The following is a 72,089-nucleotide window of genomic DNA, read 5'->3' as shown; positions in this document are numbered from 1 at the left end:
GGTCGTGAAACATTGTGATGAACAGCACATAGAAGTTCCTATGACAGGGGTCATGGAGCATTGCGATGACAAGTGCATGGAGTATTGTGATGACAAGAGCATATAACATTTTGATGTGAAGTGCCATGGAGCATTGTAATGACAAGGACGTGGAGAATTGTGAGGACAAGGGACATTGAGCTTTGAGATGACAAGGCATGGAGCATGGTGATGGCAAAACCGTGGAGCATTGTGATGAGAAGACCTTGGGTAATTGTGGTGTTGAGCATCATGGAGCACTGTAATGACAAGGGGCATGAAGCTTTGTGATGACAGGTGTCAGGGAGCATTGTGATGACAGGTGTCATGGAGCAATGTGATGACAAGGGCATGGATCATTGTGATGACAAGTGCATGGAGCATTGTGATGACAAGTGCATGGAGCATTGCAATTTCAAGTGCATGGAGAATTGTGATGACAAGAGCATGTAATATTATGATGAGAAGTGTCATGTAGCTTTGTGATGACAAGGACGTGGAGAATTGTGATGACAAGGGAAATGGAGCATTGTGATAACCAGGGCATGGAGCATTGTGATGACAGGGGTCATGGAGCATTATTATGACAAGGCCATGGTGCATTCTGACATAAGATATCACTTATGAAGGGAATGTAAACATGGCTACATATGAACTGAATTAGGGAAGAGAACAGAGTCTCAGATTTAGAAAACATTCTAACGCTTGCTTAAGGGGAAAGACAGGTGGGGAGATGCACAAAACAAAAGTTTGATATTAGCACAGGTACCGTTCCTTAATCCAAAAACATAAGAGACAAGCCCTACTCCTTCCTCAGTGAATGGGACTCAACATCCTTATTCCGCGCAGAGAAATATATCTGACTAGTAAGAATTTTAAAACCTATGTATTGATACGTCTCTGTAACGGAACTAAGTGTGTCTAGAACGACATAAACATGGTGGTGAGAATCAGCTCAAACCCAATATAAAAATGAATTTCAAAACAAAACATAAAAACAGTAAAATTCTTACACAATACCTTCAGGGGTTCTGATGAAACCTGGAATGACCCTATCTACAATGACAGCTGGATGTGGCATAACGCTGGTCACTTGGGACTGAGAGGATTGGTGAGATTGGGTGAAAAAATGCAGACCCTTTAAAGCAATTATGCCTGCCACGCATTCCATGGTTCACAACTCTCCAAGTAGAAGGGAATATCTCTACAGATTAACATGTATGGGAACCTAGAGAATGGAAACCATCTGATGGTGAAAGGTTTCTAAAACTCTACTACTTTTTTTCTCTCCTTGTGCTCCAGTTTGACATTCCAACTGCTTTACTATCAATCTCCCAACTTGGAGAGTCAGCCCCTATAACCTCCTCGTTCGCACAGTTGGCAAATTGTGCAGAGGATATAAGGGAAGAGAGAGAACCAATGAGAGACTAGCTGTAGGCATTTGGACGGCCATATTTCACTCTAATTTCCCGTCACGAAGAGGAATTAACCAAAGACTCAGCCTGCCCTCCCCCCCCGGAACCAGTATAGGTCCAGAAGCAAAACTGTGGAATTGCGGTCAGCTCACAGAAACGTGAGTTGAAAAATGGAGCTCAGGGCCACAGCAATACACTAACCTGCAGAGTTATAAAGGACTACTGTCTTCCAAAAATCTGTTGAGGGAAAGCCACGAGGAGGAAGTGAAAATGAGGCAGAATGGCATGAAACAGATTTCAAGAGGTACATTGGAATCACCTTGAAACACAGGAAAAGCATCACAACTTCGAAAATAATGGAAATGGCCATAAAGGGCATATGGGTTTTCACGTGAATATATTTAGGAGAAAACGCATATGCCCTTTTCAGCCAAGCAAGCAAGCGAGAAATGCAAATGTGCACTACAAAGAAGTATCACTTCCCACCAGCCAAAAGGGACATCTGCAAAATGTGTAAAAACCAGACAGGCAAGACAGGCCCTGGGGAACAGGGAACCTTGTTATGCTGATGGGTGGGATGTAAATTGCCAACTGCCTCTCTGGAGGAGTGCATTGTGTTCCCTAAAACAAGTAAACAACAGAGCTACAGAGCCAAGGGCACTTCCAGTCTAGGGAATATAGCTTGGGAAAACTGAAAGTCAATAAGACAGAGCCACCCCAAAATTTAGGGCTGCACTGCTTACAAAAACCTCAACTTGGGTACACCTTAAATATCCCAGGAAAGACAAAAATGGTTCAAGAAATTGTGGTAATTACGTATGATGGAATATCCCTCAGCCATGAAATCAATGTCATAAGGCCAGTAGCAGCAAAATGAGTGGATTATGGTACGATAATTCTAAGTGAAATAAGACACACAGAAAAAGAAAATTATCATAAGATATCAATTATGAAGATCCTGTAAACATGGCTACACATGAACTGAGATAGGAAAGAGAAGGGAGTCTAACATTTAAAAAACACCCTTATGCCTTCTTAAGGGGGAAGGAGAGGTGGGATGATACATAAAACCAGAGTTTGATATTAGTACATGTACAGTTCCTAAAACCAAATACGGAATAGACAAGACCTACACCTTCCTCAGTGAAAGGGACTCAACACCCCATATTCACCGCAGAGTAATATATCTTACTAGTAAGAATCTTAAAACCTATGTATTGATATGTCTCCGTAAGAGAATGAAGAGTGTCTAGATTGGCATAAACATGGCAGTGAGAATCAGCTCAACCCACTATAAAAAGGAATTTCAAAACAAAACAAAAAAACATGGAAATTCCGTACAATTCCTTCAGGGTCTCTGATGAAACCTGGAATGACCCTATCTACAATGACAGCTGTATGTGGCATAAGGCTGGACACTTTGGACTGAAAAGATTGTTGAGATTGGGTGAGCAAATGCAGACCCTTTAAACAATAATGAGTGGCACCCATTCCACAGGTCCCAACTCTCCAGGTTGAAGGGAATATTACAACAGCTATAACATGTACGGGAAACCTAGAGAATGGACACACTGTGAATACGAAAGGTTTCTAAATCTCAACTAATAGTCCCTCTCCTGGTGCTCCAGTTTGACTTTCCAACTGTTTTATTATCAATCTCCCAACTTAGAGAAACAGCCTCTTTAAACTCCTGGTTGTCACAGGTTGCCAATTTGGCAGAGGATGAAAGGGAAGAGGGAGAACCAATGAGAGTAGCTGTTAAGCATTTCGACTGGCAAATGTCACTCTAATTTTCCGGCCGGAAGAAGAATTAAACAAAGTCTCAGCCAACCACTGGACAGCAGTATAAGTCCTGAACCAAAAATTGGACTTGCATTCAGCTCACAAAAAATGAGTTAAAAATGGAGCTCAGTGGCACAGCAATTCACCAAATGGAAGAGTAATAAAGGACAACTCTTCTCCAAAATTCTGTTGAGGGAAGGTTAAGAGGCAGATGTGAAAGCGAGGCAGAATATTAGGAAACAGATTTCAAGAGGTATGCTGGAATCTCCTTGAAAGCACAGGAAGAGGGGCTCAACTTCGACAATGATGCACTTGGCCGAAAAGTGTGTATGAGTTTTATCCTGAATATATTCAGGAGAAAACGGATACTCCCTTTTTGGCCAAGCAAGCAAGCGGGCAATGCAAATCTGCACTACAAAGCAGTATAACTTCCCACAAGTCAAAACGAATATCCACAAAATATGTAAAAACCAGAAAGGCAAGACAGGCCCTGGAGAACAGGGAGCCTTGTTATGCTGATGAGTGGGATGTAAATTGCCAACTGCCTCTCTGGAGCAGTGCATTGTGTTCCCTAAAACAAGTAAACAACAGAGCTACAGAGCCCAGGGCACTTCCAGTCTACGGAATATACCTTGGGAAAACTGAAAATCAATAAGACACAGCCACGCCAATATTTAGGAGTGCACTGCTTACAAGAACCTCATCTTGGATTCACCTTATATATCCCAGGAAAGATAAAAATGGTACAAAAATTTGTGGTACTTACGTCCGATGAAATATCCCTCAGCCATGAAATCAATCTCATAAGACAAGTAGCAGCAAAATGAGTGGATTCAGGTACGATGATTCTAAGTGAAAGAAGTCACACAGAAAAAGAAACATATCATAAGATATCACTTATAGAGATCCTGTAAACATGGCTACACATGAACTGAGTTAGGAAAGAGAACAGAGTCTCACATTTAGAAAACACTCTTATGCCTGCTTAAGGGGGAAGGAGAGGTGGAGTGATGCATCATACCCAGAGTTTTATATAAGCACAGGTACCGTTCAAAAAATCAAATACGGAATAGACAAGACCTACACCTTCCTCAGTGAAAGGGACTGAAAACACCATATTTCCCTCAGAGGAATATATCTGACTAGTAAGAATCTTATAACCTATTTATTGATATGTCTCCATGAGGGAATCAACTGTGTCTAGACTGGCCTAAACATGGCAGTGAGAATCAGCTCAAAACCACTATAAATAGGAATTTCAGACACACAAAAAAACAGGAAATTCTTTAAAATATCTTCACGTTCTCTGACGAAACCTGGAATGACCCTATCTTCAATGACAGCTGGATTTTGTATTAGGCTGGGAACTTGGGACTGAGAGCATTGTTGAGATTGTGTGAGCAAATGCAGACCCTTTAAAGCAATAATGCATGGCCCCCCTTCCATGGGTCCCAACTCTCCATGGTGAAGGGAATATTACTACAGCTATTACATATATGGGAAACCTAGAGAATGGACACACTGTGAACATGAAAGGTCTCTAAAACTCAACAAATAGTCCCTCTGCTGGTGCTCTTGTTTGAAATTCCAACTGCTTTACTATCAATCTCCCAACTTGGAGAGACAGCACCTTTAACCTCCTGGTTCGCACAGGTTGCCAATTTGGCAGAGGATGAAACGGAAGAGGGAGAACCAATGAGAGATTAGCTGTTAGGCATTTGGACGGGCACATGTCACTCTTATATCCCGGGAGGAAGAAGAATTAACCAAAGTCTCAGCCACCCACCGGGAACCAGTAGAGGTCCTGAACCAAAATATTGGCCATGCGTTCAGCTCACAAAAAACGAGTTAAAAAATGGAGCTCACGGTCACAACACTTCACAAACTGGCAGAGTAATAAAGGAAAACTATCGTCCAAAAATCTGTTGTGGGAAGGCAACGAGGCGGACTTGAAAGCGAGGCAGAATATCAGGAAACAGATTTCAATAGGTACGTGGGAATCGCCTTTAAAGCACAGGAAGAGGGGCACAACTTCGACAATGATGCACTTGGCCTAAAAGTGTGTATGCGTTTTCTCATGAATATATTCAGGAGAAAACGCATACGCAATCTTTGACCAAGCAAGCAAGTGGGCAATGCATATCTGGACTCCAAAGAAGTATCACTTCTCACCAGTCAAAAGGCACATCCACAAAATGGATAAACACCAGAAATGCAAGACAGGCCCTGGAGAACAGGGAGCCTTGTTATGCTGATGGGCGGGATGTAAATTGCCAACGTCCTCTCTGGAGGAGTGAATTGTGTTCCCTAAAACAAGTAAACAACAGAGCAACAGAGCCAAGAGCACTTCCAGTCTAGGGAATATACCTTGGGAAAACTGAAAATCAATAAGACAGAGCCACACCAAAATTTAGGGCTGCACTGCTTACAAGAACCTCAACTTGGGTACACCATAAATATCCGAGGAAAGATAAAAATGGTTCAAAAAATTGTGTTACTTAGGTACGATGGAATATCCCTCAGCCATGAAATCAATGACATAAGACCAGTAGCAGCAAAATGAGTGGATTCAGGTACGATGATTCTAAGTGAAATAAGTCACACAGAAAAAGAAACTTATCATAAGATATCACTTATGAAGGTCCTGTAAACATGGCTACACATGAACTGAGTTAGGAAAGAGAAGACAGTTTGACATTTAGAAAACATTCTTATGCCTGCTTAAGTGGGAAGGAGAGGTGGGGTGATGCATTAAACCAGATTTTGATATTAGTTCAGGTACCGTTCCAAAAACCAAATACGGAATAGACAAGAACTACAACTTCCTCAGTGAAAGGCACTCAACTCCCCATATTCCATGCAGAGGGATATATCTGACTACTAAGAATTTTAAAACCTATGTATTGATATGTCTCCATAAGGGAATCAAGTGTGTCTAGACTGGCATAAACATGGCAGCGAGAATCAGCTCAAACCCACTATAAAAAGGAATTTCAAAAACAAAACAAAAAAACAAGGAAATTATTTACAATTCCTTCAGGGTCTCTGATGAAACATGGAATGACACTGTCTACAATGACAGCTGGATGTGGCATATGCTGGACACTTGGGACTGAGAGGATTGGTGAGATTGGGTGAGCAAATGCAGACCCTTTAAAGCAATAATGCATGGCACCCATTCCATGGGTCCCAACTCTCCAGGTTGAAGGGAATATTACTACAGCTATAACATGTATGGGAAACCTAGATAATGGACACACTGTGAATACGAAAGGTCTCTAAAACTCAACAAATAGTCCCTCTCCTGGTGCTCCGTTTTGACTTTCCAACTGGTTTACTATCAATCTCCCAACTTGGAGAGACAGCGCCTTTAACATCCTGTTTCACACAGGTTGCCAATTTGGCAGAGGATGAAACGGAAGAGGGAGAACCAATGAGAGAGTAGCTGTTAGGCATTTGGACGGGCATATGTCATTCTTGTTTCCTGGGAGGAAGAAGAATTAACCAAAGTCTCAACCACCCACCGGGTACCAGTATAGGTCCTGAACCAAAATATTGGACTTGCGTTCAGCTCACAAAAAACGAGTTAAATAATGGAGCTCTGGGGCACAGCAATTCACAAACAGGCAGAGTAAAAAAGGACAACTATCGTCCAAAAATGTGTTGAGGGAAGGCAACGAGGCGGACTTGAAAGCGAGGCAGAAGATCAGGAAACAGATTTGAAGAGGTAATTTGGAATCGCCTTTAAAGCACAGAAAGAGGGGCACAACTTCGACAATGATGCACTTGGCCAAAAAGGGCGTATGCATTTTCTCCTGAATATATTCAGCAGAAAACGCATACGCCCTTTTTGGCCAAACAAGCAAGCAGGCAATGCAAATCTGCACTACAAAGAAGTATCACTTCCCACCGGTCAAAAGGGACATCCACAAAATGGGTAAAAACCAGAAATGCAAGACAGTCCCTGGAGAACCGGGAGCCTTGTTATGCTGATGGGCGGGATGTAAACTGCCAACTGCCTCACTGGAGGAGTGCATTGTGTTCCCTAAAACAAGTAAACAACAAAGCTATAGAGCCAAGGGCACTTCCAGTCTAGGGAATATACCTTGGGAAAACTGAAAATCAATAAGACACAGCCACACCAAAATTTAGGGCGACACTGCTTACAAGAACCTCAACTTGGGTACACCTTAAATATCCCAGCAAATATAAAAATTGTTCAAAAAATTGTGGTAGTTACGTACAATGGAATATCCCTCAGCCATGAAATCAATGTCATATGACCAGTAGCCGCAAAATGAGTGGATTCAGGTACGATGATTCTAAGGGAAATAAGTCACACAGAAAAAGAAGCTTATCATAAGATATCACTTATGAAGATCCTGTAAACATGGCTACACATGAACTGAGTTAGGAAAGAGAACAGAGTCTCACATTTAGAAAACACTCTTATGCCTGCTTAAGGGGGAAGGAGAGGTGGGGTGATGCATAAAACCAGAGTTTGATATAAGCACAGGTACCGTTCCAAAAACCAACTATGGAATAGAGAAGACCAACCTATACCTTCCTCAGTGAAAGGGACTCAAAACCCCATATTTCCCGCAGAAGAATATATCTGACTACTAAAAATCTTAAAACCTAAGTATTGATATGTCTCCGTAAGGGAATCAAGTGTGTCTAGACTGGCATACACATGGCAGCGAGAACCAGACCAAACCCACTATAAAAATGAATATCAAAAACAAAACACAAAAACAGGGAAATTCTTTACAATTCCTTCAGGGTCTCTGATGAAACCTGAAATGACCCTGTCTAAAATGACAGCTGGATGTGGCATAAGGCTGGACACTTGGGACTGAGAGGATTGTTGAGATTGTGTGAGCAAATGCAGACCCTTTAAAGCAATAATGCATGGCACCCATTCCATGGGTCCCAACTCTCCAGGTTGAAGGGAATATTACTACAGCTATAACATGTACGGGAATCCTAGAGAATGGACACACTGTGAATACGAAAGGTTTCTAAAACTCAACGAATATTCCCTCTCCTGGTGCTCCGGTTTGAATTTCTAACTGCTTTACTATCAATCTCCCAACTTGTAGAGACAGCCCCTATAACCTCCTGGTTCTCACATGTTGCCAATTTGGCAGAGGATGAAAGGGAAGAAGGAGAACCAATGAGAGAGTAGCTGTTAGGCATTTGGACGGCCACATGTCACTCTTATTTCCCGGCAGGAAGAAGAATTAACCAATGTCTCAGCCACCCTCCGGGAACCAGTATAGGTCCTGAACAAAATTTTGGACATGCGTTCAGCTCAAAAAAAACGAGTTGAAAAATGTAGCTCAAGGGCACAGCAACTCACAAACTGTAAGAGTAATAAAGGACAACTATCATCCAAAAATCTGTTGAGGGAAGGCAACGAGGCAGACTTGAATGTGAGGCAGAATAGCAGGAAACAGATTTCAAGAGGTACGTTGCAAAAACCTGTAAAGCACAGGAAGAGGGGCACAACTTCGACAATGATTCACTTGGCCAAAAAGGGCGTATGCATTTTCTCCTGAATATTTGCAGGAGAAAACGCATACGACCTTTTTGGCCAAGCAAACAAGCGGGCAATGCAAATCTGCACTACCAAGAAGTATCACTTCCCACCGGTCAAAAGGGACATCCACAAAATTTGTAAAACCAGAAAGGCAAGACAGGCACTGGAGAACAGGGGGCCTTGTTATGCTGATGGGCGGGATGTTAATTGCCAACTGCTTCACTGGAGGAGTGCATTGTGTTCCCTAAAACAAGTAAACAACAGAGCTACAGAGCCAAGGGCACTTCCAGTCTAGGGAATATACCTTGGGAAAACTGAAAATTAATAAGACACTGCCACCCCCAAATTTAGGGCTGCACTTCTTACAAGAACCTCAACTTGGGTATACGTGAAATATCCCAGGAAAGATAAAAATGGTTCAAAAATTTGTGCTACTTACGTATGATGGAATATCCCTCAGCCATGAAATCAATGTCATAAGACCAGTAGCAGTTAAATGAGTGGATTCAGGTACGATGATTCTAAGTGAAATAAGTCACACAGAAAAAGAATCTTCTCATAAGATATCACTTATGAAGATCCTGTAAACATGGCTACTCATGAACTGAGTTAGGAAAGAGAACAGAGTCTCACATTTAGAAAACACTCTAATGCCTGCTTAAGGGGGAAGGAGAGGTGGGGTGATGCATAAAACCAGAGTTTGATATAAGCACAGGTACCATTCCCAAAACCAACTATGGAAGAGACAAGACCTACCTATACCTTCCTCAGTGAAACGGACTCAAAACCCCATATTTCCCGCAGAGGAATATATCTGACTAGTAAGAATCTTAAAACCTATGTATTGATATGTCTCCCTAAGGGAATCAAGTGTGTCTAGACTGGCATACACATCGCAGCGAGTATCAGCTCAAACCCACTATAAAAAGAAATTTCAAAAACAAAACACAAAAACAGGGAAATTCTTTACAATTCCTTCAGGGTCTCTGATGAAACCTGGAATGACCCTGTCTACAATGACAGCTGTATGTGGCATGAGGCTGGACACTTGGGACTGAGAGGATTGGTGAGATTGGGTGAGCAAATGCAGACCCTTTAAAGCAATTATGCATGGCACCCATTCCATGGGTCCCAACTCTCCAGGTTGAAGGGAATATTACTACAGCTATAACATGTACGGGAAACCTAGAGAATGGACACACTGTGAATACGAAACGTTTCTAAAACTCAAAGAATAGTCGCTCTCCTGGTGCTCCGGTTTGACTTTCCAACTGCTTTACTATCAATCTCCCAACTTGGAGAGACAGCCCCTTTAACCTCCTGGTTCTCACAGGTTGCCAATTTGGCAGAGGATGAAAGGGAAGTGGGAGAACCAATGAGAGAGTAGTTGTTAGGCTTTTGGACGGGCTCATGTCACTCTTATTTCCCGGGAGGAAGAAGAATTAACCAAAGTCTCAGCCGCCCACCGGGAACCGGTATAGGTCGTCAACCAAAATTTTGCACTTTCGTTCAGCTCACAAAAAACGAGTTAAAAAGTGCAGCTGAGGGGTTTCCCTGGTGGCGCAGTGGTTGAGAGTCCGCCTGCTGATTGAGGGGACACGGGTTTGTGCCCCGATCACGGAAGATCCCACATGCCGCGGAGCGGCTGGGCCCGCGAGCCATGGCCGTGGAGCCTGTGTGTCCGGAGACTGTGCTCCACAACGGGAGAGGCCACAGCAGTGAGAGGCCCGCGTACAGAAAAAAAAAAAAATTGTAGCTCAGGGGCACAGCAATTCACAAACTGGCAGAGTAATAAAGGGCAACTATCGTCCAACAATCTGTTGAGGTTAGGCAACTAGGCGGACTTGAAAGCGAGGCAGAATAACAGGAAACAGATTTCAAGGGATACGTTGGAACTGACTTTAAAGAACAGGAAGAGGGGCACAATTTCGACAAAGATGCACTTGGTCAAAAAGGGCGTATGTGTTTTCTCCTGAATATATTCAGGAGAAAACGCATACGCCCTTTTTGGACAAGCAAGCAAGTGGGCAATGCAAACTGCAGCACAAAGGAGTATCACTTCCCACTGGTCAAAAGGGACATCCACAAAATGGGTAAAAACCAGAAAGGCAAGACAGGCCCTGGAGAACAGGGAGAATTTTTATGCTGGTGGGCGGGATGTAAATTGTCAACTGCCTCTCTGGATGAGTGCATTGTGTTCCCTAAAACAAGTAAACAACAGAGCTACAGAGCCAAGGGCACTTCCAGTCTAGGGAATATACCTTGGGAAAACTGAAAATCAATAAGACAGAGCCACCCCAAAATTTAAAGCTGCACTGCTTACAAAAACCTCAACTTGGGTACACCTTAAATATCCCAGGAAAGATAAAAATGGTTCAAAAAATTGTGGTACTTACGTACAATGGAATATCCCTCAGACATGAAATCAATGTCATAAGACCAGTAGCAGCAAAATGAGTGGATTCAGGTACGATGATTCTAAGTGAAATAAGTCCCACAGAAAAATAAACTTATCATAAGATATCACTTATGAAGATCCTGTAAACATGGCTACACATGAACTGAGATAGGAAAGAGAACAGAGTCTCACATTTACAAAACACTCTTATGCCTGCTTAAGGGGGAAGGAGACGTGGGGTGATGCATAAAACCAGAGTTTGATATAAGCAGATGTACCGTTCCAAAAACCAATTATGGAATAGACAAGACCTACACCTTCCTCAGTGAAAGGGACTCAAAACACCATATTTCCCGCAGAGGAATATATCTAACTAGTAAGAATCTTAAAATCTATGTATTGATATGTCTCCATAAGGGAATCAAGTGTTTCTAGACTGGCATAAACATGGCAGCGAGAATCAGCTCAAACCCACTATAAAAAGGAATTTCCAAACAAAACAATAAAACAGTGAAATTCTTTACAATTCCTTCAGGGTCTCTGATGACACCTGGAATGACCCTATCTACAATGACAGCTGGATGTAGCATAATGCTGGACACATGGTACTGAGAGGATTGGTGAGATTGGGTGAGCAAATGCACACCCTTTAAAGCAATAATGCATGGCATCCATTCCATGGGTCACAACTCTCAAGGTTGAAGGGAATATTACTAGATCTATAACATGTATGGGAAACCTAGAGAATGGACACACAGTGAATATGAAAGATCTCTAAAACTCAACGAATAGTCCCTCTCCTGGTGCTCTGGTTTGACATTCCAACTTCTTTACTATCAATCTCCCAACTTGGAGAGACAGTTGCTTTAACCTCCTGGTTCGCACAGGTTGCCCATTTGGAAGAGGATGAAAGGGAAGAGGGAGAACCAATGAGAGAGTAGCTGTTAGGCATTTGGACGGGCATATGTCACTCTAATTTCCAAGGAGGAAGAAGAATTAACCAAAGTCTCAGCCACCCACCAAAAACCAGTATAGTTTCTGAACCAATATACTGGACTTGCGTACAGCTCACAATAAACGAGTTGAAAAATGGAGCTCAGGGGCACAGCAATTCACAAACTGGCAGAGTAATAAAGGGCAACTCTCGTTCAAAAATCTGTTGAGGGAATGCAATGAGGCGGACTTGAAAGCGAGGCAGAAGAGCAGGAAACATATTTCAAGAGGTACGTTGGAATCGCCTTTAAAGCACAGGAAGAGGGGCACATATTCGACAATCGTGCACTTGGCCAAAAAGTGTGTAGGCCTTTTCACCTGAATATATTCAGGAGAAAATGCATACGCCCTTTTTGGCCAAGCAAGCAAGCGGGCAATGCAAATCTGCACTACAAAGAAGTATCACTTCCCACAGGTCAAAAGGGACATCCACAAAATGGGTAAAAACCAGAAAGGCAAGACAGGCCCTGGAGAACAGGGAGCCTTGTTATGCTGATGGGCAGCATTTAAATTGCCAACTGCCTCTCTGGATGAGTGCATTGTGTTCCCTAAAACAAGTAAACAACAGAGCTACAGAGCCAAGGGCAGTTCCAGTCTAGGGAATATACCTTGGGAAAACTGAAAATCAATAAGACAGAGCCACCCCAAATTTAGGGCTGCACTGCTTTCAAGAATCTCAAATTGGGTACTCTATAAATATCCCAGGATAGATAAAAATGGTTCAAAAAGTTGTGGTACTTATGTACGATGGATTATCCCTCAGCCATGAAATCAATGTCATAATGCCAGTAACAGGAAAATGAGTGGATTCAGGTACGATGATTCTAAGTGAAATAAGTCACACAGAAAATCAAACTTATCATAAGATAGCAGTTATGAATTTTCTGTAACATGGCTACACATGGACTGAGTTAGGAAAGGGAACAGAGTCTCACATTTAGAAAACACACTTATTTCTGCTTAAGGAGGAAGGAGAGGTGGGGTGATGCATAAAACCAGAGTTTGATATTAGTACAAGTACCATTCCAAAATCGAAATACGGAATAGACAAGACCTACACCTTCATCAGTGAAAGGGACTCAAAACCCAATATTCTGTGCAGTGGAATATATTTGACTAGTAAGAATCTTAAAACCTCTGTATTGATATGTCACCATAAGGGAATCATGTGTGTCTACACTGGCAAAAACATGGCAGGGAGAATCAGCTCAATCCCACTATTAAAAGGAATTTCAAATACAAAACAAAAAAAACAGGGAAATTTATTACAATTCCTTCAGTGGCTCTAATGAAACCTGGAATGACACTACCTACAACGAGAGCTGGCTGTGGCATACAGCTGGACACTTGAGACTGAAAGTTTTGGTGAGACTGGGTGAGCAAATTCAAACGCTTTAAAGCAATAATGTGTGGCACCCATTCCATGGGTCCCAACTCTCCATGTGTAAGGGAATATTACTACAGCCATAACATTTATGGGAAACCTAGAGAATGGACACACTGTGAATACGAAAGGTTTCTAAAACTCAACTTATAGTCCTTCTCCTTGGCACCAGTTTGACTTTCCAACTGCTTTACTATCAATCTCCCAAATTGGAGTGATAGCCCTTAAAACCTCCTGGTACGCACAGGTTGCCAATTTGGCAGAGGATGAAAGGGAAGAGGGAGAACCAATGACAGAGTAGCTGTTAGGTATTTGGACGGGTATATGTCACTTTAATTGCCCGGCAGGAAGTAGAATTAACCAATGTCTCAGCTACCTGCCGGGAACCAGTATAGGTTTTGAACCATAGTTTTGTATTTGCGCTCAGCTCACAAAAACGAGTTGAAAAATGGAGCTCAGGGGCACAGCAATTTAAAAACTGGCAGAGTAATAGAGGACAACTATCGTCCAAAAATCTTTTGAGGGAAGGCAGAGAGGCGGACTTTAAAACGAGGCAGAATAGCAGGAAACAGATTTCAAGAGGTACGTTGGAATCACCTTTAAAGCACAGGAAGTGGGGCACAACTTCGACAATGATGCACTTGTCCAAAAAGGGCGTATGTGTTTTCTCCTGAATATATTCAGGAGAAAATGCACACGCCCTTTTTGGCCAAGCAAGCAAGGAGCAATGCAAATCTACACTACAAAAAGTATCCCTTCCCACCGCTCAAAAGGGACATCCGCAAAATGTGTAAAAACCAGAAAGGCAAGACAGGCTCTGGAGATCAGGGAGCCTTGTAATGCTGATGGGCGAGATGTAAGTTGACAACTGCCTCTCTGGAGGAGTGCATTGTGTTCCCTAAAACAAGTAAACAACAGAGTTACACAGCCAAGGGCACTTCCAGTCTAGGGAATATACCTTGGGAAAACTGAAAATCAATAAGACAGAGCCACCCTAAAATTTAGTGCTGCACTGCTTACAAGAACCTCAACTTGGGTACACCTTAATTATCCCAGGAAAGACAAAAATGGTTCAAGATATTGTGGTATTTACGTACGATGTAATATCTCTCAGCCATGAAATCAATGTCATAAGGCCAGTAGCAGCAAAAATAGTGGATTCAGCTACGACGATTCTAAGTGAAATAAGTCACACAGAAAAAGAAACTTATCATAAGATATCACTTATGAAGGTCCTGTAAACATGGCTACACATGAACTGATTTAGGAAATATTACAGAGTAACTAATCATATCATAAGATATCACTCATAGCGGGAATGTACACATGACTACACATTAACTGAATGACAAACACAACAGAGTCACACATTTAGAAAATAATCTTCTTCCTGCTTAATGGGAACGGCAAGGTGGGGTGATGCATAAAACCACAGTTTTAAATTAGCACAGATACCGTTATATAAACCATGTATGTAATAGACAACACCTACTCCCTGCACAATGAACTGGACTCAACACCCCCTATTCATTGCCGAGGAATATGTCTGACTCTAAGTATTTTAAAACATATGTATTCTCATGTCTCCATAAAGGAATCATGTGTGTGTATAACGGCATGAACACAGCACTGAAATTCAGTTAAACCCACTTATAAAAATAAATTTCAAAAGCAAAATGCAAAAACAGATAGAAAGTCTTAAATCTACGTTCAGGGCCTGTGATGCAAGCTAGATTGACCACCTTTACACCCAAAGCTGGATGAGACATAAGACTGGACACTTGGGGCTGAGAAGATTGCTGAGGTTGTGTGAACAAAAGAACACCACTTAAAGCAGTACTGTGTGGTACCAATTTTAGTGGTCCCAATTCTCCAGGTTTAAGGGAATCTTCCTACAGTTAAAACATGCATGGGAAACCCAGTGGATGGTACACTGTGTAATTGGGAAAGTTTTCTAAAAGGTACCTCATTTTTCCTTTTGTCGTGCTCGGCTTCACCATTCCATCTGCATGACTCAAAATCTCCCCACTTGGAGTGTCAGCGCCTTTACCCTCCCGTTATGCACAGTTTGCAAATTGTGCAGAGGATGAACAGGAAGAGGGGAAAAAAATGAGAGATTAGCTGTAGGTGTTTGGATGGGCACATGCCACTCTAGTTTCCCATCAGGAAGAAGTATTAACGAAAGTCTCAGGCTGAAGCCCCAGAACCAGACTAGGGCCTAAAGCCATCCTGCGGTATTGCAGCCAGCTCACAAAGAGGCGAGTTGAAAAATGGAAATCAGGGGCACAGCAATTCACAAACTTGCAGAGTTATAAAGGACAAGTATCATCCAGAAATATATTGAGGAAAGGCAGTGAAGAGGATTTGAATGCAAGGCAGAATTGAAGGAAACAGATTTCAAGAGGTAGATTGGAGTCGTCTTTAAAGCACATGAAAAGGGACAGAATTTCGACAATGTTGCCCTTGGCTGAAAAGGGACTATGTGTATTTTCTTGAATATATTCGGGAATAAATGTATATGCCCTTTTTGGCCAAGCAAGCCATCAGGCATTGCAAATCCACACTACATAGAAGTGTCCCTTACCTCCAGTCAAAAGGGCCATCAACCAATAGTGTAAATACCACAAATGCAGGACAGGCAATGGACAAAAGGGAGCCTGGTTACGCCGATGGACAGTATGTAAATTGCCAACAGCCTCTCTGGAGAACTGTATGTTGTTTTCTAAAACAGAGCTACAGAGCATAGCTCACTTCCACTCATGGTCGTGTATTTTGGGAAAACTAAAAATCCACAACACACATCCAGCCCAAAGTTTAGGACTGCTCTGTTACAAGAACCTCGACTTCGGTACACTTTATATATCCCAGGAAAGGAAAAAAAAATGGATATAGATGTTGTGGTACTTATATACAATGGAATGTCACTCAGACATAAAATCAATGTCATAAGGCCAATAGCAGCATAATGAGGGGCTTTGGTACGATGATGCTAAGTGAAATGAGCCACAAAGAAAAAGAAACTTATTGTAATATATCACTTATAGAGGAAATGTAAACATGGCTACACATGAACTGAATTTCAAAAGAGAACAGAGTTACACATTTAGAAAACACACTTATGCCTCCTTAAGGAGAAATGTGACGTGGGGCGATGTGTAAAAGCAGAGTTTGAAATTAGCACAGATCCCATTCCATATACCAAATATGTAATAGACAAGACCTACTCCTTTCTCAATGAACTGGACACAAAACACCCTATTCACTGAAGAGGAATATATCTGACTGGTAATAACCTTGAAACCTATGTATTTATATGTCTCCATAATGGAATCAAGTGTATGTAGATTGGCATAAACACAGATCAATGGAACAGGACAGGAAGCCCAGAGATAAACCTACATACCTATGGCTATCTCATCTATGACAAAGGAGCTAAGGATATACAATGGAGAAAAGACAGTCTCTTCAGTAATTGGTGCTGGGAAAACTGGACCCCTACATATAAAGGAATGAAATTAGAACACTCCATAACACCAAACACAAAAATAAACTCTAAATTCATTAGAGATCTAAATATAAGACCAGACACTATAAAACACTTAGAGGAAACCATAGGCAGAACACTCTATGACATAAATCACAGCAAGATCCTTTTGGACCCACCTCCTAGAGAAATGGAAATAAAAACAGAAATCAACAAATGGGACCTAATGAAACTTAAAAGCTTTTACGCAGTACAGGAAAACAAAAACAAGATGCCAAAACAACCCTCAGAATGGGAGAAAATATTTTCAAATGAAGCAATTGACAAAGGATTAATCTCCTAACTTTACAAGCACCGCATGTAGCTCAATATCACAAAAACAAACAACCCAATCCAAAAACGGGCAGAAGACCTAAATAGACATTTCTCCAAAGAAGATATACAGATTACCAAGAAACACATGAAAGGACGCTGAACAACACTAATCATTAGAGAAATGCAAATCAAAACTACCGTGAGGTATCACCTCACAGCAATCAGAGTGGCAATCATCAAAAAAATCTACAAAACAATAAATGCTGGAGAGGCCTTTATTGGAGAAAAGGGCACACACTTGCACTGTGGGTGGGAATGTAAATTGATATGGGCACTAGGGAGAACAGTACGGAGGTTCCTTTAAATAACTAACAATAGAAGTACCATACGACACAACAATACAACTACTGGGCATTTGCCTTGCGAAAACCATAATTCAAAAAGAGTTATGTACAAAAATTTTCATTGCAGCTCTATTTGCATTAGCCAGGACATGGAAGCAACCTAAGTGTCCATCGACAGATGAATGGATAAAGAAGATCTGGCACATATATACAATCAAATATTACTCAACCATAAAAAGAAGCAAAACTGAGTTATTTGTACTGAGGTGGATGGACTTAGAATCTGTCCTACACAGTGAAGTAAGTCAGAAAGGGAAAAACAAATACTGTACGTTAACAGACATATATGGAATCTAATGAAGAAAAAAAAAAGATTTTGAAGAACCTAGTGGCAGGACAGGATTAAGGACACAGACATAGAGAAAGGACTTGAGGACACCGGAAGGGGGATGGGTAAGCTGGGACGAAGTGAGAGAGTGGCATGGACATAAATACATTACCAAATGTAACACCGATAGCTACTGGGAAGCAGCCACATAGAACAGGGAGATCAATCAGCTCGGTGCTTTGGGACCACATAAAGGGGTGGGATATTGAGTGTGGGAGGGAAATGCAAGAGGGAGGGGTCTGGTGATATTTGTATATGTATAGCTGATTCACTTTGTTACACAGCAGAAACGAACACTCCATTGTAAAGGAATTATACTCCAATAAACGTGTAAAAGGAAAAAAAAAGAAAGCCCAAGGATAAACCTACACACCTATTGTCAACTAATCTATGACAAAGGAGGCAAGACTATACAATGGAGAAAAGACAGTCTCTTCAATCATTGGTGCTGGGAAATATGGACAGCCACATGTAAAAGAATGAAATTAGAACACTCCCCACAACCATACACAGAAATATATTCAAAATGGATTAGAGACCTTAATGTAAGGCCGGACAGTATAAAACTCTGAGAGGAAAACTTACGAAGGATACTCTGACGTAAATCACAGCAAGATCTTTTTTGATCCACCTCCTATAGTAATGAAATTATAAAGAAAACTAAACAGATGGGACCTAATGAAACGTAAAAGCTTTTGCAAAGCAAAGGGAACTACAAACAAGACGAAAAGACAACCCTCAGAATGGCAGAAAATATTTGCAAACGAATCAATGGACAAATGATTAATCTCCAATATATATAAACAGCTCATGCAGCTCAATATTAATAAAACAAAAAGCCCAATACAAAAATGGAAGAAGATCTAAATAGACATTTCTTCCAAGAAGACATAGAGATGGCCAGTACGCACATGAAAATCTGCTCAACATCACTAATTATTAGAGAAATGGAAAGCGAAACTACAATGAGGTGTCACATCACACCTGTTAGATTGGGCATCATCAGAAAATCTACAAACAACAAATGCTGGAGAGGGTGTGGAGAAAAGGATCCATATTCCACTATTGTTGGGAATGTAAATCGATACAGTCTCTATGGAGAACAGAATGAAGGTTCCTTAAAAAACTAAAAATAGAATTACCATATAATCCAGCAATCCCACTACTGGGCATATACCCAGAGAAAACCATAAATCAAAAAGACACATTCACCACAATGTTCACTGCAGCACTATTTACAATAGACAGGTAATGAAAGCAACCTAAGTGCCCACAGACAGACGAATGGATAAAGACGTGGTACATATATACAATGGAATATTACTCAGCCATACATAGGAATGAAATTGGGTCATTTGTAGAGACCTTGATGGATCTAGAGACTGTCATACAGAGTGAAGTAAGTCAGAAAGAGAAAAACAAATATTGTATATTAATGCATATATGTGGAACCTAGAAAAATGGTACAGATGAACCGGTGTGCAGGGCAGAGATAGAGACACAGATGTAGAGAACAAACATATGGAAACCAAGGAGGGAACGCCATGTGAGGGTGGTGGTGGGATGAATTGGGAGACTGGGATTCACATGTGCACACTTATATGTATAAAATAGATATCCAATAAGAACCTGCTATATAAAAGAAATAAATTTAAAAAATTAAAAATAAATAAATAACATTTAATAAAATAAAACAGAAAAAAATTTTTCCCTTCACATAGATGTCTTTATATTCATGCATTATTTCCATGTTTATATCTGCAAATTAAAAAATAGAGGAGTAAATAAAATCTACCTTGAACCAAAAAGAAAAAAAGAAAAAAAAAAACAGAACTCACCAGTTATACAGAGGAAAATCTTATCAGGGCACTTGCTCCAGTGGTAAAAAAAATCTTAAGTTGGTCAGAGTTGGGAAATCGTCTCCCATGCAGTCAGCAGCACTCCCCCCCACAAGGAGCATCCTCATTGCAAAGCTGGGGGACTGTGTCGAGGCGTCTGTGAGTAAATGTGAGCTGAGCCCCAGTCCTGCTGCAGCTGAACTCTTCCCACCCTTTCCAGGTAAAACACCTGAATATGTACAAGCACTTGCAAGCCTAGAGGAAGGGCTGTGGAGCCACACTAGCGAGAGCACGCAAGCCAACTTGGTGTCTGCAGGCCAGTCAGGATGGTCCTGGCCCCAGATGCTCTTCTGGAAGCTTTCCATTTCCCTGCCTGTGATACCCCTCCTGCCACGGCCCCCACTGCGTTTTTACTTCTTCACCTCTGCCTGGGGAGAAATTCCAGTGGCAGATATGGGTGACAAATCCTCTTCTTTAGCAGGTGGCAGCCTGGCAACTCCTGCAGAAAGTCCAGCAGAGCTCCACTCACACTGGGCCACCCACAAAGCCACGGCCCCTCACTCCCTACCACCACACCAGCCCCGACACTGCTGACGGGGCAGAGAATATGGCGTCAGGTACAGCTACAGGGGCTCTTGCTGACTGGAGAGGTGTTTATATTGACCTCAACCCAGGCACACCTGTGGGGGGGGGGCTGGCAGGCAGTGTCAGGCTGCCCAAATCAGCCAATCCTCACCCCTCAGGGGCTCACAGTTGCAGAAAATGAACCTTGCTAAACAGGTCAGTCCCAAGGAACAGGTGTGGGCTCTTGAGAGTCAGGATAGACAAGGGGCTGCAGCTGCAGCTTGTTTTCTTATCATTTTATCTGGTCCATGTGTGGAAAACAACTTCAGGAAGACCCTATCCTAATGAGAGGAACCCAGGAGTCAGGGAGAGGAGTGATGGTGGGTGGAGACAGAGGCCTGGTGCCCTGGCTGCAGTGGAAGTGTCTGGAAGACCAGGCAGAGAGAGGCTACACGGAGTGATAGCCAGGGTCACAGACCTGTCAGAGCTGCTGTTTGTTAGTTCAAGTCCTGCTCTGAGGTGTTCTGTGTCAGCTGTGAGCGAAAGGTGAGCTGTGCATTCTCTGCAAGGTGGGCTATGTGCACAGTTCCTGTGTGTCCAGCCCTGCTGGGGTACCTGCCCAGGGGAGTTCTGTATCCTGGGAGGGGCCTGACTATGAGAGTCCCATGGGCTGCTGGGTAGCTGCACAGGTGAGCTCCATACCCTGGGAGGGACTTGAACACGAGAGCCCCGTGGGCAGTGGGGTGTGGGATGCAGCCAAGGTGAGCTCCATATCCTGGGATTGGCCTGACCACGAGAGCCCCATGGGCTGCTGGAGACCTGGTAAAGGATATCAGGACAGTCAGTGAAGCCACCGAGGATATACATCCAGTAGCTCCTATTTCCTACACACTGCTGCTCATTCTACCATCCACCAGGCCATGGCATTCTGTATTACACTTCAATGATGCCTTCTTCTGTATTCCATTCATCTCAGAGTCACAAGAATTTTTGGCTTGTGAGTGGCAGGACACAACATGCAACACAAGCAATAATGCTGGGCCATCCTGCCCCAATGGTTCAAAAATCCCCACACCATCATTGGGGAAATGTCCTCTAACGACCTAAAAGTTCTACCTCTGTAAAAGGGAACCCTCCTTCAATATGCAGATGACATTCTGATCGCTAGGCCTACTAAAGATGCCTCTGAACTACCTAGCCAAGAAAGGATAGAAGGTGTCCAAGAAAAAGGCTCAAATATCCCAGGCTCAGGTGACATGCCTGGGCTTCATTCTCACAGATATTCGGAGAAACGCATCCCAGGATAGGGAAGAAGCCATTTGCAGCCCTACCCCTTCTAAAACTAGAAGACAGCTTAGGGGGTCCTGGGGAGGCCAAGGTTTTCTGCATCTGGATCCCTAACTACAGTCTTATAGCTGGGCCTCTACATGAAACACTGACACGAGAAGTTGATGATCCTTTTGAATAGAATCCAGAAGCAGCCTTTCAAGAATGGAAAGAGCAGTCAATTCAGACCCTTGCCCAGGAACTCACTAATTTAGCTAAACTCTTTGACCTTTACATACCCGGTCAAAGGTTAATTGCCCTTGGAGCCTTAGTGCAAATACTGGGACCACTTGAAATGGAGCAACACAAGAATGCCCTTCAGGTATGATAAACTATGGTCACCAAGGGCTTTGCCCACCGACTCATCAGGCCAGGATACTGGGGTATCTAAAAAGCTAGAAATCAGCAGCCCACAAGGCCAGCTCCCTCCTAAGGGAAAAGGACCCCACGTGGTGATCCTAACCACCCATCATGCCCTGAAGTTGCAGGGGTCGCTCTGTGGACACACTGACCTCGAGTGAGGAGGCCCTCCATCTCCAACCTCCAGAGAGACAATTGGGGGCATCGGGCCCCCAAGATGACTCATGTGACCATCACTTGACCTGGAGTTTCTCTCAGAAAACAAGAAGACTGTGCCCCGAAAGAGCAGACTACTGCTTGCAGGACTTACTGCCCCCAGAGGGGAGCTAATAAGCTTGGCGGGGGAAACGTATATCACGCTTTCACCATAGAAAACCCTATAGACACCACGGTGATGGTGGCCAATATGACCGGCTGGACTGCTGGCTACTTCTAAAGGCCGTTGACTCAGTGGACGTCATGGTCCTGGATCACCACTGACCCTGGACTGTCTGGGAGTTGCACAGGCAGGTCTCTGACACATGGTGCTGTTTGTACATTAATTCAGGGACCTAATTAAAGAAAGCACAGACTACTGGTCAGAGCATCTAGGCTGGCAAAAAACGTCAGCCTAAGGTCACCGAACAAATGAGGGGTGTGGTGATACCTGCCACCACAGCATCTCTGCGCATCTCTTTCCTGGACCCTTAAAGGTCATTAGAATCAATAACACTTCCAATGCTGGTGCTCAGGCGAACGAGAAGTGAGGCAGGAGGGCTTGGGACAATCAACCTCACCTGGAGGCTGGTGGTGAGACGTTTTGCCCCTCCCCCCAGGTATCAGGGCTCCCACCACAGCATGAAGCATTTACAAAAGAGGGGTCTGCACCCTCAACACCCCAAGAATGAGGAACGGAACAAAAAGCAGAGGAGGGGTTCGTCTCTGGCAACGTTCATTAAAAATTCCTGGGAGACAAAAAGAGAATCTGGGCAATAAAATAAAGTCTAACCTGCTTTTCCTTTGTGCTTTGTCTAATTTCACGTGCTCCTAGGGTTCCGCATGCAGAGGTCCCACACCCGGCACTTCAGACCCGATTTCCTAGTGCAGAATGGCTGGGTCGACACCTCAGCTAGCGGAGTCCCATGCAGACTCCACGGCATAGAGCCTGAGTTGCAGCCAACCCAGCCTTCGAGAGCTCCATTCCCTAACTCCCACTGACGCTGCCGGGATCCCTACACAGCAGCCCAGCCCACAGCCCGTGGGGGAGTGCACGCTCTCACCTCTCCATTCGGTTTTCAAAATAATGTTTCCTTTGCTTCTGAACCAAACTCAGTCTTGACCTCTTGGCTCCAATGACACTGGGCACGGGGACTCCTGTTGGGGTCCAGTCTGGAGGATCAGTAACAGAAATTGAGAACATTGTAACTTCAATGAACAGATGTGTTAGCCAAACTGTAGTTAACATAGAGCAGTGTATAATGCTCGGGTAAAATAAGATTTTTCTAAGACTTACATTTGATAATTCCATCACTTTACTATAAGCAAGTTCAGTGAAGACGTCTGTCTTATTTGTCAGGTCAACATTAGAGAAATGAAGTGATTTATTTCCATGGTTGTACATCGAATACTCTTGGCTGAAGCTTCAATCTTGTTTTGAATGCTTTTCCATTGAAAAGGATACCTCTCTTTCAGCTCCCCCATTTCTGAGAAGTATAAAATCTTATAATTTATTATTACCAAAGGGGAAAGGTAGGAGAAGGGATAAATTAACAGTTTGGGATTAACACATACACACTGCTATGTATAAAATAGATCATCAACAAGGAATTACTGTATAGCACAGGGAACTACACTGAATATTTTGCAATAACCTATAAGGTGAAATAATCTGAAAAAGAATCGATATTTTTTATTGACATAATCTATCAATGACAGATAAAATGTACCCTAAGCAAGGCCGATGGTGAGTGCTTCTGAACCTGAAGATTTCAATCATCTAAAGTTTGGGCTCTGCCTATTTCCCAAGGCCCTTAATGGACATACATGTAGCCGTAGCTTAAAAATTCCCCAGTTTGGGGTTCGGGGAGGCACTGATTTGGAAAAATCCCAGGTGTTCTCCTTCCATGCACAGGAACCTTCCTACAGCTAAAACATGCCTGTCACACCTAGAGGATGGTATACCGTTTGATCGGAAAGAGTTTGGAAAAGGCACCTCATCTCTTCATCGCCTGGTGCTCGGGTTCACCGCTCCAGCACCTTTCCTAACAATCTCCTCACTTGGGGATATCAGCACCGTCAACATCCTGTTGCACACAGTTTGGAATTTGTCCAGAGGATGAAGCGGAAGGATGAGAAAAATTTAGAGACAAGTCTTAGGTGTTCAGACAGGCACATGCCACTCTAATTTCCAATCTGGAAGACAAATTCATCAAAGGCTAGAATTGCCCATGGAAACAGAATAGGGCTAGAGGAAATCCTGCTGTTTTGTGTCCAGTTTCCAAAAACACAAGTTGAAAAATGGAACTCAGGGGCACTAAAATTCATGAAACTGCAGAGTTGAAAATATCTATTGTTGAAAAATGTCTTGAGGTAAGTCACAGAAAAGGACTTGTAAGCAAGGGGGAGTGGCAGGAAACAGATTTGAAGAGGTAGAATGGACTCCCCATTAAAGCACAAGAAAAGGGGCTGAACATCGCCAATGATGCAGTTGGCCCAAAAGGGCGTATGAAGTTTTTTTGAATATATTCAAGTAAAGGCCATACACACTTTTTTATCCAACCAAACAGGTGGGCACTGGAAATCAATACTACAAAATGTATCACTTCACATCAGTCAGAAGGGCCATCCACATAAAGTGTAAACACCAGAAATGCAGGACATGGTGAGGAGAAAAGGGAGCCCTGTGAGGCTGATAGTGGAAATGTAATTTGCCAACGGCCACTCTGGAGAAGTGTATTGTGTTTGCTAAAACATCTGAAAACTGAGCTACAGAGCATAGGGCAATTGCACTCATGGGCGTATACCTTGGGAAAAACAAAAAAAATGACAGAAAACAGGCACCCCAACGTTTACCACCTCTCTGTTAAAAAGGGCCTCCACTTGGATATAACCTAAATGTCCCTGGAAGGATAAAATGGATAAAAGAGATGGGGTACTTATGTAGAGTGGAATATTACTCATCCCGAAATCAATGAAATAAGGCCAGTTGTAACAACTGTGGAGGAGTTACATACAATCATTCTAAGTGACACATGTCAGAAAGGAAAAGACACATATCATAAGATGTCACTTAAAGGTGGAATCAAACATGGCTACACATGAAATAAACTACAAAACAGAAACATAGTCAAATATGTAGAAAATAGACATAAGGCTGCTAAATGGGAAAGGTGGGGAATGGTGAGGTATTATCCAGGAGGTTGAAATTAGCAAAGATACCATTCCAAGTACCGAATTGAATAACTGGCAAGGCCTACACGGTACCTCAAAGAACTGCACTCAGTCCACTCAAGTCACTGGAAAATAATACATATGACTCGTAAGCATCTGAGAAATAATTTATTGTTGTCTCACAGTACATGAATCAAGTGGATGTACAGCAGCAAAAAAACAGGGTTTTGAAAATCAGCTGTAACCAATATAAAAATAAATTTAAAAATATTTATAAAAACAGTGAGACAGACAAAAATTCTTACAACTTTTGTTGAAGGGCTACGATGTAACATGCATTGAACACATGTGGACCCACAGCAGGATGATATATAAGGCTGGAAGCTATGCAGGCTAAGAGATGTTAGAGAGGCTGGGTGAGGAAATGCAGACCTTTTAAAGTAATACTGCCGGATACCCATTCCATGGGTCTCAAATCTGCAGTTTCAAGGGAATCTTCTGACAGGGAAAACATGCCTGGGAAACCGAGATGAATATACACCGGGTGCTCAGGAGAGGTGTCTAAAATGCACCTCATTTTTGATCACCTGGTGCTGTGGTTCGCCATTCCAGCCACATTACTAACAATCTCCCGACTTGGAGAATCAGCACCTTTAACCTCCTGTTTCACACAGTTTGCAATTTTTGCAGAGGATAAATGGGAAGAGGAGGAACCAATGAGAGATTAGCTGTAGGAGTTTTGACAGGCACATGTCACTCTAATTTCCCATTAGGAAGAAGAATTAACCAAAGGCTCAGCCTGCCTCCCCAGAACAAGAATAGGGCCGGAAGCAATCCAATGGTTTGGCGGTCACCTCACAAAAAAAGCGAGTTGCAAAATGGAACTCAGGAGCAGACAATTCAAAGACCTGCAAAGATATAAATGATAACCAACGTCCAAAAATATATTCAGGTAAGGCAACGAAGAAGTTCTTAATGAGAGGCATAATTCCAGGAAACATTTTTCAAAAGGTAGATTGTACTCACATTTAAAGCATATGAAAAGCAGCAGAATTTCTAAAATGATGCAGTTGGGCAAAAGTGTGTATGCGTTTTTTTCGTGAATATCTTCAGGAAAAAAACACATACAGAGTTTTTGGCCAACCAAGCAAGAGGGAAATGCAAATCCGCACAATAAAGAAGTCTCAATTTCCACTGCTCAGAAAAGCCATCCAAAAAATGTGTACAAATCAAAAATGCAGGAGAGGCCATGGAAAACAGGGAGACTAGTCACGCTGATGGGTGGGGTATAAATATCCAAGAGCTACTCTGAAGAAGTGTATGCTGTTTCCTAAAACATCTAAAATACAAAGCCCCCGAGCAAAGGGGACTTCAACTCATGGACATATAACTTGGGAAGACTAAATATCAACAAGACACAGGCACCCCAAAGTTTAGGGCTGTTCTGCATACAAGAACCTCAACTTCGGTACACCTAAAGTATCCCAGGAAAAAGAGAAATGCATAAAGAACTTGTGGTAATTTTGTACGACGGAATATCACTCATACATGAAATCAATGTCATAAGGCCAGTAGCAGCATAATGAGAGGATTTAGGTATGATGATTCTAAGGGAAATTAGTCACACAGAAAAAGAATCTTATCATAAGATATCACTTACAGTGGGAATGTCAACATCACAACACATGAACTGAATTAGGAAAGAGAGCAGCGTCTCACATTTAGAAAACACTCTTATGCCTCCTTAAGGGGAAAGGAGAGGTGGGGTGATGCATAAAACCAGAGTTTGATATTAGCACAGGTATCATTCCATAAACCAAATACAGAATAGACAAGACCTACACCTTCCTTAGTGAACGGGACTCAAAACCCCTATTCCCCACAGAGGAATATATTTGATTAGTAAGAATCTTAAAACCTATGTATTGATATACCTCTGTAAGGGAATCAAGTGTGTCTAGACCGTCATAAACACGTCAGTGAAAATCAGCTCAACCCCATTATAAAAATGAATTTCAAAAACAAAACAAAAAAACAGCGAAATTCTTACACAATTCCTTCAGGGGTTCTGATGAAACCTAGAATGACCCTATCTGCAAAGACAGCTGGATGAGACATAAGGCTGGACACTTGGGACTGAGAGGACTGGTGAGATTGGGAGAGAAAATGCAGACCCTTTAAAGTAGTAATGCATGCCACCATTCCATGGGTCCCAAATTTCCAGGTAGAAGGGAATATCACTACAGTTATAACATGTATGGGAAACCTAGAGAATGGACACCCTGTGATGGCGAAAGGTTTCTGAAAGTCTCCTACTTTTTCCTCTCCTTGTGCTACAGTTTGGCATTCCAACAACTTTACTATCAATCTCCCAACTTAGGAGAGTCATCCCCTATAACCTCCTGGTTCGCACAGTTTGCTAATTGTGCAGAGGATGAAAGGGAAGAGGGAGAACCAATCAGAGAGTAGATATAGGCATTTGGACGGACACATGTCACTCTAAATTCCCGTCAGGAAGAAGAATTAACCAAAGTCTCAGCCACACACAGGGAACCAGTATAGCCACCCCTGGAACCAGTATAGGTCCTGAAGCAAAATTGTGGATTTGCGGTCAGCTCCCAATAATGGGATTTGAAAATTGGAGCTCAGGGGCAAAGCAAATCAAAAACCTGCAGAGTTATAAAGGACTACTCTCTTCCAAAAATCTGTTGAGGGAAGGCAACAAATCATACTTGAAAATGAGGCAGAATTGCACAAAACATATTTCAAAAGGTAAATTGGAATTGCCTTTAAAGCACAGGAAAGGCAACAAAACTTCGAGAATGATGCACTTGGCCAAAAACAGCGTATGACTTTTCTCCTGAATATATTCAAGAGAAAAAGCATAGGCCCTTTTTGGCCAATCAAGCAAGCGTGCAATGCAAATCCACACTACAAAGAATTTTCACTTCCCACAGGTCCAAAAGGACATCCGAAAATCTGTAAAAACCCGAAAGGCAAGATAGAGGTGACAAGGGCATAAAGCAATATGATCCCAAGGGTCATGGAGGATTGTGATGACAAGCGCATGGAGCATTGTGATGACAAGATTATGTATCATTTTGCTGTCAAAGGCATTGTGATGACAAGGTTCATGGAGCACTGTGATGACAAGCGTCATGGAGCATTGTGATTACAGGGTTCATGGAGCATTGGGATGACAAGGGCATGGAGCATTTTGATGACAAGATTCCCGGATCATTGTGTTGTCAGGGTTCATGGAGCGTTGTGATGACAGTGGTCATGGAGCATTGTGATGACAGAGGTCATGGAGCATTGTGATGAGAACGTCATGGAGCATTGGGCTGAAAATGTTCATGGAGTATTGTGATGACAGCGGTCATGGAGCATTGTGATGACAGAGGTCATGGAGAATATTGATTTCATTGTGCTGACAATAGCCGGAAGAATTATGATGATTGGCATGATGCATTGTGATGACAGGGTTCATGGAGCATTGAGATGAAAAGGGGCATGGAGCATTGTGATTACAGGGGTCTTGGAGCACTGTGATGACAAGGGCATGGAGCATTGTGTGGAGAAGGACATGGAACATTCTGATGACATGTGTCATGGAGCTTTGTGATGACAAGGGCATGGAGCATTGTGCTTACAGGAGTCTTGGAGCATTGTGAGGACAAGTGTCATGGAGCCTTGTGATGACAAGGCCGTGGAACATTGTGATGGCAGTGTTCATGGAGCATTGTTATGACAGGGGTAATGGAACATTGTGATGAGAAGGGCATGGAGCATTGTGATTACAAGGTTTATGGAGCATTGCGATGATAATTTTGTGGACCGTTGGGATGAAAAGCGTGTGGCACATTGTGATGACAAGGGTCATGGAGCATTGTGGTTACAAATGTAACAGAGCCTTGTGATGACACGGGTATCAACAACTGTGATGACACATGTTACGAAGAATTGTGATGACTGGAGTCACGGAACATTGTGATGACAGGAGTCATGGGGCATTGTGATGAAAAGGGCATGGAGCATTGTGCTGAGAATGGCATAAAGCATTGTGATGACATGTGTCATGGAGCACTGTGATGCCAAGCATCACGGAGCATTGTGAATACAGGGGTCATGGAGCATTTGGATGACAAGGGCATGGATCATTTTGATGACAAGGGTCATGGAGAATTGGGCTGAAAATGTTCCTGGAGTATTGTGATGACAGGTGTCATGGAACTTTGTGATGACAATGGAATGGAGCATGGTGATGACAAAGTCCTGGAGCATTGTGTTGAGAAGACCAGGGAGACTTGTGATGACAAGTTTCATGGAGCATTCTGATGAAAAGGGGCATGGAGCATTGTGCTTACAGGGATCTTGGAGCATTGTGATGACAAGGGCATGGAGCATTGTGAGGAGAAGGCCATGGAACATTTTGATTACATGCGTCATGGAGCTTTGTGATGACAAGGGTATGAAGCATTGTGAGGAGAAGGCCATGGAACATTCTGATGACATGCGTCCTGGATTTTTGTGATGACAAGGGCATGGAGCATTGTGATTACAGGGTTCTTGGAGCATTGTGATGACAAGGGTCATGGAGCCTTGTGATGACATGGCCGTGGAACATTGTGATGGCAGGTGTCATGGAGCATTGTTATGACAGAGGTAATGGAGCACTGTGATGAGAAGGGCATTGAGCATTGGTCTGAAATATTTCATGGATTTTTGTGATGAGAGTGGGCATGGAGCATTGTGATGACAAGGGCACGGAACACTGTGATACATGGGCCATGGAGGATTGTAATTACAAGGGCATGGAGCATTGTGATGGGAAGGGCGTCGAGCATTGTGATGCCAAGGGTCATGGAGCTTTGTGATGACAAAGGTCATGGAGCATTTTGATGACAAGGGTGTGGTGCATTGTGATGAGAAGGGCAGGGAGCGTTTTGATGACAGGATCATGCAGCAATTTGATGAAAAGTGTAATGGAATATTTTGATGACAGGGGTTATGGAACATTGTGATGTCAGGGGTCATGGAACATTGTGCAGATAAGGGGATGTAGCATTGTGATGACAGGGGTCATGGAACATTGTGATAACAGGGGTGAGGGAGGATTGTGATGACTAGTGATGGAACATTGTGATATCTCATGTGAGAGAGCATTTGGATGAGAAGTTCATGGAGCATTGTGATTACAAGGTTTATGGAGCATAGCGAAGACAAGGTTGTGGATCATTGTGATGAAAAGCGCATGGCACACTGTGATGACAAGGGTCAAGGAGCATTGTTCTGACAAAGGCATGGAGCATTGTGAGGACAAGGGTCACGGAGCATTGTGATGAAAAGTTCATGGGGCATTGTGGTTAAAATGGTCACAGAGCCTTGTGATGACGCGGGCATGGACCGTTGTGATGACAAACGTTATGAAGCATTGTGGTGACTGGAGTCACGGGGCATTGTGATGACAGGGGTCATGGAGCATTGTGATGAGGACGTCATGGAGCATTGGGCTGAAAATGTTCCTGGAGTATTGTGATGACAGGTGTCATGGAACTTTGTGATGACAATGGAATGGAGCATGGTGATGACAAAGTCCTGGAGCATTGTGTTGAGAAGACCAGGGAGACTTGTGATGACAAGTTTCATGGAGCATTCTGATGAAAAGGGGCATGGAGCATTGTGCTTACAGGGATCTTGGAGCATTGTGATGACAAGGGCATGGAGCATTGTGAGGAGAAGGCCATGGAACATTTTGATTACATGCGTCATGGAGCTTTGTGATGACAAGGGTATACAGCATTGTGAGGAGAAGGCCATGTAACATTCTGATGACATGCGTCCTGGATTTTTGTGATGACAAGGGCATGGAGCATTGTGATTACAGGGTTCTTGGAGCATTGTGATGACAAGGGTCATGGAGCCTTGTGATGATATGGCCGTGGAATATTGTGATGGCAGGTGTCATGGAGCATTGTTATGACAGAGGTAATGGAGCACTGTGATGAGAAGGGCATTGAGCATTGGTCTGAAATATTTCATGGTTTATTGTGATGACAGTGGGCATGGAGCATTGTGATGACAAGGGCACGGAACACTGTGATACATGGGTCATGGAGGATTGTAATGACAAGGGCATGGAGCATTGTGATGGGAAGGGCGTCGAGCATTGTGATGCCAAGGGTCATGGAGCTTTGTGATGACAAAGGTCATGGAGCATTTTGATGACAAGGGTGTGGTGCATTGTGATGAGAAGGGCAGGGAGCGTTTTGATGACAGGATCATGCAGCAATTTGATGAAAAGTGTAATGGAACATTTTGATGACAGGGGTTATGGAACATTGTGATGTCAGGGGTCATGGAACATTGTGCAGATAAGGGGATGTAGCATTGTGATGACAGGGGTCATGGAACATTGTGATAACAGGGGTGAGGGAGGATTGTGATGACTAGTGATGGAACATTGTGATATCTCATGTGAGAGAGCATTTGGATGAGAAGTTCATGGAGCATTGTGATTACAAGTTTTATGGAGCATAGCGAAGACAAGGTTGTGGATCATTGTGATGAAAAGCGCGTGGCACACTGTGATGACAAGGGTCAAGGAGCATTGTTCTGACAAAGGCATCGAGCATTGTGATGACAAGTGTCATAGAGCTTTGTGATGACAAGGGCATTGAGGAAAGTTATGAGAGGGTTCATGGAGCATTGTGATGACAATGACATGGAGCATTGTGATGCCAAGAGTCATGGAGTTTGTGATGACAAGTCATGGAGCATTTTGATGAAAAGGGCATGGTGCATTGTGATGAGAAGGGCAGGGAGCATTTTGATGACTGGGTCATGCAGCAATTTGATGAAAAGTGTAATGGAACATTTTTATGGCAGGGGTTATAGAACATTGTGATGTCAGGGGTCTTGGAGCTTTGGGATGAAAAGGATCATGGAGCATTTTGATGACAGAGGTTATGGAACATTGTGATGTCAGGGGTCATGGAACATTGTGAAGATAAGGGGATGTAGCAGTGTGATGACAGGGTCATGGAATATTTTGATTACATGGGTGAGGGAGTATTGGGATGACTAGTGATGGAACACTGTGATATATCTGGTGAGAGAGCATTTCGATGAGAAGTGCATGGAGCACTGTGATTACAAGGTTTATGGAGCATGTCAATGACAAGTTTGTGGACCGTTGTGATGAAATGTGTGTGACACATTTTGAAGACAATTGTCATGGAGCAATGTTCTCACAAAGAAATGGAGGATTTTGATGACAAGGGTCACAGAAAATTGTGATGAAATGTCCATGGAGCATTGTGGTTACAAAGGTCACAGAGCCTTGTGATGACACGTGCATGGACCATTGTGATGACAAACGTTATGAAACATTGTGATGACTGGAGTCACGGAGCATTGTGATGACAGTGGTCATGGAGCATTGTGCTGAGAAAGGCATAGAGCATTGTGATGACAAGGGTCAAAGAGCATTGTGATGAAAAGTTCATGGAGCATTGTGGTTATAAAGGTCATAGAGACTGTTGATGACGACGGCATGGACCATTGTGGTGACAAAGGTCATGAAGCATTGTGATGACTGGAGTCACGGAGCATTGTGATGACAGGGGTCATGAAGCATTGTGATAACAAGGACATGGAGCATTGTGATGACAAGGGCATGGAGTATTCGTCTAATATGTTTCATGGATTATTGCGATGACAGTTGGAATGGTGCATTGTGATGACAAGGGCATGGAGCATTGTGATGACCAGGTCATGCAGTATTGTGAAGACAGGTGTCAGGGAGCATGGTGATGACATATGTAATGGCACATTGTGATGACAATGGCATGGAGCATTGGGATGCCAAGTGTCATGGAGGATTCTGATGACAAAGGTTATGGAGCATTGTGATGACAATGGCTTGGAGCATTGTGATGACAAGGGTCAGGGAGCATTGTGCTGACAAGTGCATGGAGAATTGTGATGACAAGGGTCATGGAGTATTCTGATGACAAGCTTGTGGAGTATTTTGATGACAATGGCATGGAGAATTGTGATGAAAACGGCATGGGGCATTGTGTTGAAAAAGACATGGAGCCTTTTCGTGACAGGGTTCAAGGAGCATTCTGACGACAAGTGTCAGGGAGCATTGTGATGACAAGTGTATTGAGAATTGTGATGACAAAGGTCATGGAGCATTGCGATGAAAAGGGCATGGAGTATTGTGATGACAAGCATCATGGAGCGTTGTGATGACAAGTGTTATGGAACATTATGATCACAAGAGTTTGGAGCATTGTGATGACAGAGGTCATGGATCATTTTGATTTCAAGGAGCATGGAGCATTGTGAGGACAAGGGCATGAAGAAAGGTGATCCCACGTTTCATGGAGGATTGTGATGACAATGGAAATGGAGTATTGTGATGACAAGCGCATAGGGTATTATAATGACAATGTCATGTAGCATTTTGCTGACAAAGGCATGGAGCATTGTAATGACATGTGTCATGGAGCACTGTGATGACAAGCGTCACGGATCATTGTGAATACCTGGGTCATGGAGCATTGGGATGACAAGTGCATGGATCATTGTGATGACAGTGTCATGGAGCACTGGGCGGAAAATTTTCATGTAGTGTTGTGATGACTGGGGTCATGGAGCATTGTGATGACTAGGGAATGGAGCATTGTGATGACAAGAGTCCCGGATCATTGTGTCGTCTGGTGTCATGGAATGATGTGATGACAGTGGTCATGGAGCTTTGAGATGATATTGGCCATGGAGCATTGTGATGAATAGGTCGTGGAACATTTGGCTGAAAATATTCATGGATTATTGTGATGACAGGGGTCATGGAGCATTGTGATGACAAGGTAATGGTGCATGGTGATGACAAGGTCCTGGAGCATTGTGTTGAGAAGACCATGCATACATATAATGACAATTCTCATGGAGCATTCTGATGAAAAGTGGCATGGAACATTGTAATTACAGGGGTCTTGGAGCATTGTGATGATTAGGGCATGGAACACTGGATACATCGGTCATGGGTCATGGAGCTTTGTGATGACAAGTCATGGAGCATTGTGATGACAAGGGCATGGATCATTGTGATGACAGGGCCATGGAGCTTTGGTCTGACAAGATTCATAGAGTATTGTGATGACAGTGGACATGGTGCATTGTGATGACAAGGGCATGGATCATTGTGAAGAGCAGGTCATGGAGTATTGTGAAGACAGGTGTCAGGGAGCATTGTGATGACATATGTCATGATCCATTGCGATGACAATGGCTGGGAGTATTGTGATGACAAATGTAATGGAGGATTGTGATGACAAATATAATGGAGCATTGTGATGACTAGGGCTTGGAGCATTATGATGACAATGGCCATTGAGAATTTTCATGACAAGGTCGTGAAGCATTGTGATGAAAAGTTCCTGGAACACTGTGATGAGAAAACCATGGAGCCTTGTGATGACAAGTCTCCTGGAGCATACTGATGAAAATGGGCATGGAACATTGTGATTAGAAGGGTCTTGGCACATTGTGATGACAAGGGCATGGAGCATTGTGAGGAGAAGTCCAAGGAGCATTCTGATGGCATGCGTCATTGAGCTATGTGATGACAAGGGCATGGAGCACTGTGATTACAGGGGTCTTGGAGCATTGTGATGAAAAGGGCATGGATCATTGTGATGAAAAATGCATGGAGCCTTGTCATGACAGGATTCAAGGAGCATGCAGACAACAAGTGTCAGGGAACATTTTGATGACAACTGTACTGAGCATTGTCATGACAAAGGTCATGGAGCATTGTGATGACTGGAGTCACAGAGCATTGTGATGACAGGGGTCATGGAGCATTGTGATAACAAGGGTATGGAGCATTTTGATGGCAAGGTCATGGAGCATTGGTCTAATAAGTTTCATGGATTAATGCGATGACAGTTGGAATGGTGCATTGTGATGACAAGGCCATGGAGCATTGTGATGACCAGGTCATGGAGTACTGTGAAGACAGGTGTCAGCGAGCATTGTGATGACATATGTAATGGCCCATTGTGATGACAATGGCATGGAGCACTGTGATGCCAAGTGGCATGGAGGATTCTGAAGACAAAGGTAATGGAGCATTGTGATGACAATGGCTTGGAGCATTGTGATGACAAGGGTCATGGAGTATTCTGATGACAAGCTTGTGGACTATTTTGATGACAATGGCATGGAGCATTGTGATGAAAACGGCATGGGGCATTGTGATGAAAAAGGCATGGAGTCTTTTCGTTAAAGGGGTCAAGGAGCATTCTGACGACAAGTGTCAGGGAGCATTGTGATGACAAGTGTATTCAGAATTGTGATGAGAAATGTCATGGAGCATTGTGATGAAAAGGGCATGGAGTATTGTGATTACAGGCATCATGGAGAGTTGTGATGACAAGTGTTATGGAACATTGTGATCACAAGAGTTTGGAGCATTGTGATGACTGAGGTCATGGATCATTTTGATTTCAAGGAGCATGGAGCATTGTGATGACAAGGGCATGAAGCAATGTGATCCTACGTTTCATGGAGGATTGTGATGACAATGGAAATGGAGTATTGTGATGACAAGCGCATAGAGCATTGTAATGACAAGGTCATGTAGCATTTTGCTGACAAAGGCATGGAGCATTGTAATGACATGTGTCATGGAGCACTGTGATGACAAGCGTCACGGATCATTGTGAATACAGGTTTCATGGAGCATTGGGATGACAAGTTCATGGATAATTTTGATGAAAAGTGTCATGGAGCACTGGGCTGAAAATTTTCATGGAGTGTTGTGATGACAGGGGTCATGGAGCATTGTGATGACTAGGGAATGGAGCATTGTGATGACAAGTGTCCCGGATCATTGTGTTGTCAGGTGTCATGGAGTGTTATGATGACAGTGGTCATGGAGTTTTGAGATGATATTGGCCATGTAGCATGGTGATGAATAGGTCGTGGATCATTGGGCTGAAAATATTCATGGATTATTGTGATGACAGAGGTCATGGAGCATTGATATGGCAAGGTAATGGAGCATGGTGATGACAAGGTCCTGGAGCATTGTGATGAGAAGACCATGGATACTTATGATGACAATTCTCATGGAGCATTCTGATTAAAAGGGGCATGGAGCATTGTGATTACAGGGGTCTTGGAGCATTGTGATGAAAAGGGCATGGATCATTGTGATGAAAAAGGCATGGAGCCTTGTCATGACAGGGTTCAAGTACCATGCAGACAACAAGTGTCAGGGAACATTTTGATGACAAGTGTACTGAACATTGTGATGACAAAGGTCATGGAGCACTGTGATGAGAAGTCCATGGATAACTGTGATGACGAGCGTCATGGGGCATTGTGATGACAAGTGATATGGAATATTGTGATCACAAGGGTTTGGGTCATTGTTATAACAGAGGTCATGGAGCATTTTGATTTCATTGTGATGACAATAGCATGAAGCATTATGATGATGGGCATGGTGCAATGTGATGACATTGTTCATGGAGCATTGAGATGAAAAGGGGCATAGAGCATTGAGATTACAGTATTCTTGGAGCATTGTGATGAGAAGTGTCATGGAGCCTTGTGATGACAAGGCCATGGAACATCGTGATGGCAGGGGTCATGGAGCATTGTTATGACAGGGTTAATGGAGCATTGTGATGGCAAGGGCATGGAGCATTGTGATGACAAGTCATGGAGCATTTTGATGACAACGGTGTGGTGCATTTTGATGAGAAGGGCAGGGAGCATTTTAATGACAGGGTCATGGAACAATTTGATGAAAAGTGTCATGGAACATTTTGATGACAGGTGTTATGGAACATTGTGATGTCAGGGGTCATGGAGCATATTGATGAAAAGGATCATGGAGCAGTTTGATGATAGGTGTTATGGAACATTTTGATATCAGGTGTCATCGAACATTGTGATCATATGTGAATGTAGCATTGTGATGACAGATGCCATGAAACATTGTGATGACAGTGGTGAGGGAGTATTGTGACAAATAGTGATGTAGCATTGTGATATCAGTGGTGAGAGAGCATTTTCATGAGAAGTGCATGGAGCATTGTGATGACAAGTTTTATGGAGCATTGTGATGACAAATTTGTGGAGCATTGTGATGACAAGCGCATGGTGCATTGTGATGACATGTGTCACGGAGCATTGTGCTGAGAAAGGCATAGAGCATTTTGATGACAAGGGTCATAGAGCATTGTGATGAAAATTTCATGGAGCATTGTGGTTAAAAAGGTCACAGAGACTGTTGATGACGAGGATATGGACAATTGTGATGACAAAGTTCATGAAGCATTGTGATGACTGCAGTCACGGAGCATTGTGATGACAGGGGTCATGGAGCATTGTGATAACAAGGGCATGGAGCATTGTGATGACAAGGGGATGGAACAGTGGTCTATTATTTTCATGGATTATTGTGATGACAGTTGGAATGGGGCATTGTGATGACAAGGGCGTGGAGCATTGTGATGCTAATTGTCATGTAGGATTCTGCTGATAAATGTAATTGAGCATTGTGATGACAATGGCTTGGAGCATTGTGATGACAAGGGGCAGGGAGCATTGTGCTGACAAGTGCATGGAGATTTGTGATGACAAGGGTCATGGAGCATTCTGATGACAAGCTTGTGGAGTATTTTGATGACAATGGCATGGAGCATTGTGATGAAAACGGCATGGGGCATGGTGATGAAAAAGGAATGGAGCCTTTTCGTGACAGGGTTCAAGGAGCATTCTGACGACAAGTGTCAGGGAGCATTGTGATGACAAGTGTATTGAGAATTGTGATGACAAAGGTCATGGAGCATTGTGATGAAAAGGTCATGGAGTATTGTGATGACAGGCATCATGGAGCGTTGTGATGACAAGTGTTATGGAACATTGTGATCACAAGGGATTTGAGCATTTTGATGAGAGAGGTCATGGACCATTTTGATTTCAAGGATCATGGAGTATTGTGAGGACAAGGGCATGAAGATAGGTGATCCCAAGTTTCATGGAGGATTGTGATGACAATGGTAATGGAGTATTGTGATGACAATAGCATAGAGCATTGTAATGACAAGGCCATGTAGCATTTTCCTGACAAAGGCATGGAGCATTGTGATGACATGTGTCATGGAGCACTGTGATGACAAGCGTCACGGAGCATTGTGAATATAGGGGTCATGGAGCATTGGGATGACAAGGGCATGGATCATTGTGATGGCAAGCTTCATGGAGCATTGGGCTGAAAATGTTCATGGAGTATTGTGATGACAGGGGTCATGGGGCATTGTGATGAGAAGAACATGGAGACTTGTGATGACAAGTCTCATGGAGCATTCTGATGAAAAGGGTCCTGGAGCATTGTGATTACAGGGGTCTTGGAGCAGTGTGATGACAAGGGCATGAATTATTGTGATGACAAATTCATGGAGACTTTTCTTGACAGTGTTCAAGGAGCATACTGACGACAAGTGTCAGGGAGCATTATGATGACAAGTGTATTGTGTGTTGTGATGACAAAGATCATGGAGCATTGTGATGAGAAGACCATGGATAACTGTGATGATGAGCGTCATGGGGTGTTGTGGTGATATGTGTTATGCAACATTGTGATCACAAGGATTTGGAGCATTTTGATGACAGAGATCATGGAGAATATTGATTTCATTGTGATGACAATAGCCTGAAGCATTATGATGATGGGCATGGTGCACTGTGATGACAGAGTTCATGTAGCATTGAGATGAAAAGGGGCATGGAGCATTGAGTTTACAGTGGTCTTGGAGCATTGTGATGACAAGGGCATTGAGCATTGTGATATGAAGGCCATGGAACATTCTGATGACAGGTGTCATGGAGTTTTGTGATGACAAGGGCATGGAGCATTGTGATTTAAGGGGCCATCAGCATTGTGATGACAGTTGTCATGGAACCTGTGATGACTAGGCCGTGGAACACTGTGATGGCAGGTATCATGGTGCATTGTTATGACAGAGTTAATGGAGCATTGTGATGAGAAGGGCATGGAACATTGGTCTGAAATATTTCATGGATTATTGTGATGAGAGTGGGCATGGAGCATTGTGATGACAAGGGTACGGAACACTATGATACATGGGTCATGCAGGATTGTAATGACAAGGGCATGGAGCATTGTGATGAGAAGGGCATCGAGCATTGTGATGACAAGTGTCATGGAGCTTTGTGATGAGAAGGGCATTGAGCAATATGATGGGAGTGTTCATGGAGCATTGTGATGACAATGACATGGAGCATTGTGATGCCAAGGGTCATGGAGCTTTGTGATGACAAGTCATGGAGCATTTTGATGAAAAGGGCATGGTGCATTGTGATGAGAAGGGCAGGGAGCATTTTGATGACCGGGTCATGCAGCAATTTGATGAAAAGTGTAATGGAACATTTTGATGGCAGGGGTTATAGAACATTGTGATGTCAGGTGTCTTCGAGCTTTGGGATGAAAAGGATCATGGAGCATTTTGATGACAGGGGTTATGGAACATTGTGATGTCAGGGGTCATGGAACATTGTGATGATAAGGGGATGTAGCAATGTGATGACAGGGTCATGGAACATTGTGATTACAGGGGTGAGGGAGTATTGGGATGACTAGTGATGGAACACTGTGATATCTCTGCTGAGAGAGCATTTTGATGAGAAGTGCATGGAGCATTTTGATTACAAGCTTTATGGAGCATGGCAATGACAATTTTGTGGACCGCTGTGATGAAATGCACGTGGCACATTGTGAAGACAATGGTCATGGAGCATTGTTCTCACAAAGAAATGGAGCATTGTGACGACAAGTGTCACAGAGAATTGTGATGAAAAGTTAATGGAGCATTGTGGTTACAAAGGTCACAGAGCCTTGTGATGAGACGGGCATGGACCATTGTGATGACAAATGTTATGAATCATTGTCATGACTGGAGTCACGGAGCATTTTGATGACAGGGGTCATGGAGCATTGTGATGACATGTGTCATGGAGCACTGTGCTGACAAGTGCATGGAGCATTGTGATGACAAGGGTCAAAGAGCATTGTGATGACAAGTCATGGAGCATTGTGGTTAAAAAGGTCACAGATACTGTTGATGACGAGGACATGGACAATTGTGATGACAAGTTCATGAAGCATTGTGATGACTGGAATCACGGAGCATTGTGATGACAGGTGTCATGGAGCATTGTGATAACAAGGGCATGTAGCATTGTGATGACAAGGGGATGGAACAGTGGTCTATTATTTTTCATGGATTATTGTGATGACAGTTGGAATGGGGCATTGTGATGACAATGGCATGGAGCATTGTGATGCCAAGTGTCATGTAGGATACTGATGACAAAGGTAATGGAGCATTGTGATGACAATGGCTTGGAGCATTGTGATGACAAGGGTAAAGGTGCATTGTGCTGAGAAGTGCATGGAAAATTGTGTTGACAAAGGTCATGGAACATTCTGATGACAAGCTTGTGGTGTATTTTGATGACAATGGCATGGAGCATTGTGATGGAAATGGCATGGGGCATTGTGATGAAAAAGGCATGGAGCCTTTTCTTGACAGGGTTCAAGGAGCATTCTGACGACAAGGGTCAGGGAGCATTCTGATGACAAGTGTATTGACAATTGTGATGAGAAAGGTCATGGAGCATTGTGATGAAAAGGGCATGGAGTATTGTGATGACAGGCATCATGGAGCGTTGTGATGACAAGTGTTATGGAACATTGTAATCACAAGGGATTTGAGCATTTTGATGACAGTGGTCATGGATCATTTTGATTTCAAGGAGCATGGAGCATTGTGATGACAAGTGCATGAAGCAATGTGATCCCAAGGTTCATGGAGGATTGTGATGACAATGGTATGGTGTATTGTGATGACAAGCGCATAGAGCATTGTAATGACAAGGCCATGTACCATTTTGCTGACAAAGGCATGGAGCATTGTGATGACAGGTGTCATGGAGCACTGTGATGACAAGCATCACGGAGCATTGTGAATACAGGGGTCATGGAGCATTGGGATGACAAGTGCATGGATCATTGTGATGGCAATGTTCATGGAGCATTGGGCTGAAAATGTTCATGGAGTATTGTGATGACAGGGGTCATGGAGCATTGTGATGACTAGGGTATGGAGAATTGTGATGACAAGAGTCCTGGATCACTGTATTGTCAGGTGTCATGGAGTGTTGTGATGACAGTGGTCATTTAGAATTGTGATGATATTGGCCATGGAGCATTGTGATTATAACGTCATGGAGCATTTGGCTAAAAATATTCAAGGAGTATTTTTATGACAAGGGAATGTAGCATTATGATGACAAAGTCCTGGAGCATTGTGATGAGAAGACCATGGAGACTTTTGATGAGAAGTCTCATGGAGCATTCTGTTGAAAAGGGGCATGGAGCATTGTGATTACAGGGGTCTTGGAGCATTGTAATGACAAGGGCATGGATCATGGTGATGAGAAGGCCATGGAGCATTCTGATGACATGCGTCATGGAGCTTTGTGATGACAAAGGCATGGAGCATTGTGATTACAGGGATCTTGGAGCATTGTGATAAAAAGGGCATCGATCATTGTGATGAAAAAGGCATAGAGCCTTGTCATGACAGTGTTCAAGGAGCATACTGACGACAAGTGTCAGGGAGCATTGTGATGACAAGTGTATTGAGCATTGTGATGACAAAGGTCATGGAGCATTGTGATGAGAAGACCATAGAAAACTGTGATGATGAGCGTCTTGGGGTGTGGTGATGATAAGTGTTATGGACGAATGTGATTACAAGGTTTCGGAGTATTATGATGACAGAGGTCATGGAGCATTTTGATTTCATTGTGATGACAATAGCCTGAAGCATTATGATGATGGGCATGGTGCATTGTGATGACAGTTTTCATGGAGCACTGAGATGAAAAGGGGCATGGAGAATTGTGATTACAGGTGTCTTGGAGCATTGTGATGACAAGGGCATGGAGCATTGTGATGTGACGGACATGGAACATTCTGATGACATGCGTCAGGGAGCTTTGTGATTACAATGGCATGGAGCATTGTGATTACAGGGGTCTTGAGCATTGTGATGAGAAAGGTCATGGAGCATTGTGATGACAAGGCCATGTAACATCGTGATGGCAGGTGTCATGGAGCATTGTGCTGACAAGCGCATAGAACACTGTGATGACAAGGGTCAAAGAGCACTGTGATGAAAAGTTCATGGAGCATTGTGGTTAAAAATATCACAGAGACTGTTGATGACGAGGGCATGGACCACTGTAATGACAAAGGTCATGAATCATTGTGGTGACTGGAGTCACGGAGCACTGTGATGACAGGGGTCATGGAGCATTGTGATAACAAGGGCATGGAGCATTGTGATGACCAGGTCATGCAGTATTGTGAAGACAAGTGTCAGGGAGCATTGTGATGGCATGCGTAATGGCCCATTGTGATGACAATGGCATGGAGCATTGTGATGCCAAGTGTCATGAAGAATTCTGATGACAAAGGTAAAGGAGCATTGTGATGACAATGGCTTGGAGCATTGTGATGACAAGGGTCAGGGAGCACTGTGCTGACAAGTGCATGGAGATTTGTGATGACAAGGGTCATGGAGCATTCTGATGACAAGCTTGTGGAGTATTTTGATGACAATGGCATGGAACATTGTGATGAAAATGGCACGGGGCATTGTTATGAAAGAGGCATGGAGCCTTTTCGTGACAGGGTTCAAGGAGCATACTGCTGACAAGTGTCAGGGAGCATTGTGATGACAAGTGTATTGAGAATTTTGATGAGAAAGGTCATGGAGCATTGTGATGAAAAGGGCATGGAGTATTGTGATGACAGGCATCATGGAGCGTTGTGATGACAAGAGTTATGGAACATTGTGATCACAAGGGTTTGGAGCATTGTGATGACAGAGGTCATGGATCATTTTGATTTCAAGGTGCATGGAGCATTGTGATGACAAGGGCATGAAGCAATGTGATCCCAAGGTTCATGGAGGATTGTGATGACAATGGAAATGGAGTATTGTGATGACAAGCGCATACAGCAGTGTAATGACTAGGTCATGTAGCATTTTGCTGACAAATGCATGGAGCATTGTGATGACATGTGTCATGAGGCACTGTGATGACAAGCGTCACGGAGCATTGTGAATACAGGGGTCATGGACCATTGGGATGACAAGGGCATGTATCACTGTGATGACAAATGTCATGGAGCACTGGGCTGAAAATGTTCATGGAGTGTTTTGATGACAGGGGTCATGGAGCATTGTGATGACTAGGGAATGGAGCATTGTGATGACAAGAGTCCCGGATCATTGTGTTGTCGGGTGTCATGGAGTGTTGTGATGACAGTGGTCATGGAGCATTGTGATTATATTGGCCATGGAGCATTGTGATTAGTAGGTCGTGGAACATTGGGCTGAAAATGTTCATGGATTATTGTAATGTTAGTGGTCAAGGAGCATTGTGATGACACGGGAATGGAGCATGGTGATGACAGGGTCCTGGAGCATTGTGATGAGAAGACCATGGAGTCTTGTGATGACAAGTCTCATGGAGCATTCTGATGAAAAGGGGCATGGATCATTGTGATTTCAGGGGTCTTGGAGCATTGTGATGACTAAGGCACGGAGCATTGTGATGAGAAGGACATGGAGCATTCTGATGACATGCGTCATGGCATTTTTTGATGACAATGGCATGGAGCATTGTGATTACAGGGATCTTGGAGCATTGTGATGAAAAGGCCATGGATCATTGTGATGAAAAAGGCTTGGAGCCTTGTCATGACAGGGTTCAAGGAGCATACTGACGACAAGTGTCAGGGAGCATTGTGATGACAAGTGTTTTAAGCACTGTGATGACAAAGATTATGGAGCATTGTGATGAGAAGACCATGGATAATTGTGATGATGAGCGTCCTGGGGTGTTGTGATGATAACTGTTATGGAACATTGTGATAACAAGGTTTTGGAGCATTATGATGACAGAGGTCATGGAGAATATTGATTTCATTGTGATGACAATAGCCTGAAGCATTATGATGATGGGCATTGTGCACTGTGATAACAGGGTTCATAGAGCATTGAGATGAAAAGGTTCATGGAGCATTGTGTTTACAGTGGTCTTGGAGCATTGTGATGACAAGGGCATGGAGCATGGTGATGAAAAGGCCATGGAACTTTCTGATGACATGTGTCATGGAGCTTTGTGATGACAAAGGCATGGAGCATTGGGATTACAGCGGTCTTCAGCATTGTGATGACAAGTGTCATGGAACCTTGAGATGACTATGTCGTGGAACATTGTGATGGCAGGGGTCATGGTGCATTGTTATGACAGAGGTAATGGATCATTGTGATAAGAACGGCATGGAACATTGGTCTCAAATGTTTCATGTATTATTGTGATGAGAGTGGGCATGGAACATTGTGATGACATGGGTACAGAACACTATGATACTTGGGTCATGGAGGATTGTAATGACAAGGGCATGGAGTATTGTGATGAGAAAGGCATCGAGCATTGTGATGAGAAGTGTCATGGTGCTTTGTGATGACAATGGCATTGAGCAATGTTATGAGTGGGTTCATGGAGCATTGTGATGACAATGACATGGAGCATTGTGATTCCAAGGGTCATGGAGTTTTGTGATGACAAATCATAGAGCATTTTGATAACAAGGGCATGATGCATTGTGATGAGAAGGGCAGGGAGCCTTTTGATGACCCGGTCATGCAGCAATTTGATGAAAAGTATAATGGAACATTTTGATGGCAGGGGTTATAGATCATTTTGATGTCAGGGGGCTAGGATCTTTAGGATGAAAAGGGTCATGGAGCATTTTGATGACAGGGGTCATGGAACATTGTGAAGATAAGGGGATTTAGCAGTGTGATGACAGGGTCATGGAACATTGTGATTACAAGGGTGAGGGAGTATTGTGATGACTAGTGATGGAACACTGTGATATCTCTGGTGAGAGAGCATTTTGATGAGAAGTGCATGGAGTATTGTGATTACAAAGTTTATGGAGCATTGCAATGACAAGGTTGTGGACCGTTGTGATGAAATGCGCGTGGCACATTGTGAAGACAATGGTCATGGAGCATTGTTCTGACAAAGACATGGAGCATTGTGATGACAAGGGTCAAAGAGCGTTGTGATGAAACGTTCATGGAGCATTGTGGTTAAAAAGGTCACAGAGACTGTTGATGATGAGGGCATGGACCATTGTGATGACAAAGGTCATGAAGCATTGTGATGACTGGAGTCACGGAGCATTGTGATGACAGGGGTCATGGAGCTTTGTGATATCAAGGGCATGGAGCATTGTGATGACAAGGGCATGGATCATTGGTCTAATAAGTTTCATGCATTATTGCAATGACAGTTGGAATGGTGCATTGTGATGACAAGGGCATGGAGCATTGTGAGGAACAGGTCAGGCAGTATTGTGAAGACAAATGTCAGGGAGCATTGTGATGATATATGTTATGGCCCATTGTGATGACAATGGCATGGAGCATTGTGATGCAAGTGCCATGGAGGATTCTGATGACAAAGGTAATGGAACAGTGTGATGACAATGGCTTGGAGCATTGTGATGACAAGGGTCAGGGAGCATTGTGCTGACAAGTGCATGGAGAATTGTGATGACAAGGGTCATGGAGCATTTTGATGACAATCTTGTGGAGTATTCTGATGACAATGGCATGGAGCATTGTGATGAAAACTGCATGGGTCATTGTGAGGAAAATGTCATGGAGCCTTTTCGTGACAGGGTTCATGGAGCATTCTGCTGACAAGTGTCAGGGAGCATTGTGATGACAAGTGTATTGAGAATTGTGATGACAAAGGTCATGGAGCATTGTGATGAAAAGTGCATGGAGTATTGTGATGACAGGCATCATGGAGCGTTGTGATGACAAGTGTTATGGAACATGGTGATCACAAGTGTTTGGAGCATTGTGATGACACAGGTCATGGATCATTTTGATTTCAAGAAGCATGGAGCATTGTGATGACAAGGGCATGAAACAATGTGATACCAAGGTTCATGGAGGATTTTGATGACAATGGTAATGGAGTATAGTGATGACAAGCGCATAGAACATTGTAATGACAAGTTCATGTAGCATTTTGCTGACAAAGGCATGTAGCATTGTGATCACAGGTGTCATGGAGCACTGTGATGCCATGCGTCACAGAGCATTGTGAATACATGGGTCATGGAGCATTGGAATGAAAAGGGCATGGATCATTGTGATGACAAGCTTCATGGAAGATTGGGCTGAAAATGTTCATGGAGTATTTTGATGACAGGGGTCATGGAGCATTGTGATGACAAGAGTCCCGGATCACTGTGTTGTCAGGGGTAATGGAGTGTTGTGATGACAGTGGTCATGGAGCACTGTGATGGTATTGGTCCTGGAGCATTGTGAAGAGAAGACCATGGAGACATATGATGACAAGTCTCATGGAGTATTCTGATGAAAAGGGGCATGGATCATTGTGATTACAGTGGTCTTGGGGCATTGTTATGACAAGGGCATGGAGCATTGTGAAGAGCAGGACATGGAGCATTCTGATGAATGTGTCATGGAGCACTCTTATGACAAGTGCATGGAGCATTGTGATTACAGGTGTCTTGGAGCACTGTGATTAAAAGGGCATGGATCATTGTCATGAAAAAGGCAAGGAGCCTTGTCATGACAGTGTTCAAGGAGCATACTGATGACAAGTGTCAGGGAGCATTGTGATGAAAAGTGTATTGAGCATTGTGATGACTAAGGTTATGGAGCATAGTGATGAGAAGACCATGGATAACTGTGATTATGAGCATCATGGGGTGTTGTGATGATAAGTGTTATGGAATATTGTGATCACAACGGTTTGGAGCATTGTGGTTACGGAGGTCATGGAGCATTTTGATTTCCTTGTGATGACAATAGCCTGAAGCATTATGATGATGGGCATGGTGCATTGTGATGATAGGATTCATGGAGCTTTGAAATGAAAATGGGCATCGAGCATTTTGATAACAAGGGTCTTGGAGCATTGTGATGACAAGGGCATGGAGCATTGTGATGAGAAGTCCATGGAACATTCTGATGACATGCGTCATGGAGCTTTCTGATGACAAGGGCATGGAGCATTGTGATTACAGGGGTCTTGGAACATTGTGATGACAAGTGTCATGGAGCCTTGTGAATGACAAGGCCGTGGAACATTGTGATGGCAGGGGTCATGGAACATTGTTATGACAGGTGTAATGGAGCATTGTGATGAGAAGGGCAGGAAGCATTGTTGTGAAATGGTTCATGGATTATTGTGATGAGAGTGGGCATGGAGCATTGTGATGACAAGAGCACAGAACGCTGTGATACATGGGTCATGGAGGATTGTAATGGCAAGGGCATGGAGCATTGTGATGAGAAGGGCATTGAGCATTGTTATGACAAGTGTCATGGAGCTTTGTGATGACAAGGGCATGGAGCAATGTGATGAGAGGGTTCATGGAGCATTGTGATGACAATGACATGGAGCATTGTGATGTCAAGTGTCATGGAGTTTTGTGATGACAAGTGTCATGGAGCATTTTGATGAAAAGGGCATGGTGCATTGTGATGAGAAGGGCAGGGAGCAGTTTGAGGACAGGGTCATGCAGCAATTTGATGAAAATTGTAATGGTCCATTTTGATGACAGGTGTTATAGAACATTGTGATGTCAGGGGTCATGGAGCTTTGGTTTGAAAAGGGTCATGGAGCATGTTGATGACAGGGGTTGTGGAACACTGTGATGTCAGGGTTCATGGAACATTGTGATGATAAGGGGATGTAGCATTGTGATGACAGGGGTCATGGAACATTGTGATTACAGGGGTGAGGGAGTAATGTGATGACTAGTGATGGAACATTATGATATCTCATGTGAGAGAGCATTTTGATGAGAAGTGCATGGAGCATTGGGATTACAAGGTTTATGGAGCATATCGTTGACAAGTTTGTGGACCGTTGTGATGAAAAGCGCGTGGCACATTGTGATGACAAGGGTCATGGAGCATTGTTCTGACAAAGGCATGGAGCATTGTGATGACAAGAGTCACGGAGCATTGTGATGAAAAGCTCATGGAACATTGTGGTTACAAAGGTCACAAAGCCTTGTGATGTCGCTGGCATGGACCACTGTGATGACAACGTTATGAAGCACTGTGATGACTGGAGTCACGGAGCATTGTGATGACAGGGGTCATGGAGCATTGTGATGAAAAGGGCATGGAGCATTGTGATGACAGAGGTCATGGAGAATTTTGATTTCATTGTGCTGACAATAGCCGGAAGCATTATGATGATGGTCATGATGCATTGTGATGACAGGGTTCATGGAGCATTGAGATGAAAAGGGGCATAGAGCACTGTGATTACAGGGGTCTTGGAGCATTGTGATGACAAGTGTCATGGAGCCTTGTGATGACAAGGCCGTGGAACATTGTGATGGCAGGGGTCATGGAGCATTGTTATGACAGGGGCAATGGAGCATTGTGATGAGAAGGGCATGGAACATTTTGGTTAAAAAGGTCACAGGGACTGTTGATGATGAGGGCATGGACCATTGTGATGACAAAGTTCATGAAGCATTGTGGTGACTGGATTCACGGAGCATTGTGATGACAGGGGTCATGGAGGATTGTGATAACAAGGGCATGGAGCACTGTGATGACAAGGGCATGGAACATTGGTCTAATAATTTTCATGGATTATTGCGATGACAGTTGGAATGGAGCATTTTGATGACCAGGTCATGCTGTATTGTGAGAGAGGTGTCAGGGAGCATTGTGATGACATATGTAATGGCCCATTGTGATGACAATGGCATGGAGCATTGTGATGCCAAGTGTCATTGAAGATTCTGATGACAAAGGTAATGGAGCATTGTGATGACAATGGCTTGGAGGACTGTGATGACAAGGGTCAGGGAGCATTGTGCTGACAAGTGCATGGAGCATTGTGATGACGAGGGCATGGAACATTGTGGTTACAGGGTTTTTGGAACATTGTGATGACAAGGGTCATGGAGCCTTGTGATAACAAGGCCGTGGAACATTGTGATGGCAGTGGTCATGGAGCATTGTTATGACAGAAGAAATGGAGAATTTTGATGAGAAGGGCAGTGAGCATTGGTCTGAAATATTTCATGGATTATTGTGATGTGAGTGGGCATGGAGCATTGTGAGGATAAGGGCACGGAACACTGTGATACATGGGTCATGGAGCATTGTAATGACAAGGGCATGGAGCATTGTGATGGGAAGAGCATCGAGCATTGTGATGACAAGTGTCATGGAGCTCTGTGATGACAAGGGCATGGAGCAATGTGATGAGATTGTTCATTGAGCACTGTAACGACAATGACATGGAGCATTGTGATGCCAAGGGTCATGGAGCTTTGTGATGACAAGTCATGGAGCATTTTGATGACAAGGGTGTGGTGCATTGTGATGCGAAGGGCAGGGAGCATTTTGATGACAGGGTCATGGAGCAATTTGATGAAAATTGTAATGGAATATTTTGATGACAGGGGTTATAAAACATTGTGATAACAGGGGTCATGGAGCTTTGGGATGAAATGGGTCTTGGAGCATTTAGATGACAGGGGTTATGGAAAATTGTGATGTCAGTGGTCATGGAACATTGTGCTGATAAGGGGATGTAACATTGTGATGACAGGGGTCATGGAACACTGTGATTACAGGGTTGAGGGAGCATTGTGATAACTAGTGATGGAACATTGTGATATCTCCGGTGAGAGAGCATTTGGATGAGAAGTTCATGGAGCATTGTGATTACAAGTTTTATGGAGCACAGCGATGACAAGGTTGTGGTTCATTGTGATGAAAAGCGCGTGGCACATTGTGATGATAAGGGTCATGGAGCATTGTTCTGACAAAGACATGGAGCATTGTGATGACAAGGGTCACGGAGCATTGTGATGAACTGTTCATGGAGCATTGTGGTTACAAATGACACAGAGCCTTGTGATGACAAACGTTATGAAGCATTGTGATGACTGCAGTCATGGAGCATTGTGAGGAAAGGGGTCATGGAGCATTGTGATAACAAGGGCATGGAGCATTCTGAAGACAGGGGCATGGAGCATTGGTCTGAGAAGTTTCAGTAATTATTGTGATGACAGTGGACATCGTGCATTGTGATGACAAGGGCATGGAGCATTGTGATGAGAAGGTCATGGAGTATTGTGAAGACAGGTGTCAGGGAGCAATGTGATGACATATGTCATGGTCCATTGCGATGACAAAGGCAGGGAGCATTGTGATGCCAAATGTAATGGAGGATTGTGATGGCAAATATAATGGAGCATTGTGATAATTAGGGCTGGCAGCATATGATGACAATGGCCATTGAGAATTTTCATGACAAGGTCGTGAAGCATTGTGATGACAATGTCCTGCAGTTTTTTATGAGAAAACCATGGATCCTTGTGAAGACAAGTCTCATGGAGCATACTGATGAAAAGGGGCATGGAGCATTCTGATTACAGGGGTCTTGGAACATTGTGATAACAAGGGCATGGAGTACTGTGATGACAAAGGCATGGAGCATTGGTCTAATAAGTTTCATGGATTATTGTGAAGACAGTTGGAATGGCGCATTGTGATGACTAGGGCATGGAGCATTGTCATGACCAAGTCATGCAGTATTTTGAAGAGAGGTATCAGGGAGCAATGTGATGACAAGTGTATTGAGAATTGTGATGACAAAGGTCATGGAGCATTTTGATGAAAAGTGCATGTAGCATTGTGATGACAGGAGTCTTTGATCATTGTGATGACAGGGGTGAGGGAGTATTGTGACAAATAGTGATGTAGCATTGTAATATCAGTGGTGAGAGAGCATTTTGATGAGAAGTGCGTGGAGCATTGTGATGACAAATTTTAAGGAGCATTGTGATGACAAGATTGTGGAGCACTCTGATGACAAGCGCATGGTGCATTGTGATGACATGGGTCATGGACATTTGTGCTGACAAGCGCATGGAGCATTGTGATGTCATGGGTAATGGAGCATTGTGCTGACAAGAGCATGGAGCATTGTGATGACAAGGGTCAAAGAGCATTGTGATGAAAAGTTCATGGAACATTGTGGTTAAACAGGTCACAGAGACTGTTGATGACGAGGGCATGGATCATTGTGATGACAAAGGTCATGAAGCATTGTGATGAGTAGGTCGTGGAGCATTGGGCTGAAAATATTCATGGATTATTGTTATGACAGGGGTCATGGAGCATTGTGATGTCAAGGGAATGGAGCATGGTGATGACAAGGTCCTGGAGCATTGTGATGAGAAGACCATGTAGACTTGTGATGACAAGTCTCATGGGGCATTCTAATGAAAAGGGGCATGGAGCATTGTGATTACAGGGGTCTTGGAGCATTGTGATGACAAGGGCATGGAGCATTGTGATGAGAAGGCCATGAAGCATTCTGATGACATGTGTCATGGAGCATTTTGATGACAAGGGCATGGAGCATTGTGATTACAGGGATCTTGGAGCATTTTGATGAAAATGGCATGGATTATTGTGATGGAAAAAGCATGGAGCGTTGTCATGACAGGGTTCAAGGAGCATACTGACGACAAGTGTCACGGAGCATTGTGATGACAAGTGTATTGAGCCTTGTGATGATAATGATCATGGAGCATTGTGATGAGAAGACCATGGATAATTGTGATGATGAGCGTCATGGGGAGTTGTGATGATAAGTGTTATGGAACATTGTGATCACAAGGGTTTGGAGCATTGTTATGACAGAGGTCATTGAGCATTTTGATTTCATTGTGATGAAAATAGCCTGAAGCATTATGATGATGGGCATGGTGTATTGTGATGACCGGGTTCATGGAGCGTTGACATGAAAAGTGGCATGGAGCATTGTGTTTACAGGGGTCTTGTGGCATTGTGATGACAAGGGCATGGAGCATTGTGTTGAGAAGGCCATGGAGCATTCTGATGACATGTGTCATGGAGCTTTGTGAAGACAAGTGCATGGAGCAATGTGATGAGAGCGTTCATGGAGCATTGTGATGACAATGACATGGAACATTGTGATGCCTATGGTCATGGACATTTGTGCTGACAAGCGCATGGAGCATTGTGATGACAAGGGTAAAAGAGCATTGTGATGAAAAGTTCATGGTGCATTGTTGTTAAAAAGGTCACAGATATTGTTGATGACGAGTGCATGGACGATTTTGATGACAAAGATCATGAAGCATTTTGATGACTGGAGTCACGGAGCATTGTGATGACAGGGTTCATGGAGAATTGTGATAACAAGAGCATGGAGCATTGTGATGACAAGGGCATGGATCATTGGTCTAATATGTTTAATGGATTACTGTGATGACAGTTGGAATGGCGCATTGTGATGACAAAGACGTGGAGCATTGTGATGACCAGGTCATGCTGTATTGTGAAGAGAGGTGTCAGGGAGCATTGTGATGACATATGTAGTGGCCCATTGTGATGACAATGGCATGGAGCATTGGGATGCCAAGTGTCATGGAGGATTCTGATGACAAAGGTAATGGAGCATTGTGATGACAATGGCTTGGAGCATTGTGATGAAAAGGGTCAGGGAGCATTTTGCTGACAAGTGCATGGAGAATTGTGATGACAAGGGTCATGGAACATTCTGATGACAAGATTGTGGCGTAGTTTGATGACAACTGCATGGAGCATTGTGATTTAAAACGGCATGGGGCATTGTGATGAAAAAGGCATGGAGCCTTTTCGTGACATGTTTCAAGGAGCATTCTGATGACAAGTGTTAGGAAGCATTGTGATGACAAGTGTATTGAGAATTGTGATGACAAAGTTCATGGAGCATTGTGATGACAAGTGTTATGGGACACTGTAATCAAAAGGGTTTGGAGCATTTTGATGACAGAGGTCATGGATCATTTTGATATCAAGGAACATGGAGCTTTGTGATGACAAGGGCATGAAGCAATGTGATCCCAAGGTTCATGGAGGATTGTGATGACAATGGGAATGGAGTATTGTGATGACAAGTGCATAGAGCATTGTAATGACAAGGTCATGTAGCATTTTGCTGAGAAAGGCATGGAGAATTGTGATGACATGTGTCATGGAGCACTGTGATGACAAGCTTCACGGAGCTTTGTGAATACACGGGTCATGGAGCATTGGGATGACAAGGGCATGGATCATTGTGATGACAAGTGTCATGGAGCACTGGGCTGAAAATGTTCATGGAGTGTTGTGATGACAGGGGTCATGGAGCATTTTTTGAGAAGGGAATGGAGCATGGTGATGACAAGGTCCTGGAGCATTGTGAGGAGAAGACCATGGAGACTTGCGATGACAAGTCTCATGGAGCATTCTGATGAAAAGGGGCATGGAGCATTGTGATTTCAGGGGTCTTGGAGCATTGTGATGACAAGGGCATGGAGCATTATGATGAGAAGGCCATGAAGCATTCTGATGACATGCGTCATGGAGCTTTTTGATGACAAGGGCATGGATCATTTTGATTACAGGGATCTTGGAGCATTGTGATGAAAAGGGCATGGATTATTGTGATGACAAAGGCATGGAGCCTTGTCATGACAGGGTTCAAGGAGCATACTGACGACAAGTGTCAGGGAGCATTGTGATGACAAGTGTATTGAGCATTGTGATGAAAAAGATCATGGAGCATTGTGAAGAGAAGACCATGGATAATTGTGATGATGAGCGTCATGGGGTGTTGTGATGATAAGTGTTATGGAACATTGTGATCACAAGTGTTTGGAGCATTATGATGACAGAGGTCATGGAGAATATTGATTTCATTGTGATGAAAATAGCCTGAAGCATTATGATGATGGGCATGGTGCATTGTGATGGCAGGGTTCATGGAGCATTGAGATGAAAAGGGGCATGGAGCATTGTGATTACAAGGGTCTTGGTGCATTGTGATGAGAAGGGCATGGAGCATTGTGATGAGAAGGCCATGGAACTTTATGATGACATGCGTCATGGAGCTTTGTGATGACAAGGGCAAGGAGCATTGTGATCACAGGGGCCTTCAGCATTGTGATGACAAGTGTCATGGAACCTTGTGATGACTAGGCCGTGGAACATTGTGATGGCAGGGGTCATGGTGCATTGTTATGACAGAGGTAATGGAGCATTGTGATGAGAAGGGCATGGAACATTGGTCTGAAATGTTTCATGGATTATTGTGGTGAGAGTGGGCATGGAGCATTGTGATGACAAGGGTACGGAACACTATGATACATGGGTCATGCAGGATTGTAATGACAAGGGCATGGAGCATTGCGATGAGAAGGGCATCGAGCATTGTGATGACAAGTGTCATGGAGCTTTGTGATGACAAGGGCATTGAGCAATGTGATGAGAGGGTTCATGGAGCATTGTGATGACAATGACATGGAGCATTGTGATGCCAAGGGTCATGGAGCTTTTTGATGACAAGTCATGGAGCATTTTGATGACAAGTGCATGTAGCATTGTGATGAGAAGGCCATGGAACATTCTGATGACATGCGTCATGGAGCTTTGTTATGAAAAGGGCATGGAGTATTGTGATTACAGGGGTCTTTGGGCATTGTGATGACATATGTCATGGTCCATTGCGATGACAATGGCATGGATCATTGGTCTAATAATTTTCATGGATTATTGTGATGACATTTGGAATGGCGCCTTGTGATTACCAGGGCATGGAGCATTGTGATGACCAGGTCATGAAGTATTGTGAAGAGAGGTGTCAGTGAGCATTGTGATGACAAGGGTCACGGAGCACTGTGATGAAATGTTCATGAATGATTGTGGATACAAAGGTAACAGAGCCTTGTGATGATGTGGGCATGGACCATTGTGATCACAAATATTATAAAGCACTGTGATGAGTGGAGTCACAGAGCATTGTGATGACAGGTGTCTTGGAGCCCTGTGATGACAAGAGTCCCGGATCATTGTATTGTCAGGTGCCTTGGAGTGTTGTGATGACAGCGGTCATTCAGCATTTTGATGATATTGGTCATGGAGCATTGTGATGTGAAGGTCATGGAGCATTTGTCTGAAAATATTCAAGGATTATTGTGATGACAGGGGTCATGGAGCATTGTGATGACAAGGGAATGGAGCATGGTGATGACAAGGTCCTGGAGCATTGTGATGAGATGACCATGGAGACTGGTGATGACAAGTCTCATGGAGCATTCTGATGAAAAGGGGCATGGAGCTTTGTGATTACAGGGTTCTTGGAGCATTGTGATGACAAGGGCATGGAGCATTGTGAGGAAAAGGCCATGGAACATTCTGATGACATGTGTCATGGAGCTTTGTGATGACAAGGGCATGGAGCATTGTGATTACAGGGGTCTTTGAGCATTGTGATGACATATGTCATGGTCCATTGCGATGACAACGGCATGGAACATTGCTCTAATCAGTTTCATGGATTATTGTGATGACATTTGGAATGGCGCATTGTGATGACAAGGGCATGGAGCATTGTGATGATCAGGTAATGAAGTATTGTGAAGAGAGGTGTCAGGGAGCATTGTGATAACAATGGTTGCGGAGCATTGTGATGAAATGTTCGTGGAGCATTGCGGATACAAAGGTAACAGAGCCTTGTGATGACGCAGGCATGGACCACTGTGATGACAAATATTATGAAGCACTGTGATGACTGGAGTCACAGAGCATTGTGATGACAGGGGTCATGGAGCATTGTGATGACAAGGTCCTGGAGCATTGTGAAGAGATGACCATGGAGACTTGTGATGACAAGTCTCATGGAGCATTCTGATGAAAAGGGACATGGAGCATTGTGATTACAGGGGTCCTGGAGCATTGTGATGACAAGAGCATGGAGCATTGTGAGGAGAAGTCCATGGAGCATTCTGTTGACATGCGTCATGGAGCATTGTGCTGAGAAAGGCATAGAGCATTGTGATGACAGGGGTTAAAGAGCATTGTGAAGAAAATTTCATGGAGCATTGTGGTTTAAACGGTCACAGAGACTCTTGATGATGAGGGCATGGACCATTGTGATGACAAAGGTCATGAAGCATTGTGATGACTGGAGTCACGGAGCATGGTGATGACAGGGGTCATTGTGCATTGTGATAACAAGGGCATGGAGCATTGTGATGACAATGGTATGGAACATTGTGATGAACAGGTGATGCAGTATTGTGAAGACAGGTGTCAGGGAGCATTGTGATTACATATATAATGGTCCATTGTGATGACAATGTCATGGAGCTTTGTGATGCCAAGTGTCATGGAGGATTCTGATGACAAAGGTAATGGAGCATTGTGATGACAATGGCTTGGAGCATTGTGATGACAAGGGTCAGGGTGCATTGTGCTGACAAGTGAATGGAGAATTGTGATGACCAGGGTCATGGAGCATTCTGGTGAAAAGCTTGTGGAGTATTTTGATGACAATGGCATGGAGCATTGTGATGAAAACGGCATGGGGCATTTTGATGAAAATGGCATGGAGCCTTTTCGTGACAGGGTTCAAGGAGCATTCTGACGACAAATGTCAGGGAGCATTGTGATGACAATGTACTGAGTATTGTGATGACAATGGTCATGGAGCATTGTGATGAAAAGTGCATGGAGTATTGTGATGACAGGCATCATGGAGCGTTGTGATGACAAGTGCTATGGAACATTGTGATCACAAGTGTTTGGAGCATTTTGATGACAGTGGTCATGGATCATTTTGATTTCAAGGAGCATGGAACATTGTGATGACAAAGGCATGAAGCAATGTGATCCCAAGGTTCATGGAGGATTGTGATGACAATGGTAATGGAGTATTGTGATGACAAGCGCATAGAGCATTGTAATGACAAGGTCATGTAGCATTCTGCTGACAAAGGCATGGAGCATTGTGATGCCAGGTGTCATGGAGCACTGTGATGACAAGCGTCACGGAGCATTGTGAATACAGGTGTCATGGAGCATTGGGATGACAAGGGCATGGATCATTGTGATGACAAGGGTCATGGAGCAGTGGGCTGAAAATATTCATGGAGTATTGTGATGACAGGGTTCATGGAACATTGTGATGACTAGGGAATGGAGCATTGTAATGACAAGAGTCCCAGATCATTGTGTTGTCAGGTGTCATGGAGTGTAGTGATGACAGTGGTCATGGAGAATTGTGATGATATTTGTCATGGAGCATTGCGATGAGAAGGTCATGGAGTATTTGGCTGAAAATGTTCATGGAGTATTGTGATGACAGTGATCATGGAGCATTGTGATGACAAGGGAATGGAACATGGTGATGATAGGGGTCATGGATTATTTTGATTACAGGGGTGAGGGAGGATTGTGATGACTAGTGAGAGAATATGGTGATATCTCAGGTGAGAGAATATTTGGATGAGAAGAGCATGGATCATTGTGATTACAAGGTTTATGGAGCATAGCGATGACAAGGTGGTGGATCATTGTGATGGAAAGCCCGTGGCACATTTTCATGACAAGGGTCATGGAGCATTGTTCTGACAAAGGCATGGAGCATTGTTCTGACAAGGGTCATGGAGCATTGTGATGAAAAGTTCATGGAGCATTGTTGTTACAACTGTCACAGAGCCTTGTGATGACGCAGGCATGGACCGTTGTGATGAGAAATATTATGAAGCATTGTGATGACTGGAGTCACGGAGCATTGTGTTGACAGGGGTCATGGAGCATTGTGATGACAACGTCATGGAGCATTGTGATGAGAAAGTCATGTAGAATTGTGAAGACAGGTTTCAGGGAGCATTGTGATGACATATGTAATGGTCCATTTCGATGACAATGGCATGGTGCATTGTGATGCCAAATGTAATGGAGGATTGTGATGACAATTATAATGCAGCATTGTGATGACTAGGGCTTGGAGCATTATGATGACAAGGGCCATTGAGAATTTTCATGACAATGTCGTGAAGCATTGTGATGACAAGTTCCTGGAGCACTATGATGAGAAAACCATGGAGCCTTGTGATGACAGGTCTCATGGAGCATACTGATGAAAAGGGGCATGGAGCATTCTTATTACAGGGGTCTTGGAACATTGTGATAGCAAGCGCATGGAGCATTGTGATGACAAGGGCATGGAACATTGATCTAATAAGTTTCATGGATTATTGTGAAGACAGTTGAAATGATGCATTGTGATGACAGTGGTCATGGAGCATTGTTATGATATTGGTCAAGGAGCATTGTGATGAGAAGGTCATGGAGCATTGGGTTGAAAATATTCATAGAGTATTGTGATGACAGGGGTCATGGAGCATTGTGATGACTAGGGAATGGAGCATGGTGATGACAATGTCCTGGACCATTGCGATGAGATGACGATGGAGACTTTTGTTGACAAGTCTCATGGAGCATTCTGATGAAAAGGGGCATGGAGCATTGTGATTACAGGGGTCTTGGAGCATTGTGATGACAAGGGCATGCAGTATTGTGAGGAGAAGGCCATGGAACTTTCTGATGGCATGCGTCATGGAGCTTTGAGATGACAAGGGCATGGAGCATTGTGATTACAGGGGTCTTGGAACATTGTGATGACAAGGGTCATGGAGACTTGTGATGACAAGGCCATGGAACATTTTGATGGCAGGGGTCATGGAGCATTGTTATGACAGAGGTAATGGAGCATTGTGATGCGAAGGGCATTGAGCATTGGTCTGAAATGTTTCATGGATTATTGTGATGAGAGTGGGCATGGAGCATTGTGATGACATGGGCACGGTACACTGTGATTCATGGGTCATGGAGGATTGTAATGACAAGGGCATGGAGCATTGTGATGAGAAGGGCATCGAGCATTGTGATGACAAGTGTCACGGAGCTTTTGATGACAAGGGCATGGAGCAATGTGATGAGATGGTACATGGATCATTGTGATGACAATGACATGGAGCACTGTGATTCCAAGGGTCATGGAGCTTTGTGATGACAAAGGTCATGGAGCATTTTGATGACAAGTGTGTGGTGCATTGTGATGAGAAGGGCAGGGAGCATTTTGATGACAGGGTCATGCAGCAATTTGATGAAAAATGTAATGGAACAGTTTCATGACATGCGTTATAGAACATTGTGTTGCCAGGGATCATGGAGCTTTGGGATGAAAAGGGTCATGGAGCATTTTGATGACAGGGGTTATGGAACATTGTGATGTCAGGGTTCAAGGAACATTGTGCTGATAAGGGGATGCAGCATTGCGATGACAGGGGTCATGGAACATTGTGATAACAGAGTTGAGCGAGGCTTGTGATGACTAGTGATGGAACATTGTGATATCACATGTGAGAAAGCATTTGGATGAGAAGTGCATGGAGCATTGTGATTACAAGGTTTATGGAGCATAGCAATGACAAGGTTGTGGATCATTGTGATGAAAAGCGCATGGTACATTGTGATGAAAAGGGTCATGGAACATTGTTCTGACAAAGGCATGGAGCCTTGTGATGACAAGGGTCACGGAGAATTGTGATGAAATGTTCATGGAGCATTGTGGTTACAAAGGTCACAGAGCCTTGTGATAACGCGTTCATGGACCGTTGTGATGACAAACGTTATGAAGCATAGCGATGACTGGAGTCACGGAGCATTGTGATGACAGGGGTCATGGAGCATTGTGATGACAAGGGCATGGAGCATTGTGATGACACGGGCATGGATCATTGGTACGACAATTTTCATAGATTATTGTGATGTCAGTGGACATGGTGCATTGTGATGACAAGGGAATGGAGCATTGTGAAGACATGGGCATGGAGTATTGTGAAGACAGGTGTCAGGGAGCATTGTGATGACTTATGTCATGGTCCATTGCGATGACAATAGCATGGATTACTGTGATGCCAAATATAATGGAGGATGTGATGAGAAATATAATGGAGCATTGTGATGACTAGGGCTTGGAGCATTATGTTGACATGGGCCATTGAGAATTTTCATGACAATGTCATGAAGCATTGTGATGACAAGTCCTGGAGCATTGTGATGAGAAAACCATGGAGGCTTGTGATGACAAGTCTCAAGGAGCATACTGATGAAAAGGGGCGTGGAGCATTCTGATTACAGGGGACTTGGAACATCGTGATACAAGGGCATGGAACTTTGTTATGACAAGGGCATGCAGTATTGTGAAGAAAGGTGTCAGGGAGCATTGTGATGACATATGTAATGGCCCAATGTGATGACAATGGCATGGAGCATTGTGATGCCAAGTGTCATGGAGGATTCTGATGACAAAGGTAATGGAGCTTTGTGATGACAAGGGTTTGGAGCATTGTGATGACAAGGGTCAGGGAGCATTGTGTTCACAAGTTCATGGAGAATTGTGATGACAAGGGTCATGGAGCATTCTGATGACAAGCTTGTGGAGTATTTTGATGACAATGGCATGGAGCATTGTGATTAAAATGGCATGGGGCATTGTGATGAAAAAGGAATGGAGCCTTTTGTGACTGGGTTCAAGGAGCACTCTGACGACAATGTCAGGGAGCATTGTGATGACAAGTGTATTGAGAATTGTGATGACAAAGGTCATGGAGCATTGTAAAGAAAATGGCATGGAGTATTGTGATGACAGGCATCATGGAGCTTTGTTATGACAAGTGTTACGGAACACTGTGATCACAAGTGTTTGGAGCATTGTGATGACAGAGGTAATGGATCATTTTGATTTCAAGGAGCAGGGAGCATTGTGATGACAAGGGCATTAAGCAATGTGATCCCAAGTTTCATGGAGGATTGTGATGACAATGGTAAAGGAGTATTGTGATGACAAGTGCATAGAGAATTGTAATGACAAGGTCATATAGCATTTTGCTGACAAAGGCATGGAGCATGGTGATGACATGTGTCATGGAGCACAGTGATGACAAGCATCACGGAGCACTGTGAATACACGGGTCATGGAGCATTGGGATGACAAGTGCAAGTATCATTGTGATGACATGGGTCATGGAGCATTGGGCTGAAAAAGTTAATGGAGTATTGTGATGACAGGGGTCATGGAGCATTGTGATGATATTGGTCATGGAGCATTGTGATGAGAATGTCATGGAGCAGTGGGCTGAAAATGTTCATGGAATATTGTGATGATATGGGTCATGGAGCATTGTGATAACAAGGGAAAGGAGCTTGGTGATGACAAGGTCCTGGAGCATTGTGATGAGATGACCATGGAGACTTGTGATGACAAGTCTCATGGAGCATTCTGATGAAAAGGGGCATGGAACATTGTGAATACAGGGGTCTTGGAGCATTGTGATGACAAGGGCATGGAGCATTGTGAGGAGAAAGCCATGGAACATTCTGATGACATGCGTCATGGATTTTTGTGATGACAAGGGCATGGAGCATTGTGATGACAATGCCGTGGAACACTGTGATGGCAGGGGTCATGGAGCATTGTTATGAGAGAGGTAATGGAGAATTGTGATGAGAATGGCATTGACCATTGGTCTGAAATATTTCATGGATTATTGTGATGAGAGTGGGCATGGAGCATTGTGATGACAAGGGGATGGTACACTGTGATACTTTGGTCATGGAGGATTGTAATGACAAGGCATGGAGCATTGTGAAGAGAAGGGCATCGAGCATTGTGATGACAAGTGTCATAGAGCTTTGTGATGACAAGGGCATGGGGAAATGTGATGAAAGGGTTCATGGAGCATTGTGATGGCAATGACATGGAGCATTGTGATGCCAAGGGTCATGGAGCATTGTGATGACAAATGTCATGGAGCATTTTGATGACAAGGGTGTGGTGCATTGTGATGAGAAGGGCAGGGAGCATTTTGATGACAGGGCCATTGAGCAATTTGATGAAAAGTGTAATGGAATATTTTGATGACAGGGGTTATAGAACATTGTGATGCCATGGGCATGGAGCTTTGGGATGAAAAGGGTCATGGAGCATTTTGATGACAGGGGTTATGGAACATTGTGATGTCAGGGGTCATGGAACATTGTGTTGGTAAGGGGATGTAGCATTGTGATGAGAGGGGTCATGGAGCATTTTGATTACAGGGGTTATGGAACATTGTGATGTCAGGGGTCATGGAACATTGTGTTGATAAGGGGATGTAGCATTGTGATCCCAGGGGTCATGGAACACTGTGATTACAGGGGTGAGGGAGGATTGTGATAACTAGTGATGGAACATGGTTATATCTCAGGTGAGAGAGCATTTGTATGAGAAGTGCATGGAGCATTGTGATTACAAAGTTTATGGACCATAGCGATGACAAGGTTGTGGATCATTGTGATGAAAAGCGCGTGGCACATTGTGATGACAAGGGTCATGTAGCATTGTTCTGACAAAGGCATGGAGCATTGGGATGACAAGGGTCACATAGCATTGGGATGAAAGTTCATGGAGCATTGTGGGTACAAAGGACACAGAGCCTTGTGATGATGCGGGCATGGACTGTTGTGATAACAAACGTTATGAAGCATTGTGATGACTGGAGTCACGGAGCATTGTGATGACATGGGTCATGGAACATTGTGATGACATGTGTCATGGAGCATTGGGCAGAGAAAGGCATAGAGCATTGTGATGACAAGTGTCAAAGAGCATTGTGATGAAAAGTTCATGGAGAATTGTGGTTAAAAAGGTCACAGAGACAGTTGATGACGAGGGCATGGACCATTATGAGGACAAAGGTCATGAAGCATTGTGATGATTGGAGTCACGGAGCATTGTGATGACAGGGATCATGGAGCATTGTGATGACAATGGCATGGAGCATTGTGATGACAAGGGCATGGATCATTGGTCTAATAAGTTTCATGGATTATTGAGATGACATTTGGAATGGCGAATTGTGATGACAAGGTCATGGAGCATTGTGAGGACCAGGTCATGCAGTCTTGTGAAGACAGGTGTCTGGGAGCATTGTGATGATATATGTAATGGCCCATTTTGATGACAATGGCATGGAGCATTTTGATGCCAATTGTCATGGAGGATTCTGATGACAAAGGTAATGGAGCATTGTGATGACAATGGATTGGAGCATTATGATGACAATTGTCAGGGAGCATTGTGCTGACAATTGCATGGAGAATTTTGATGACAAGGGTCATGGAGCATTCTGATGACAAGCTTGTGGAGTATTTTGATGACAAAGGCATGGAGCATTGTGATGAAAACGGCATGGGGCATTGTGATGAAAAAGGCATGGAGCCTTTTCGTGACAGGGTTCAAGGAGCATTCTGATGACAAGTGTCAGGGAGCATTGTGATGACATGTATATTGAGAATTGTGATGACAAAAGTCATGGAGCATTGTGATGAATAGGGCATGGAATATTGTGATGACAGGCCTCATGGATCTTTGTGATGAAAAGTGTTATGGAACATTGTGATCACAAGGGTTTGGAGGACTGTGATGACAGAAGTCATGGATCATTTTGATTTCAAGGAGCATGGAGCATTGTGATGACAAGGGCATGAAGCAATGTGATACCAAGGTTCATGGAGGATTGTGATGACAATGGAAATGGAGTATTGTGATGACAAGCGCACAGAGCATTGTAATGAAAAAGTCATGTAGCATTTTGCTGAAAAATGCATGGAGCATTGTGATGACATGTGTCCTGGAGCACTGTGATGACAAGCGTCATGGAGCATTGTGAATACAAGGGTCATGGAGCATTGGGATGACAGGGGCATGGATTAGTTTGATGACAAGGGTCATGTAGCACTGGGCTGCAAATGTTCATGGAGTGTTGTGATGACAAGGGTCATGGAGCATTGTGATGAATAGGGCATGGAACATTGTGATGAGAAGGCCATGGAGGATTCTGATGACATGCGTCTTGGAGATTTGTGAGGACAAGTGCATGGAGCATTGTGATTACATGGATCTTGGAGCATTGTGATGAAATGGGCATGGATCATTGTGATGAAAATGGCATGGAGCCTTGTCATGATAGGGTTCAAGGAGCATACTGACGACAAGTGTCTGGGAGGATAGCGGTGACAATTGTATTGAGGATTGTGATGACAAAAGTCATGGTGCATTGTGATGAGAAGACCATGGATAAGTGTGATGATGAGCGTCATGGGGTGTTGTGATGATAAGTGTTATGGAACATTGTGATCACAAGGGTTTAGAGCATTATGATGACAAAGGTCATGGAGAATATTGATTTCATTGTGATGACGATAGCCTGAAGCATTATGATGATGGACATGGTGTATTGTGATGACAGGGTTCATGGAGCATTGAGATGAAAAGGGACATGGAGCATTGTGATTACAAGTGTCTTGGAGCATTGTAATGACAAGGGCATGGAGCATTGTGATGAGAAGGCCATGGAACATTCTGATGACATGTGTCATGGAGCTTTGTGATGACAAGGGCATGGAGCATGGTGATTTCAGGGGTCTTGAGCATTGTGATGACAAATGTCATGGAACCTTGTGATGACTAGGCCCTGGAACACTGTGATGGCAGGGGTCATGGAGCATTGTTATGAAAGGTGTAATGGAGCATTTTGATGAGAAGGGCATGGAACTTTGGTCTGAAATATTTCATGGATTATTGTGATGAGAGTGGGCATGGAGCATTGTGAGGACTAGGGCACGGAACACTGTGATACATGGGTCATGCAGGATTGCAATGACAAGGACATGGAGCATTGTGATGAGAAGGGCATTGAGCATTGTGATGACAAGTGTCATGGAGCTTTGTGATGACAAGGGAATGGGGCAATATGATGAGAGGGTTCATGGAGCATTGTGATGACAATGACATGGAGCATTGTGATGCCCAGGGTCATGGAGCTTTGTGATGACAACTCATGGAGCATTTTGATGATAAGGGTGTGGTGCATTGTGATGAGAAAGGCAGGGAGCATTTTGATGACCGGGTCATGCCGCAATTTGATAAAAAGTGTAATGGAACATTTTGATGGCAGGGGTTATAGAACATTGTGATGTCAGGGTTCTTGGAGCTTTGGGATGAAAAGGGTCATGGAGCATTTTGATGACAGGGGTTATGGAACATCGTGATGTCAGGGGTCATGCAACATTATGATGATAACGGGATGTACCAGTGTGATGACAGGGTCATGGAACATTGTGATTACAGGGGTGAGGGGGTATTGTGATGACTACTGATGGAACATTGTGATATCTCTGGTGAGAGAGCATTTTGATGAGAAGTGCGTGGAGCATTGTGATTACAAGGTTTATGGAGCATTGCAATGACAAGGTTGTGGACATTTGTGATGAAATGCGTGTGGCACATTGTGATGAAAATTTTCATGGAGCATTGTTCTGACAAAGACATGTAGCACTGTGATGACAAGGGTCACAGATAACTGTGATGAAAAGTTCATGGAGCATTGTTGTTACAAAGGTCACAGAGAATTGTGATGACACGGGCATGGACCATTGTGATGACAAACTTTATGAAGCATTGAGATAACTGGCGACACGGAGCATTGTGATGACAGGTGTCATGGAACATTGTGATGACAAGGGCATGGAGCCTTGTGTTGACAGGGGCATGGAGCATTGGTCTGACAAGTTTCATAGTTTATTGTGATGACAGTGGGCATGGTGCATTGTGATGACAAGGGCATGGAGCATTGTGATGAGAAGGTCATGGATTATTGTGAAGACAGGTGTCAGGGAGCATTGTGATGACATATGTCATGGTCCATTGCGATGACAATGGCATGGAGCATTGTGATGCCAAATGTAATGGAGGATTGTGATGACAAACATAATGGAGCATTGTGATGGTTAGGGCTTGGAGCATTATGATGACAAGGGCCATTGAAAATTTTCATGACAAGGTCGTGAAGCATTGTGATGTCAAGGTCCTGGAACATTGTGATGACAAAACCATGGAGCTTTGTGATGACAAGTCTCATGGAGCATACTGATGTAAAGGGGCATGGAACATTGTGATTACAGGGGTGTTGGAACACTGTGATGACAAGGGCATTGAGCATTGTGAGGAGAAGACCAAGGAGCATTTTGATGGTGTGCGACGTTGAGCTTTGTGATGACAAGGGCATGGAGCATTGTTATTATATGGTTCTTGGAGCATTGTGATGAAAATGGCATGGATAATTGTGAGGAAAAAAGCATGGAGACTTGTCATGAAAGGGTTCAAGGAGCATACACACAACAAGTGTCAGGGAGCATTTTGATGACAAGTGTATTGAGCATTGTGATAACGAAGGTCATGGAACATTGTGATGGGAAGACCATGGATAATTGTGATGACGAGCATCATGGGGCATTGTGATGACAAATGTTATGCAATATTGTGATCACAAGGGTTTGGAGCATTGTTATGACAGAGGTGATGGACCATTTTTATTTCATTGTGATGACAATAGCATGAATCATTATGATGATGGGCATGGTGCACTGTGATGACAGGGTTCATGGATCATTGAGATGACAAAGGTCATGGAGCATTTTGATGGCAAGGTCATTGTGCATTGTGATGAAAAGGGCAGGGAGCATTTTGATGACAGGGCCATAGAGCAATTTGATGAAAAGTGTCATGGAACATTTTGATGACAGGGGTTATGGAACATTTTGATGTCAGGGGTCATCGAACATTGTGATGATAAGTGCATGTAGAATTGTGCTGACAGGAGTTATGGAACATTGTGATGACAGGGGTCTTGGAGCATTGTGATGACTAGGGCATGGAGCATTGTGAGGAGAAGGCCATGGAGCATTCTGATGACATGCATCATGGAGTTTTGTGATGACAAGGGCATGGAGCATTTGTGATTACAGGGATCTTGGAACATTGTGATGAAAAGTGCATGGATCATTGTGATGAAAAAGGCATGAAGCCTTGTCATGACAGGGTTCAAGGAGCATACTGACTACAAGTGTCACGGAGCATTGTGATGACAAGTGTATTGAGCATTGTGATGACAAAGATCATGGAGCATTGTGATGAGAAGACCATGGATAATTGTGATGATGAGCGTCATGGGGTGTTGTGATGATAAGGTTTATGGAACATTGTGATCACAAGGGTTTGGAGCATTATGATGACAGAGGTCATGGAGAATACTGATTTCATTGTGATGACAATAGCCTGAAGCATTATGATAATGGTCATGGTGCATTGTGATGACAGGGTTCATAGAGCATTGAGATGAAAAGGGGCCTGGACCATTGTGATTACAAGGGTCTTGGAGCATTGTGATGACAAGGACATGGAGCATTGTGATGAGAAGGCCATGGAACACAATGATGACATGCGTCATGGAGCTTTGTGATGACAGGGGCATGGAGCATTGTGATTTCAGAGGTCTGGATCATTGTGATGACAAGTGTCATGGAATCTTGTGATGACTAGGCCCTGGAACATAGTGATGGCAAGGGTCATGGCGTATTGTTATGAAAGGTGTAATGGAGCCTTTTGATGAGAGGGCATGGAACATTGGTCTGAAATGTTTCATGGATTATTGTGATGAGAGTGGGCATGCAGCATTGTGATGACAAGGGCACGGAACACTTTGATACATGGGTCATGCAGGATTGCACTGACAAGGGCATGGATCATTGTGAAGAGAAGGGCATCGAGCATTGTGATGACAAGTGTCATGGAGCTTTGTGATGACAAGGGAATGGAGCAATATGATGAGAGTGTTCATGGAGCATTGTGATGACAATGACATGGAGCATTGTGATGCCAAGGGTCATGGAGCTTTGTGATGACAAGTCATGGAGCATTTTGATGACAAGGGCATGGTGCATTGTGATGAGAAGTGCAGGGAGCATTTTGATGACCAGGTCATGCAGCAATTTGATAAAATGTGTAATGGAACATTTTGATGGCAGGGGTTATAGAACATTGTGATGTCAGGGGTCTTGGAGCTTTGGGATGAAAAGTGTCACGGAGCATTTTGATGACAGTGGTTATGGAACATTGTGATGTCAGCGGTCATGGAACATTGTGAGGATAAGGGGATGTAGCTTTGTGATGACAGTGTCATGGAACATTTTGATTACAGAGGTGAGGGAGTATTGTGATGACTAGTGATGGAACATTGTGATATCTCTGGTGAGAGAGCATTTTGATGAGAAGTGCATGGAGCATTGTGATTACAAGTTTTATGGAACATTACAATGAGAAGCTTGTGGACCGTTGTAATGAAATGTGCATGGCACATTGTGATGACATTTGTCATTGTGCATTGTTCTGACAAAGACATGGAGCATTGTGATGACAAGTGTCACAGAGAATTGTGATGAAATGTTCATGGAGCATTGTGGTTACAAAAGTCACAGAGCCTTGTGATGACGCAAGCATGGACCATTGTGATGACAAACGCTATGAAACATTATGATGACTGGAGTCACGGAGCTTTGTGATGACTGGGGTCATGGAGCATTGTGATGACAAGGGCATGTAGCATTGTGATGACAGGGGCATTTAGCATTGGTCTGCCAAGTTTCATAGATTATTGTGATGACAGTGGGCATGGTGCATTGTGATGACAAGGGCATGGAGCATTGTGATGAGAAGGTCATGGAGTATTATGAAGACAGGTGTCAGGGAGCATTGTGATGACATATGTCATGGTCCATTGCGATGGCAATGGCATGGAGCATTATGATGCGAAATGTAATGGAGAATTGTGATGACAAATATAATAGAGATTTGTGATGATTAGGGCTTTGAGCATTATGATGACAAGGGAAATTGAAAATTTCCATGACAAGGTCGAGAAGCATTGTGATGACAAGGTCCTGGAGCATTGTGATGACAAAGCATGGAGCCTTGTGATGACAAGTCTCATGGAGCATACTGATGAAAAGGGGCATGGAGCATTGTGATTACCGGGGTCTTGGAACATTGTGATGACAAGGGCATTGAGCATTGTGAGGAGAAACCAAGGAGCATTCTGATGGCATGCGTCATTCAGCTTTGTGATGACAAGGCATGGATCATTGTGATTACATGGGTCTTGGAACATTGTGATGACAAGGGCATGGATCATTGTGATGAAAAAGGCATGGAGCCTTGTCATGACAGGGTTCAAGTAGCATACAGACAACAATTGTCAGGGAGCATTTTGATGACAAGTGTATTGAGCATTGTGATGACAAAGGTCATGGGGCATTGTGATGAGAAGGCCATTGATAATTGTGATGACGAGCGTCATGGGGCATTGTGATGACAAATGTTTTGGAATATTGTGATCACAAGGGTTTGGAACATTGTTATGACAGAGGTCATGGAACATTTTGATTTCATTGTGATGACAATAGCAAGAAGCATTATGATGATGGGCATGGTGCATTGTGATGACAGGGTTCATGGATCAATGAGATGAAAAGTGACATAGAGCATTTTGATTAAAGGGTTCTTGGAGCATTGTGATGAGAAGGGTCATGGAGCTTTGTGATGAAAAGGCCATGGAACATCGTGATGGCAGGGGTCATGGAGCATTTTTATGACAGTGGTAATGGAGCATTGTGATGGCAAGGGCATGGAGCATTGTGATGAGATGGCCATGGAGCATTCTGATGACATGTGTAATGGAGCTTTTTGAAGACAAGGGCATGGAGCAATGTGATGCCAAGGGTCATGGATCTTTGTGATGACAAGTTCATGGAGCATTTTGATGGCAAGGGCGTGGTGCATTGTGATGAGAAAGGCAGGGAGCATTCTGATGACAGGGCCATGGAGCAATTTGATGAAAAGTGTCATGGAACATTTTGATGACAGGTGTTATGGAACATTGTGATGTCAGCGGTCATCGAACATTGTGATGATAAGTACATGTAGCATTGTGTTGACAGGAGTCATGGAACATTGTGATGAAAGCTGTGAGGGAGTATTGTGACAAATAGTGATGTAGCATTGTGATATCAGTGGTGAGAGAGCATTTGGATGAGAAGTGCATGGAGCATTGTGATGACATATTTTAAGGAGCATTGTGATGACAATAGCATGGTGCATTGTGATGACATGTTTCATGGAGCATTGTGCTGACAAGCGCATGGAGCATTGTGATGACAAGTGTATTGAGAATTGTGATGACAAAGGTCATGGAGCATTGTGATGAAAAGGGCATGGAGTATTGTGATGACAGGCATCATGGAGCATTGTGATGACACGTGTTATGGAACACTGTGATCACAAGGGTTTGGAGCAATGTGATGAGAGAGGTCATGGATCATTTTTATTTCAAGGAGCATGGAGCATTGTGATGACAAGGGCATGAAGCAATGTGATCCCAAGGTTCATGGAGGATTGTGATGACAATGGAAATGGAGTATTGTGATGACAAGCGCATAGAGCATTGTAATGACAAGGTCATGTAGGATTCTGCTGACAAAGGCATGGAGCATTGTGATGACATGTGTCATGGAGCACTGTGATGACAAGGGTCATGGAGCATTGTGAATACAGTGGTCATGGAGGATTGGGATGACAAAGGCATGGATCATTGTGATGACAAGGGTCCTGGAGCACTGGGCTGAAAATGTTCATGGAGTGTTGTGATGACAGGGGTCATGGAACATTGTGATGACCAGGGAATGGAGCATTGTGATCACAAGAGTCCCGGATCATTGTGTTGTCGGGTGTCATGGAGTGTTGTGATGAAAGTGGTCATGGAGCATTGTGATGATATTGGCCATGGAGCATTGTGATGAGTAGGTCGTGGAGCACTGGGCTGAAAATGTTCATGGATTATTGTGATGACAGGGGTCATGGAGCATTGTGATGACAAGGGAATGGAGCATGGTGATCACAAGGTCCTTGAGCATGGTGATGAGAAGACCATGGAGACTTGTGATGATAAGTCTCATGGAGCATTCTGATGAAAAGGGGCATGGAGCCTTGTGATTACAGGGGTCTTGGAGCATTGTGATCACTAGGGCATGGAGCATTGTGATGAGAAGGACATGGAGCATTCTGATGACATGCCTTATGGAGTTTTTTGATGAAACGGGCATGGAGCATTGTGATTACAGGGGTCTTGGAACATTGTGATGACACGGGCATGGAGCATTTGTGATTACAGGGATCTTGGAGAATTGTGAAGAAAAGTGCATAGATCACTGTTATGAAAAAGGCATGGAACCTTGTCATAACAGGGTTCAAGGAGCATACTGACGACAAGTGTCAGGGAGCATTGTGATGACAAGAGTATTGAGCATTGTGATGACAATTATCATGGAGCATAGTGATGAGAAGTCCATGGATAATTGTGATGATGAGCGTCATGGGGCGTTGTGGTGATAAGTGTTATGGAACATTGAGATCACAAATGTTTGGATCATTATGATGACAGAGGTCATGGAGAATATTGATTTCATTGTGATGACAATAGCCTGAAGCATTATGATGATGGGCATGGTG

The sequence above is a fragment of the Mesoplodon mirus genome (genome assembly GCF_964341445.2).
Source record: "Mesoplodon mirus genome assembly, contig: HAP1_SCAFFOLD_34, whole genome shotgun sequence".
NCBI classification, from domain to species: Eukaryota; Metazoa; Chordata; class Mammalia; order Artiodactyla; family Ziphiidae; genus Mesoplodon; species Mesoplodon mirus.
Note: the sequence above shows the minus strand (reverse complement) of the source record.